The sequence below is a fragment of the Larus michahellis genome, chromosome 7, assembly GCF_964199755.1.
Source record: "Larus michahellis chromosome 7, bLarMic1.1, whole genome shotgun sequence".
Lineage (NCBI taxonomy): Eukaryota > Metazoa > Chordata > Aves > Charadriiformes > Laridae > Larus > Larus michahellis.
This window is the reverse complement of record NC_133902.1, coordinates 44,860,856-44,932,944: the sequence shown is the minus strand read 5'-3', so window position 1 is coordinate 44,932,944 and position 72,089 is coordinate 44,860,856. Positions and strand designations below refer to the sequence as shown.

The following is a 72,089-nucleotide window of genomic DNA, read 5'->3' as shown; positions in this document are numbered from 1 at the left end:
GAACCAAATTAATTAACCAAGTGGAATTAATTAATTCCTTTGATACTACCCAGTTTGAGAACTGAGTGTTTGGGTTTTTTTAAACCTTCAAACTGGCAGCTGGGAAAAATTATTCCTTTTAAACAAATATGCAAATGAAAAAATGTTCATGCTGAAAAGAATATTTTTTTTCTGTCTTGATCTAAGATTATTTAGGCTTCTTCCTCATCTTGTATTTTTTCCTATGATTATCTTTTTCTCTCTCTAGCATTCTAGCTGTCGAGGTAGAATATAACCATTATTTCAGGCCCAAATTAAGCCAAGGTAATAAAATGTTTAGAATAGGACCTAGGTACGGAATTAGTAGCAGACTAAGGAGCCCGTTTCTTCTCCATTAGCATGGGCTGATGTAATATGGGCTCTCACATCACATAGTATTGTTATCATAAAGTGACTATGTAGCCCATTAGACTGGCACGGAATTTTGGTCCTGTTACTTCTTGTCTTGGCTCTGTAACCATGGGAAACAGCACCTTAATACATATTTGTACTTTTGTGATCATTTTTCCACTCAGGCATCTTTTCTTTAGGCCAAGGGCCTAAACCACTATTTTTTTCTCCCAACATTTTATTACAGGTCATGTTTACTAGAGCAATAATCATTCACTCCATCTCCCCTGAACTCTCTTCAGTTGCATCACATATTTTCTCACTTACTTTCTCACTCTGGTGTCTCATATTTTCTGGTTGTATATTATGTCATCCTAGATTTTTCCCAACCATGTCTCCAACATACCAGAATTAGTTCGAATTCTTATCTTCTCCATTGTCTTTGGAAGTCCCTCCCAGGTTACACTGTACAGTTTCAATAAACATGATTTCTATTGCATCAGGCAGGTAATTAATGAAAAAGGTAAAAGACTTGGGCTATAGGCCTGCAGCATTACATGCAAAATATTATTCTGTTTGAAGGTGGAATCACTGAATCACTGCTTTTTCTCTCAGTTGATATCTACTGGATATCAGTTTCATCATATCAGCTTCCCTCTCTTAATTTTCTTTTGCTATCTCACAGAGTCCCTGTGTATCCCTTCCCCACTAGGGCATTTTTTTCACAACTGAGGACAGAACACAGGAACAGGAAAATGCCCTATGAGGTTTGACTCTTCACTGTTCCTCTGTGTCTGCCCACAAGTCAGCTGACCCAATTTGTCCTGCTTCTTCACTTTGCTGCTAGGCTGATACGAAGTGCACAAAACATCACCTCATTTTTCCTGGGGCCTGGGAAAATAGTTCTTCCTATTAAAGAACGTAAATAGCTTCCTAGTATTGTCCCACCAATGATGAACCCAGTCATTTCCTTCTTCCTGGATGTACGAAAAGGGTTTGTCCCGCCATGCCACATTCCCCCTGCCTTGTTACTCACCGATTATGGGGATGTGTTACTTAGGAGGTGGGGGGATTAAACGAAAAATCTAGTCCGATATATTAGTAAAACTGAGCAAAATAGAGAATCAAAGTCTAGACTATTCAAAGACACCTAATCCAGTAAAATCCTTTTTTTTATTTTAATGTGCTAATCACCGTGGGTTTTTTGTGCCTAATATATTTGTGTATATATACTTGTGAATCCTAGCTAACATTTCCAGACCACGTTCAGACCACCTACTGCCCCATCTAATGTAGATTTAGTCTATATTATTATATTTAATGCCAAAAAAGCAATGAGCAGTATAGACACAGATGGTGAGAGTCATGTCACAGATGGTGAGATGCACGTCACCTAACTTGTAAAGTCTTCAGGGTTAGCACCCTTATCTAAAGTAGGTAGTCTAGACTCCCCTTATGGAGAGTGGACAGAAATAGGAACTTCTCAGATGCAATTTGCCACAGCCTAAATTACATGTTTTAAAAAGGATTAGATGAATCATGGCCTGGAAACATCTATTGCTTTCCCTTAGTCATAAAAGGAATCAACATGATCAGTATATCCATAATATTGCACGTATTCAAACTTGGAAGAAAAAGAATCTCAGTGGAAAGCTTGGAGCTGTCATAGCCCAGAAAATCCACAGACAGAAACAAAAGTTGTGTCCAGGTTATTGTCATGTCTTATCCTATTTTTCTTTGCTGACCTAATGGGAATAATGGTGGCCCCTGAAAGTGCTACCATTCCCTGGGACCTGGAGGCTCTGTTAAGTGCTCAGGTCCCTTCCCTTTGTGCTAAATGTCAGGAGAGGGGTGAGACCCAGTTGGATAATGCAACCATTCCAACTTTCAAAACTGGGTCACAGAGGACAAAACATTAATTGTAAGTTCATATGACTAACTTTTCTCTTAAGAAGCAACCTTCTGAGTCGCTAACTTAAGCTGAAGGGATGTGTTACCAGGAAAGTGAAGGCATTTATCAGGCAAGGATCAAGTTACATCACTTGAAAATAACATAATGCATGGTTTTGAAGGCATAATACAGCATCCTTGGAAGTGCGGAGGAGTGGATGTGACACACATGGATTTCAGCAGGATCTTTAATACATCACTATGCATAGGCAGGTGGCAGATGAGATCAGTGAAGGCAGGGGAAAGGACCAGGGTCTTAGTATGCAGAAGTCCAAAGATGTAACATTTAAGCATTGCAAGTACACAGAAGTCCTTGCTGGTAGACACAGCGTGAGGATCTAGGAAAAGCGAGGGGCCTGTCATTATTTATCCATGATTTTCTTAGGCTTGATTCTGAATCAGTACAATTAATGACAGTTCTTTGGAAAAAAAAAAAAAAAGATTTGTTCAGGATGTGCAGGATCAGATGCTCAGTTTGGAGAAGAAAAACCTTAAGTGTACTAGTTGAAATAATTAAAATATCAGATAATTGCAAAGGGTACTCGCTAGCTGGGGAACAACGAACTGAAGAAGAAACAGATTTCCAAGGTTTCGGAAAGCATACGGCAATACATCAGAAGAAAGCAGAGAAACAGGCCCTCAATTAAATAAAAACCCACAGTTTCTTTTAAAGGAACTGGTGAGGCTCTGAACAAGCAATATGATAATTACATCTCACTCAATATTTTTGTGTTACGTGTATACAGAACCATTAACAACAGATGACGTAGAGCAATAACTAACAGACAATGACAGATGAATGGATAGAGGAAGAACAAGCTTGTGGTCTGAAACAGGGAAAATCTCCAAATAGCTCAGGAGAATAAACATGTTGAATTTAGGAAGGAAACTGCTAGGTGATTTCACTACCATTTCAGATACCTGAAGGGAAAGTGCAGCTCTTTAGAGTGACCCAGCTGGTTTGTCTCTGGGAATCCACTTAAATATTGGTCCTTCCTTTCATGGATCATCTCCAAAAAAAGTACAGGAAGCAAAGATCTACTGTTTTTAAAGTTTGTCTACTTCAACAGGAAAAAACAATGAGGTGGTCTCTCATTTCCAAGGACATCCTGAAAGCAGGCAGCAAGCCCTCAGCTCACTTTACCAAATGGATAACACATTAGAGAATCCAGAAGCACAAAAAAAAGCTTCAGCACTCCTTTTGTTTTGCGACGTTTCCTTTGTGTATCTTTCTGACCGGATATTTTACATTGTTCCATACGGACATGACTGATTTGCAGACAACCAGATGAGATACGAGTGGGTGGATTATGTGTCAGCCTTCAGCACTTAGAGGCGTTGAACTGTATGATACATGCTAAGAGATGCTGGCTGCTCTTCTGGCCTCTGAATTATGATACCACAAGAAAGCACAAGTCTCCCAGAACTGGAATTTGGTCCCACTGTAAATGTGATATAATGGACCTACATATGCAGAAAAATGATGAGAAATAGTTAGGTGACCGATGTACATACACAACGTTTTTCTGTGTGCATAAAGAGTGTTATTACATTCACTTCATCTGCATGTTATATCCTAATTGACTATTGTATCAGCAAACCTCACAGATAGGATGACGAATTTTTGTCTTATTTACAGACATAATTTTACCCCCAAACTTTTCAGTGATTTGCAGTCTTGTTATTTATTTCTTTTGACTTCAGATATTTCTGCACAGACAGGAATTACAGGAATTTCTAACTGTTTGATATGGAATCATCAAGACTCAAGAGTTCTAAAAATATGAAAAATATTTATCATAGGAAAAGGAGAAATCAAAGATGTTTCAAAAGGCAAATTATGATTCAAGCTTTTTGCCAAGATACTTTTTATCAGTACGCTGAGATAAGCAATGGCAAAACTATATATGAAAAATTATAACAGGTTTCTCTACCTAAAGGAATATTAAAATACCTGCCCTGACCTCAACAAAGCAACATTTTTCTAGTGAAGGCATCTGCCAGCAGCAGTCTGGAGAAGCAATACCAAGATTCATCATTGATATTGCTGGTTCGGAAGCCTCCTTTCTGTCAAAATGCCCTCAGTGATAGTTCATCTGCATTGGTCTCCATCTTTTTCTTCCTTGTCTCCTAAGGATATATTCCCCTTCTGGTGAAATGCATACGTACAACTCAGACCTTTGAAGCCTAAGGGCAAATCATCACTTGCACTATATTACAAGGAGTTTTCCAAGAGGGTGGCACTTGGTTCCAGAGTCTGCAGCCCCATCCTGGGGCACGTGGCACTACCTTGATACAAGCTCCTTCCAGAAACTTCAGTAGAATTCCACATCATAGAGTTGAAACTGAGTGAATTTAGGAACAGGTGCCCTCAGCTTTGAAAACAGATGCCTCATAAATAGCATCCAGATGTTAGAAAACCCAAGGACTCCTGAGGACTTCACAAAGCATAAAAGGAAGCAACGTTAATACATGGTTTGGAGGAATCTGGTGCCAAAAAAATAGCAGATATTAAAAGCAAACATCAAAAAGAAATAACAGTTGTTTTGAATAGTTGCTACAGTGTTAGGCATTGGGGAGTTGTAAAACTTCCCCAGCCATTCTTGTTGCTTTCGTTTTCCTACATTGTTGCTAATACCCAAGCTACTGTAGTAATTTAATTTTACTGTATTGCACTGCTTTTCCAGCCCTTCTAATGAGATAAACATTTCTGACAACGTTGAAACTTGAGGTGACAACAATTTGCAAGACAGACCAGACACAGAGTATGAACCGCACAAGTTATAAATAAAAAGGAGGAGGGTAAAAAAAATGTATATTTTGCATTCCCTGGAGTCAGACCAGAGAAGAAGTACCCCAGTTCTCACTGCTGAGAGGTATTTGAGATAGTGGGGAGTTGGCTCAGTGCACGACCATCCATAAAGTTCGGCTCCAAGATAAAACTGGCTTTCTGATTACGCTAAACAAGAGGATGGCTCTCTTTGTGGTTCACGTGCTTGAACCGTGCCCAGGAGGATGACCAGCTTGAACCTCAGGAGTGACCTTTTACAGGGGACATAGAAAATGCCTACTTTGTGTGAGGAGGGTGTGCCACGAAAAGCTAGTTTATTTAGCAGCACTACGTCCAGAAGCAATACAGCTGTGGAAGTACAGAGCTTTGCCAAGGCTGCTTTCCTTTCTAGAAGAATTCCACGAAGCATTGGCACACGTACCCTGCTTCCTGACACCCTGAAGGACAGACACACACAGACTGTCTCGTTCAGAGGTAGCTTGGTTTACTTTACTGCACTCTTACTCTGGACAGAATAGTCATTGTCTCTCTTTGCTCCTCCTTTGCCTGTTTCTAAAAGAAAGGAGAATTTCTTTCCCACTCCTTTTTCTGGAGCTCTTCCCCACTTCATCTTTGTTCTGCAGTATTACCTAATTTCCTATTGTTTACTACAATACCACTTAAACTACTATTACTTTTTATCTTTTTACCTTTTACTAAATCATATGATTGCCTCCTACTTCTCACTTTCATGCACCAAACCATCCTTGACCCCTGTGTTTGTCACATGTTTAGTCAGTATAATGTTTTTTGGTAATGCCACATCCTTTTGAGAGCATTTTGGGAAAGCAACAACACGGAGGTTATTTTCGCTATAGAGCACATTTTGTCACACGGGGGAAGAAAAGGTTACATTGCAAGGACAAATGTGTCATGATTTCCAGGGGACACCAATCTGTTTAGAAGCTGTAACTGCAGGTGCGAGAGAGCTCGTGGCATCACGCTAACGTCCACAGCAGGAGAGCAGAGAAAGCCTGTAGTGAATGACTCTGCGGTGAGAAACTTTGATGACTTGGCCTCGTGCTGAGAAAAGTAGTTGTGCGGAAGTCATGGAATAAAGTCGAAAACAATATATCCTCCTACTCGATTGTCCTCTCTGGGCAGTTTTTAGGTATTCTGAACCCTAGGTCAGAATTTCTTTTATTTCCAACTGAGCTCTATTGTTTTACTTCAGCGGAGACTTTGGCCCTCTCTCTTTGCGCAGGGAAGGGTTATATTAAATTTAACACCTAATATCACTTTCAGTTACATAGTGATAAATTTGAAGTTGCTCTACTCTTTTGAGCTCAAAGTACCGAGTGCAAATCCAGTCGGTTTATCCCACTTTTACAGTGAGATAACAGAAAATAAGCTGTCCTTCAGGACATTAAGACCAGAAGCAACATACAGTAAAAGGACTAATCTTGGAAATAAATTATTGGGATTGTACAAATACAAGAAATAAAAATCTCCATAGACAAGGAGAGAAGAGTTAAGACACTCTGCCTGGAACTGCAATCTATTTTCTTCTCCCGGTAGAAGCTGTCCTGGACCTGATATGCCAGCTGCTGTCTCTGATATACGTCTCCTGCCTGTCCATATGCTTCATGTATATGCTTGCATATCACTCTGCACTCAGTCAGCAGCTTTAAAATGTCACACTGATAGCTCGCTTGGTGACACTCCCCACCCTCTGTGCTCATGACTTAATTTCTAGGTCTCCATTCTACTTATAAACACATAAAGGCAGAAACAAGGAGGTGGTTTGCAGTGAATTTCTTGAGCAGCACTACAACAGCAAACGCTGGAGTGAGCTAATACAGATGGTTTCATCAGCCTGTGGCCTGTAGCGTCACAAGAGACATCACGATCATGTTGTTGATTACTCTGCCCTTTACAGGCCATAGGTTTTCATTGGCTGATTCACAGATTAATATCTTCAAGGCCACTCAGGCCACAGAAGTATATTGAACTAATACCTTCTCTTTGACTCATAAATCTCCCGGCAAGGTGTCTGTAAGATTTCAAGAAATAGAAAAATTCGTACTTCTTCTCAGTACTTTGTTCTACATCTTGATTGTGTCTTTTTTTTTTTCTCATTTGCATTGTTACAGAGTAAATGCACAATTGTTAACTCTCATTAAGCTTTGCTTCACTAGATTCAGACCCCTTTTTAGTACCTGATTTTTCCTTCCCACGGAGATACTTGCAAGCAATAGTCATATTACCACTTGATCTTCTTTCTGATAAGTTAAATAGATGTATTTCTGCAGCAGGGCCTTGGCCTTATGTGAATTATAAACCCAATGTACTTAAAGATATCTGTCTTCCATGCTTTCAAAATGAAAAAGAAAAAGCTCCTCCATGATGCTTCTTTTAGTTTTCCAAAATGTTGACAAGACCACAGAAGTTAGCTCAAGCCACCACAGTTCCCAGAAGAGATGAGATCAGCCATTGGTTGTTCATCTCAGACTTTTTTACAAAGATCTGCAGCTGATGAGATTTTTTTTTTTAGAAGTGAAATCACAGATTTAGTTTCAAGCAGTCAAATGACTTTCCAGGAAATTCAGACAGTCTATATAAGGGGGCAAAAGTCCTTGTACAGGCAATGGAGGAAAATTAAATAACACCAAAAGGCATCTTAGCATGCCTAAGAGACGTACTACTCCTCCTCTGTTTCAACAGGTAACCTCCGTTTCTCCATGGGGTGGTCAGACCCTCTCATACTGAACGGGTTACCACACAGACCTGACATCTTAGACATGGCGGGGCACAGGGGAAGTCCAGATGTGAAGCCAAATAAGTCCTGTATAGCAAACATTCTGCATCCACAATGGCAAATGCTCTATTCAAAACAGACGCCTGGTAGTGAAAAAGCAAGGAAGAACCGAAATCATTTAGCGGCCAGAGTGCTTACCCCGATATTGGAGTGCTCCTAGTGGCTTTTCACCCTGGGAGCATGAAATCAGTGCTCTCACTTGTCCACAATGAGCTCTAACCACAGTGCTACGCCATGACCCCAGTGGGAGATAACTATGCGGAGCTCAGAGGTAGAAAAAAGTCAAGGGTTATCAATGTCTATCTGCGGCAAAGACGTCAGGTAAGAGTAAAGTGGACATGCAATGACTTCTCATTGAGCTTGCGTACATTTTACAAGGAGACACTATGTTGGTACAATTTTTAGTCTGTCAGATTTGTCCACATTTTTACTTTCAGAATGTAAATGACATACGATTTTTACCTGGTTTAGGTTAAACTAATGTCACTTCTAAATGGAGAAAAGCTTTTCATATCTCAATATTATAGTGTGTTTCTCTGTCTAGATCTTTGCAGTGCAGGATGCTTTTAAATCTTTTTTTTTTTCTCAGTGACCAAAAAACTCAAAATTTCCAGCTTTTTCTGTCAGTACATTGTAGGTGATCTTCTGTTCCTCTAAGGAATCCAAATAATTTTTCGCTCTCTGCCAGCAAACTGCAATTTTATGATATCAGCTCACTAGCAGAGTATGGAGAATTGCTAGAAATATTCTGTCTGCCTTCTGCTATTAGGATAAACCCATGAATAGAATTACTGAATCTCCCCACATGCCTTCCAAAACTTGAAAGAGACTGACCTTACACTGGTAAAAAGCTGTCTATAAACAGAAATACTGGGGGGGGTTGGTGTGTGTGGAATTAATGTCTAGATATTGCCCATGGCCATTTTATTTGCCATTGAATTCACTAGTAAGTCAACGCTGACTTTAATGGGCAATATAAAAATATTAACTGATATGACAACAACAGTTAACTGGATGCAGCTGTTAACACACTCTGTGTCTGGGCTGGACTAACAGCAGTCTGTTGTGCTGGATCGACAGTGATTTAAGAGAAGTTAGATGGGAAGGTTAACAGGTCAGGGGTAGCAGCAAAAGAAGTATATGGTAACACCAGAGAAAAACAACAATGTTATTTGGTGGAGGTGTTTCTGACTTTTTTTTCAGGTGAATTGAACATTTGAGTACCCAAGGAGGACAAAACATCATCCTAAATAACTACTGTAAACTACAGTGGTTTTATACAATGCCCTTAACAGCATGCTTTAACTTTTGGTCTGCCCCAAATAGGTCAGGCAGTTGGACTAGATGATCATTGTAGGTCCCTTCCAACTGAAATAATCTATTCCATCCTATCCCATCCCATCCCATCCTATCCTATCCTATCCTATCCTATCCTATCCTATCCTATCCTATCCTATCCTATCCTATCCTATCCTATCCTATCCTATCCTATCCTATCCTATCCTATCCATAGATGATATCTAGGTACTCTATTCAGTGAGATCAGACACCAGGAAGACACTACTATTTTTTCATTTTATGTTTTAGCTGAGATACTCTAAGCTAGATCACTTATCCTGGAATTGGTCCAGATCCCCTAGATATCTTTAAGCACTTCTTCCTCTTCTTTATTTCTGCAACTACAAAAATACATAGCAGTATTTGCACAGATATCAAATGTGTGATCTCACAGCCCCACGATTAATTATTTTAGGCTATTGGTACAGCAAAATTCCAATACTTTGAAGGTACTACAGAAAAAAATATTATTTAATGGTAACTATTGAAATTCAGTTTCACAGGGGTTATTCACAGTTCTAAACTTGAAAGAAGATGTTCTTATATCTGATATATAATAAACAAAGGGATAACTTACTAAGTATTTGCAATTACTCTTCTTTAGTAGAAGTTACCTTCTTCATTTGAAAAAGTTCTACTCTTTTATTAGGACTTGTATACCTTCATCTCACTATCAAAAAGCATATCCAAAGTTGTGTTCTAAGTATCTACTAACACAGTACCAACACAATATTGCTGAGTAAATTTCTGAATGCATTAAAGCCAAGAGCAACCATTTTCACTGATGCAAATATTAGCAAGGACTACAATGACGAGAAAACTGTAGATGTTTTCAGAGAAAGGTCAGGATTTGAACTAATGTAAAAAAAATAACCAACAGGAAAAGAAACAAAATAAGTCAAAATTTATTTGGCTGTAATTACTGTACTTTTCATGCAATTAAAGCTTTTATGGCATTATGTATAATATGCAATAACACCACTTTATTTAAATTTATTTAAACTATAAGCAGGACATTTCAGAGGATGTCTGACAATTGGTTTTTGACATTAAAAGAGAAAACAACAGAAGATGATGGCAGATGAAATTTTAAATGATGGCACATTGATACAGAGTGTTAATTAAAACAGTGTTTATTCTTGCTACATGGTTCATATAATCAGTTACACTTACTAAATGAGGATTTGATTGCCCACTATTCCAAAGCATACCAGCACTTTTACATGGTAAAGGCAAGGACTCTGTCCATTTGTATTTGCTAAGTACAAGAGGGATGGCCTCTGTGAGGAGCATGAAATGGTACCGGAATACAAATAGCAAATTTAAATATTCCTAGAAATGCTGCAATATCCTTTATGTCTGGATCTCAGCAAAGAAGGGTGTTGTTTTTTCCCTTAGAGGAGAGACAAAATTATTGGACATGATGTAGTTCATCGCACCTAATTTTAGCTATAGAATGAATCACCTTCTGGAAACCTCTATCTCCTCCTTTGACTCCAGAGGGAATGAAGAAGACTAGAGTAGATTATGTGACTAATATCTCAATCACTGAAGTTACATAAAATGACACTAACCCCTCATCTTTAAAAAGCTTCTTCAATAGACTGCCTCATCGTAGAGTCTGAGCATAATTAGGAAATTTAATTTAGGTGATGTGGTAGAGGAAGTGTCCATATATGAATATTTATAGGAAGCCTTCAGTAATCAGAAAAATCTTTAAGCATGCTTTAAACTTGGAAAGAGACCTAAGGATGTGCTTAAAATTAAGAGCATGCTTTGTGTTTTCTTAAATCAAGGTAGCCATAGGACATTCTTCAGTGCTTTCTTAATACGGGTTTGAGCTCCCAGAGACAAAGCAGCAGTGTAGCGCACAGAATTTCTCCATTTCAATGTTTGAAAAAAATTGACAAGATCCAGTGATCCGAGAGATTTCTGAGCTTATATCTTTCCCAAAACTTCTATCGAAGTTGGGAAATTGATCTAAATCAGTTCTATTCCTGAACTCTCCCTGTCAAATCTAGATCTCCTTTCAGCCTGACTTCACAAGCCAAAATTCATATTAATATACTTGGTAGAGAAAAGATATGTTTAGATTATTCATACATTTTTCCTGTAGTTATGTTTATTGTCCTGACTTACAACTTCACGGGCAGCTCTTTGAATTAATAAGGAAGAAAAGTATTTCTAAATAAAGCATTGCAGATTTCACAGTGAAGTATGTATATATCAGTAGGCATTGCTTTGAGATCACTACAAGAAAGGAGTAATCTCTACATACTCTCTTTCAGCATCTTGCCTTTCCTTGCAGTTTAATGCCTACCACGTCCAACAGGAACACAGGGACCATAAAAAGCAGATCTGCAAAAGCATTGCAGAATCGACAGCTGAAATTTTCAACCACATTCGTCCGTGTCATTTAAATAAGTTTCAGGGAAGTCTGTGACATTGTGTCCAGAGTGAAACATTTGGATTCTGCATTAAAAGAAAACAAAACTCATTGTATAGTTTAGTCAGCAAAAGCATTCATTGTGTGTCCCAGTGCCTGATTAGTTGTGAGTGGGTCTGGTGAGCTGTTGCAGTTGGGCTTGTTGCCATTCCAGCATGTGCAGTTTGAGAGTTTTTAGCTTTGTTTTGGTTTTTGCAGCTGCATATTCTCCTGCTGAACGTCAAAAATCTTGAAGTAGTGCCAATCAGATACAGCTGAATTGCCTTTGCTGCAGTAAAAAAAAATGATCAGCGTGCAATTTATTATTAGAATAGACCATTTTAAATTTTTACTCCCATCACAGCAGACAGCTATATCCATTTTTGTATAAAAACTTACTTCGCACAAATAAAAGGAGTGGCAGATTAGCTGGTTTTAAGACCATATCTTTTTTTAACTGGACTCACCAGGGAGTGGACCTCAAGGATAGCCACATCCAGTGAATTTAGTTGCACTTGGGGAACTCTTTCTCCCCCACTCCCTGTAAAAAGCTTGTAAAACAAATTTATTATCAGTGGCTTAGGAACCTTACTTCAGTGAGATGAATATTTTACTATTTGAGAGAACTACAAACTACCCATTAAGCAGGGGTGGGTGAATTTCCTTTAAAATTAAAAGGAAAAATAAGGCACCCACTTGTGTCTCACTAAAAGACAGCGGGGAATCACATGTCTAATGCTTGGTTTTGGCTTTGAGAGTCCTCCCTGGAGCTCTGGTTTTACAGTCGCTTTCTCATCTGCTTAATTCCTGTGAATAGTCTTTTGAAAGTAACAGGAGGAACAGCAGGATGTCAGTAAATCCAGTCACACGACTACACTGGGGAGACACACGTGTTCCTGTGGCAGGGGTCAAAAAATATCTTGGTTTCCTTAGAGTACACCACCAGTGAGCAGATAAGGAAAAATTATTTCTATTTAGATTTAAGTTTACACCAGGATTTTAACCAGGGCTCTCTGGATCCTACGCCTATTGATTTAGGAATTGTTTAGAATAAGATTTAAAATTAAACAAAACAAAACAAAACAAACAAAAACAAACCACCAACCAAAATAAAACCCCAAAACCCAACACTACCAGCAGAAAAGCATTCATTGCTTTGGGAGCTCCAAAACTTCACCTTTATGGTCCTAAGGGATGCCCTGCAGGCAGGATATGGTAACCACTTGCCACTTTGGGAATGGTCTCCAAGAGCCTAAGGATTTGCAAACACTAGAGCCAAGGATCAGAGGAAAACATACCCTGAATGAGCTTGGGAGGAGCCAGATCTGTGCGAACGGCCTGTAAGCCCTTTCTTCCCACTGCAGTGCTGAGTTATTGGTATGATTCTAATGAATTCCATTAGGACTGCTAACTACATCTTCCAAGTTATTTAATTAATCACTTAACAAAGGAAATAACTTGACTATGTCAATAAACACAAACATCTTTATGATTGCTCAGACAAGTTACAGAATGAAAGAAAAAAACTACGCGAGTTTAAGGTTGTTTCAAAATAAAAACAACTAAAATCACATAACTCATGAGAAAAATGAAGTTCAAACCTCCCTTGGGCTAGGAATTTTGTGGAGCTATTTTTAAAGCAGTGATAGGACCAGTGCTAAGCGACAGGGTCTCAGGGTCATCACACATGTCCTCATGGTGCCCTAGTTTCATTCAGCGTAACTATGCCTTTATCATATGCCAGCTTTGTGCTCAGATAGTGGGTTGAAACACCAAACTGCACTGAAGTATCTCTGATTTTATAATTGATCCAAGGCTATTGAAAGCAGCCTGATAACCAAAGTGAAGACTGTTACAACATCAACATGATGAGGAAGGTATCTAGCACAGTTATTACGAAGTGTGCTTGTAAAGATTACCAGGACAGCATTAATTTGATTGGGTAAGTACCTTTGAGTAAATTTAGCCTTCAATCATGCATACAGACTGCCAGTTGTGGCTTGACCAGAGGTACAGAAGAGAAGGAAGGGCCTTTTGCTCTTGCATTTACAGAAGAAAGTAGTCTTAATCTGATGCCTTTTTCTCCAGAGAACATATACATGCAAGCTAAAAATGAGAGCAAATACCTCAGTGTTATTATATTTCAGGAAATATCATCTGCCAATCTGACTGTGTCTGTCTGGCTCCATGTTGCCGCAACATGGGAAGCAGACTCAGGAATGGATTTAAAGGACACGCACTTATCCAACACCTTTGCTGAACACACCCCAGCTACTGCTTTGGTCAAAGCATTCACACTGTGATTAGAAAGGACTCAACTTTGCATGTATCCCATCCATGCCTGATCCATTCAGACTAGAAAGGGTAGAGAAGAGGCTGAAGCTCTTGCTAAAGTACAAGACAGGTTAGGAGCCAACCTCCCAGAGAGCTCAGGCTGATATAAAGCCATAGTTCTTGTTACACAAGGACAATCCAGGTGATGGACAAGCAACCTTTGAGAGGATTTTGACCTGCCCTCAACTAGCAGTGAAAGCATAATTTAATACTTGGGTAACAAAATGTTCCACAGGCATCTGGACTCTTGACTTTCAATTTTCCAAACACTTTGGAGTTACACAGTGACCTAGAAAAAAAACAAACAATTGAAATTATGCTACAGATAATATGGTTCCAACTATGTAAACTGAAGGTCTAACTACAACAGATCCTCTAGGAGCAATGAGTTCTGGTGTTTAATTCTGTTTTGTATGAGCAAGTCTTCCCTTTTGTTTTAAAGTTCAGCATGATTAACTTTATTTTATTTACCTTTTAGTTCTTTTGTTATGAGAAATCTATGTACCAAAGCCTCCTCTCAGATTTCTTGAACTCAGAAAGAACTGATAGTATGATTCACCCCCTCCACGTCCACCCAGCTTATGTTACCACTGTCCCAAACATGCACTATCAAACAGCATGTCAACATCCTGTTGACTAGTCTAGAGTACAAGCAAATGATGTGCTTTTCAGTAATGTTGAGTATTACATTGGAGAGGAGGCAGGAATCAGTGGCTCTAAGGTATCCTGTCTGACCTTTGGACATGACGACATTATAGATATTCACAGAGAATCTGCAACACTTTGTCCACTGAGTTCTTGATCATTTTCCTTCCATGGTGTCATTAAATGAAATATAATTCATGGAAAGCCAAGCTGTAGAGAAGATGTAGAGTCTTCTTATATTTCCATTTCACAGAGTGATGTCATGTTTTCAGAAGGATTTGCAGTGTAGTGACACTGGAGGTTCCCCTGAGAACACAGATACTTTACAGACGCAATTGGGAAAGATCTTGCCCCAAATAAACTAACAGCCTAAGTAGGGATGCCTTAAACACAAACAGGCACGCTACATCCTTTAACTGCAAATAGTTCTGAGATAAGGCAAAGCAGGGGGTACGCCGTGTTCCAGGGGTAGGAATATATCCCAAAGGTTCAAGTAGAAGTCAGAGGGGTGGTAAAAATAAAGACGTGTGCCTGAGATACAAAGTAGGAAGGAGAGTTGTTCTCTTATCTCCAGAGTAAATCATTCTCTTTTGGCCTTATGTGAAGGTCAAGAACTTGTTCAGTAACAATTACTGTTATGACTGCAGACAGAAGATTCCTGCTCCGTGCCTCAAGGATTCCAGAAGCTAGTTGCACTTACAGTCACTGGCCATATAGGCACCACATAAAACATGGGTTATACTAGCATCATAGTCCATCCTGGGTCTATCCTTTTTGTATGGTCACAAAGGTTTCATTCTTCATTACATGAACCAGACCTGAGTTGGCCCACACAATGGATGGGTAGTCTATGGCCAGTAATCCCCACCTTCTTAGCAGAAAAATAAACGGCAAACAGGTAGGAAACGAGAACTGAAGTCAGGGGGAAACCCTACCGCACCAGGTAACAAATAAGTAGACTATTATTCCTTCCAGAGATAGAGAGGAAAATAATCAGTATTTCACAGGGGGTCCAGAGCCAAATACTTTCCTGAAGCATCTCTCATATGAAGTATCCCTCCTTCAGGATTCAGCCTAGCTTCTGCTGCACGTCTCCTTGGCCTGCAGAAAGTCTTCAAAGTTCGGGATCTATCCCAACCACACATAGCTCAGCAGCCTGGCATGTTTAAGACAGTCTCAAGTGTGTAGCCAGCGGAGGAGAGGAGAAAGCCAACACCATCTCTCACGCCAGCTGGCCAGGTGACCATGGTACACGGCCTGCGGGACACACTGCTGGCACAAGGAAATGTGGCCATCAGTACGGGCATGAGGCCCATCTTGAAATCACAACCAGGTAAGAACCGCTTCAGCCACTGCTACATGCTCTCCTCAAAGGTCCAGGTGGTAGATCCAAACACCTTCTCTGAGGCTGGGAGGCTGCAGAGGGTGGACAACAAAGGCTATTACTGAGACTTTTTCACTCAGCCTCTTTCAATCTTGCCACAGTTTTTACAGGCTGAGATTACAAATTTTGCATTATGTTTTGTCATGAAAATCCAGTGAAGACAGGGATTTCTAGTCTGATGTCCTATTGTTGTCAGGCATAACTTCCTGAAGAGAGACTTTTTGCTTTAGCTTATTATTTATTTATTTTCCTTCAAGTGCAGCCTAAACCCTCCCTTCCTGTTGGGAGCAACAGCTGCAGCACGCGGCATCGGCTTGCCAAGCCTGAAGGACTGTGAAATATCATTTATCTTGGAGCAAGATAGTATCAAAGAGAGCAACCGCGTGGGCCTGACTATGAATCCATTACATAGCTGTGCTTAGGAGGAGTAGGATAAGTTGCAGTATCAGAGGCAAAAGAGGTCCCACTTCTGAGCTAACTCTTTGACCTGAAAGGACTGTCACATCTCAAAGCGCTACTGAGACAAAAAGGGAATTTTGGTTTTCTTTGCTCAGAAAAACACTCTGAGCTTTCAAATGATGGAGATAGATACAGAACTATTCACCAGGGCAGGAAACCGATACTTCTGTAGGTTAATGGGAACATGGTGGCCCCAGAAGATCAAGTAATTGGCTGATGAAAGCCACACAGCTGACACACACGCTTCCCAGCATACCTCCGTTATCCCACAGATCCAGTGGATCCTGTATGAATGCCACAGCCCTTAGATAAAAAATGCCTTCAGCTACCCTGTTATCTTCACTCTTTCGCCTTTTTGGGGGGCTTTTTTGACAGAAGCAACCGCTGTGTTTAAAGTTTAGGGGAGCGTTCAGACAAGCTGGAAATTAACGATTAATCACATATTTTCCCCACCGCCACTCCACTCTTATCTTTTACTCTGGGTTCCTTTGGTGCCTCCCATCCCCCAGGGGCAGTCGGCTGAGGGTTGGGGCAGGCAGAGAGCACTGGGCTGCTCTTTGTTTTGCGACCCAGTCTCAGGCTCCTCCGGAAGCGTGCTGGGCTGCATGGATCTGTCATGCTCGCTTCCCTTTTCAACCTCACGTATTTCCCATTAATGGTGAGTGGGAAAGGTCAGGGAGGGTCTCTTTAACGGCTTGATTGAGGGGAAGCAACAGCCTTGGGAAACGGCCCTCTGATTTCCTGGGAATCCCGGTCTATTCAATAAGCAAATAAAGAAGTCTTAAGAAGAGTGACGATATCCAGGTGTTAAAGGGGACTTTCCCATGTGCGCTTGATTCTGCCGGAATCCTCTTGTGTAAACTTGGGTATAACTCTCTCCGTGATTTTGATGGTAGGAGAGTAGCCTTAATGAGAGCAAAAAAGAGAGATGCAGGAAGCATTGCAGAGATGCAAAGGGGTGAAGCACTGGGAGCTAAGCAGGCTCAGTGTAGGGCAGCCCGCTTGCGTGCGTGTATGCCATTTTGAGTAGTCCGCCACAAAACTCCTGGGAAGGGTCTAGAGCACTAGCACTAACACCATGAAGGCATCAGTATCTTCCGTCCTTCAGTTTAGCTGCAGTGGCTGAGAAATCTTTTCTCAAACAGCAGTTCTGAAATTTCTCAGGGATCAGGATGATGAAAGATTTAAATGTAATAACTTCGCATGACAACAATTCTCGTGCCCCAGGACAGAAAGCCCCAATTTTAGCTGTGCACATTGCGTTTCAAATATAGAAGAAGAAGCAATAGATAACATGACCATCAGTATTTTCATAGAGAAGCTTTCTGGTGTAAATCAATGTTGGGCTATAGAGTTGAAGCCAGTGGAGCAACGTCAGGAGTTTTTGCTATTATTTTTCCTTCTTTGTTTTATGCCTTGCTTTGCTCTGTCCGTCACTAAATGTTCCAGGGCTCTCTACCACAAACACAGAGTGTGGAAAACGCTGACCAAAGTCGTTTACTGTATCTGTGCTCACAAACAAGCTGTTATTTGTTGTTGGCATGTAAATAAGTCACTGTTCTTTCCAACCTGTAACTGTTAAATAAATACTGTGAACCAAGTTCACAGCGTGGATTTCTTGTAGGAGGTCACTGAGATGATTTTACAGAAATATCCTGCGACAGTTTTGCAAAACAGGATGAGTCTGAGCCTGAATTTCATGACTGTTTTTTTCCACTTCCATTCCAATGGTTACTGTGTTTTTGCTGTCACAGGCAGGCGGTTAATTCATCCTGACGCACAGAGACCAGGAAAATGAAAACTTTGTTCACTCTTCTTAGTGTCTAAGACATATGTGTTATAAGTTACTTGTATTTTGGTATGACCTAGACATCCTGGCCCATGTCGACTGCAGACTGACTGTGTATGCACGCTTACAACCACTACATACCGCTGATTGCAATATAGCATGCAGATAGCCAAACAGATAGCTTTAAATGGTAGCAGTATAAACAAGGGAGCTCGTAGCCTCGTCCAGGCTGAAAAACTTGCTGGGGAGTTTGAGTAAATTAACCCATGAAGACCAATAAATATACCCTATTTATAAACAGCACCTGCATGCAGATTAAAATAAAAATACCAAGACTGGGAGGAAGTCAGTTGTATCATCTTGATTCTACAGACGACAGAGGCAGAGATTAAACGCTTTGCCCAAGGTGCCATAAGAAGCCTGTGTCAGAGCCAGGACCGGAGTTACCTGTGCCTCAGCCTGTGCTCCTTCTTCTGAGCACAGCGTAGATTTATGCTACACACTGACGTAACTACTCTGATCCAGTAAATGCCATTCTCAGTTTTCACCCGTTAAAAGGACAGAATCAGTTAGACTGTGAGTGTTAAGGATGCTGCTGGGCAATGAAAATTGAAAGCCCTACTTTCGATCTCACTCACCGATGATAGGCATTTTGGGAAGGGAGTCAGCAGCAAGTGTTGCGCTTAAAAGAAATAATATCAACAGTGGTGGGCAGGGGTTTGGGAAGCAAATCTAAGAGGCGCGTCTAGATTTGGCTAAGAATGAAAAGAGCATTTTCTTTCCACTGGTTGCTGGCTAGTAAAAGCAAAGGGGTGGAATACATCCAACTTGCAAAACTTGCATACAGTTACTGCTATCTGCAAATGGGTGCCCCTCCCCGCTCATGTGAGCTACACAGGCAAAAGAGAATGACACATGTGCTGTTTCCTTTTCCAGTTGTAAAGGGGTCAGGAGCCAGGCAAGGAGAGCCCGAACAAGAGGAGCATTTTCCTGGGCTCTTCCAGCTGTTCTCTTCAATCCCGCCGTCGGTTCTGAGCAGGGAAGAGAGACTGTCAACACAAATAAGGCATTTTTCAAAGGCGTAAATTATGAGTTACCAAAACAATGCAACATCTCAACCACGTGAGTACACTTATCCCCCCCCCCTCTCCTTACAATAAGAGTGGGTTTACCAGTCTGCCGCTTAAGGAAAAGCTTGTGTAATGCATTTCATATGCAGAAAAAAAAGGAAAAAGAATGCCTGAGATTAATCCTGAAGAAAAAAAGTTGTGATGAAACTGTTTTCCTTTTTTATTCTTTGTGTTTGTGTGCGCGCGCGTGTGTGCAGAACTGAAACGGGCTCTGCAAACTCCAGCTCCTGAGCAAAGTTAGTAACGTTTCCGCCTAAACCCTGGCTTAGAAAAGTTTCATTTGAATGTTTTTCCCTCCCCCCACCTTCAGGAATGAAAATATAGAGCATTTCGAAAGCACACTGACGCTTTTCTAAGATATTAATGGTGCTGCCCAACTTGTGTTTAGAGTCTCAAGCTGTGTGTGTGTAATATGAGACGCGAGCCACAAACTGACAGTCTCTATTTAAAGCCACAACGCAGTTCTGCTCCTGGAAATTTAGAAACGGGGGCTTAAGGACAAGCAAATTACTTTCACAGCAAGGGAGGGTACAGGAGGGTAAGTCCTCTGCTGGTGTAACTCTGCATATTTCAGTAAATTTTAAAAGAGAGAATTTGGCCCGAACAGTCAAGCGAGCACTGAGGCTTAGCTGCAGCATGGTAGCGTTCATTTTGGGAGACTATTAAAAAGAAAAGCGGAGGGGAAGGGGGAGAATTCTGATTTGATAAGCTGAGAAAAGTCAATGGGACAACTCTGAGGTTTTGCCACTGCAACAGCAGCTCCGTATCTCTTTTATAGCATTAGTATAATCTTTCCTGTTTTAATTCAACACGGTAGTTTTGTGTTACTTTTAATAAACAGACTGCTGATAGCAGAATTGTTTATCGTACCGTGGTATCAGTAATGAAGGCAGAAAGTACAGACGGCATTGCTGGGAGCTGCCTGCGATTCAGGGTTTGATCCAGAGCTTGCTGTAAGGATATTTGGTCTGTATGGATGTTGACACTGACGATGTTTCCCAAGCTCTGAATGAGGCAGGCTGATCCAGCAGAAAAGGCACAGTAAGCAGCATCTCTGGAATCCTGACCAGCAATTTCTATTTACCCTTTAGCCCTTTCTGGAAGTTCTAACCAACAAAAAGATTAGATGCTAGCTTTACATTATATTTTATTCTATTTTATTCAGCAGTTTAGAATATTATAGCTTGTTTTCTATTGTTTCTATTACAGCTTGTTTTCTATTTTCAATAGGAAATAAACATGCAGGCTAATTCCAGATTCTGAGAGTTTGGGTTTGGAAAAGCTTGATTAAATTACTGCTGTTGGTGCTCTCTAAGCACGTGCAGGACGACGGTAGTGACTCACTGAGGTGCATTTTGCTCATTGTGCAGTATCAACATGGGTCCAGACCCAGTCTTGTATCTTTGATGACAGGCTCGGCCAGGTGACAAGTCCTGGACCAGCTCTACAGTCCTGAATACGTTACAGATCACTTCTCTGACAGACCCACGTTGTCAGGGGACCCCACAGAAAGCCCTAGGGTGGATCTGGATGAGGAGTTAGTGCTCCGTGGGGCCTTTTGTCTGCTCTTAATGAAAAAAGGCTGATGCATCAGGTTCTCTTGTTTTTTCCAAAATCTAGGCAGGAATTCTCAGCTTGAATCATTTTAAGATCATATGATTGCCAGTGAAAATAAATGATTTGCAATCTGGCTAGAAGAAGTGTTCTGACTGAAAAATAGTGACTATCTATTTGCTCTCATAATTTCCCTTACTGATACAGACAGGATGTTCGTGTATTTTTTTTTCAGTCTGTCTCTCTTTGTTGGTTTTTTTGGTTTGTTTTTTTTTAAATTACATGGATCAAATTTACAGATTAAGAACAAAATTAAATTAGAGGGAAGTCTGATAGTACTGTATAGTGCAAGTTCGGTGCATTGTTTTTATAATGGTTGAGGTTTTGGGGGTAGGTCTTGAGGAAAAGGGTCTTATTCCTTAGTAAAATTCCAGCAGTATTTGCAAGAAACAAGATATTGAAAGATCAGTGTATTGACAGGCACTGCACAGCATGGACAGCAGATGTTTGCCAGAGAGGCAGAGTAATTGGGGAAACAAATTTGCTTCATAACCATAGTGAAAGTCTTTGAAATGGGTGTGAAAATGCATAAAGAATCAGCAAAAAGCCCTTTGACTGTGCTGAACATATTAGTTCTTTGCTGAGTACCTGCAGGTGAGACCACAGAGCAGCTGCCTACTGATGTAAACTGAACAGTGTTAGGTTACCTAATTGCTCATGTTCTTTGCTTATCTCCTTGTATTCGCTCATTGCTGATAAGGAATTTTTATTCATTCTATAAATACAGTATGATCCTGGCAATCCAGGTGGGAGCAGACTACTGTGTCAGAGTTAAAATATTCAACTCTGTGAACCCTTCAAGTGCATTCTGCCTCTATGCGGGGATGCCACACCAGCTAACCTTGAGCTCTTCCCATCGCCGTCTTAGATATCCCATCGCTCCGAGTGGTCTCGTACACTCAACAGAGAGGCAAGGGAGCCGATAATTCAGCCTGTTGATGTTAGACAGTGTGTGTACATTTACTCCATCCTTCACTCTTAATGCACATTTGTGTGTGGCTGGAATAAAATGGAATACCTAAGTAAAGAAGTCTGCTACCACAGCCAAAAATGGAGTTGGGCTTCAATAATTTCATTGGCTGGGATACAATACAATATTGTGCTGTGAATATAACACCAGTTTCTTTTTTTTCCATCTTCTTCTTCTGATATTAAAGGGCGTACGCCTGACAGCAGGAATGTAAACTTCCTGAGTTTTAAATGCATCACTTCAAAATTTATTTGCTTCCTCTCACTTCTGCTCAGATGTCCAGGCAGTAGCTGCCTGATTTACTACAAAATCTGAGGAATTCCACAGGTTTGGCAATCTCTTTCAGACTGCAGCTTTTGCCCTCGTCCTTTTAGACTGCAGTGACCCGGTTCCAAGGCAATGGGACAGCTCAAATGAGGTGAAGGACTCACGCAAATAAACGTCACCGGGTCAAAAGTTCAGTCTGAGGAGGCAGTGATCTATGCAAAGCCATCTTTGGGGCTCAAAGGTGTTCATCCCCTTGGAGAAGGTGCTCTGCACCTCACAGGATTTAATCTGTGCTCGACGTGCTGGGAATGTTTTATCTGGGGCCTCTTATACTCGAAATGCCAGCTGTCAGAGGAATCGGTGGTGAAGGAGAGCAGTTTGTGGAGGCTGCTCTTCTTCATCACCTACCAGTAGATAAGGTCTTCCTTCTGGGTGGGTAGGGAAGCAGTGCGGTCTGTGATATGTAGAGGAATTGGCCCAAAAGGAAAGCTGGAGGGAAGATTGGACCTCAGGCCATGTCCCACCTGCAGTGAGAGAGGAGGGTCAGGAATAGCTGACGTGGTATGGTTTCCATCTGCATTGCCAGCTGTAGCTCAGCAGTAGCCCAGGTGCAAGCCCTCCCCTGTCCTGCTCGGCAGGAGCAGACCCCTGGTGCTGCTTCTGTCTGGGGAGCAGGAGGTCTCGGCTCCACCGTGCCCAGCTTCTCCACCTGCCGCAATGACCACTAGGGCTTCTGGCAAAAGAGTCAAGTACGTGTGGGCTGTCCCCTCCAGGGAGGTTGAGAGCTTGGCAAATGTGGCCCCTGATAAAGGCAAAATGATTTATAGCTGTGAATGGCGATAGGACAAGAGGAAATGGTCTCAAGTTGTGCCAGGGGATGGATAGTTTAGACTGGATATTAGGAAAAATTTTTACACTGAAAGGGTTATCAAGCATTGGAACAGGCTGCCCAGGGAAGTGGTTGAATCACCATCCCTGGAGGTATTTAGAAGACAGGTAGACGTAGTGCTTAGAGACATGGTTTAGCGATGGTTTTTGTCAGAGTTGGGTTGATGGTTGGACTAGATGATCTGAAAGGTCCCTTCCAAGCTGGGCGATTCTATTATTCTATGGCAAGTCTGGTTCTGAGAAGAGCCTTGCCCTTATCTTTAACTCACTATGAGATACATTTTGGGGCTGCAAACTGGTCCCTTAAATGTTCCTGGAGCAATACCACTACCTTTCACGCAGGGCCTGTGAAAAGATGCAAATGATTCCCATAGGCTTTTAATCATGTTATCACTGCCTTGGCAATAGATTTGATTTCATTGCCCTTAATCAACAGAAGCGCTTGTCTGTGACAGTAACAAATAAACAAAAATGGAAGCTATTGATTATGAAAATTTTGGTCTTCACTGGTAAACCTGTGAGCATTTATAAGCAAGGAAACCTATAGATTATAGTAATCTCTCATTTTTAGCACAGAAGTCTCAAAACGTGTCCCACAAGCATTTATGTAAATTGAATGCCTCTGCTTGTGTATTCGTTTCCCTCCCACCACTGTGCATACGAATTGGAAAATTCGGCTTTATACCCCAGGGCTCTCCCCGACACCTTCATTGCCTGAGATGTTGATGTGAAAGTCTGCAAACGGCAAGGCTCAGAATGCACCTGAAATTTCAGTAATTAACAGCAGAAATGTTGGCAAACTGCTAAGCTGGAGGGAATGGGGGGGGGGGGATGTCCAAATGGCAGTCTGCTTTCTTAAAATATACGGTTCTCTGCATTTCTGGGCACTGCTTTTCACACACAAAAAAAAAAAAAAAAGGAAAGAAAAAGAAAGCCAATGATTTACACAGTAGATGTTAAAGATTCAGGTTATGGCTGGTTATTTGCTTAAGCCTATTAGTATCACAGAATTGTGCGGTGTCTGCATCTCATTGCTGATACTGCTGCACCTTTCTTTCTAGGCTCTTGTGGAATATGCCCTGTATCCATCACTGTTCAAATGACTGAGTCCAATCAGCAAAGCCTTTTGTAAAACAGGCTTTCGGGACTGCATTCTCTAATGAAAGTCTGTTTGTGTGTCTGCTCTGTGGAGTGCCTGTCTCTATTGTTGGGGAGGGATTAGTATTCCTATAGCATAGGGAAATTCAAGCTGGCAGAGGGATCTGATCGTGCTAGGTGCTGCACAGGCAACCTTTCTTCAAAAGGCTGGGAGACTACGTAGAGAGGACAGATTACAGGTAGGAGAGAAACGACTGCTTTCCAGGAGCACTGCTGGAGAGGCAGCTTTTGGCAATGGGAAAGCATTTATAGCAGCCAGGAGATAGGAATTAGTATTGATTCCAGTAGATCCACTGGAGCAACAGCTCTTTGCTTCCCACTGTCTAATTTTGTAATACACACTTAGGAAAAAACATAGCTCAGAAAACAGTTGCGACTGGCCTAGTTGTTTCCCACAGAAAGATCAGAAAACTTTTAAACACTGTGTTTGACACTAGTAGGATCTTTGTTTACTTTTTTCTTTTTTTACTTCACATCCAACTTGTGATAGGAAATGCATGAAAAATTGGGGGTCACCCAGGTGCTGCAATGACAAGAATAGATGAACACCTTAGCTGGGCAAGTATCCGGCGAGCAGACAGACTGTGTTTTGCTTACTTCTGAAAGACTTAAGTTCCTAAGTCAAATGAATTTGACAGCATTACCCCAGTAATGAGTTGACAAAAAATTTACCAGCTGCTAAGGATTCTGAAAAACTACTTGGTGAATGAAGAAGAGTGGCACTTGGGAGGAATCAGGTTTGGTTTGCCAACCATTTATGAATACGAATGGAGAAAAGACCTGCCTTCCCTGGATAATTTATTTGTAACCCATAACTCAACTGCATCAAGTAACGATACTGCAACGTTGTAACAAGAAGGATGCAGCTCATAATTGGTAGCTGAAACAAGAGCTGTACTCCCTTTCTTCAAGAGTCCGAATGATCTAATTCACACAAGATTCCTATCTCTCCAGTGTTAGCGTGGAAATGAAATGCACTGGCTGTGCTATGCTGCTCCTTTATTGCAGACGTACCTTGCACGTGTAGTTTCACCAATGAGACATCTGGCTAAGTGATTTTCCTCTTAATTAATCTTCTCATCTGCAAAGGAGGCCAGTTTCTCATATCTTCTCTTCTGACATATGTTTCACCACAGGGTTCTTCCTGATGAAGTAGAAAACTTCACTTAAAATCTCAACGGGTTAAACTTGTTCTGCTGCATTGAAGTTTTAAAGTGATTTTTTTTTTTTCCTTCCCTCTCTTTTTCATCTTAGAAAAAAAAAAATAAATTCAGTTATTTCATGAGGGTCTACCTCTTTCTTCTTCAGATAAGGCCTGAAATGGAGTTAAGCTTTTTATCAGTAAGTTGCAGGGGGGCTTTTGAACACACCCTGAGACAGCTCCATGTTATCATGAGTGATAAATGCCTATTTTGCTGGGGACTGCATGTTTAAAATGTCTAGTTTTATGAGACAGTCCACATTACAAAGAGGATGCATGACAAGGTCACAGCAATGCAGAATGGGACATCAAGTCTTTACACGTGTGTAGGTGTTCAGATTTGCAGAGACTATTTGCAAACAGAGACACCTAGATCAATTTGAATTCTTTATATGCGTACATAGATACACAGTATATGCATATATGATATACTGTACATCTATATGCATACATATACACAGACATATATATACGCACACACCACCCTTTTCACTACCTATATGGCTTTTCACTAGTCAGATTTCTGTATATGGAAAGTTAAATTTCCCTGACCACATCTCTGTTCACAGGCCGATACACACAAGCTCACGCTTACCTCTTAATATGACAGACGTCTTCAAAAGTAGCAGGAAAAGGTTACAAGATTTTTGAAGGCTTCACAAAGGACTAAACTCAGTGAGAAGAAATAAAGCGAGAAGAAGGTTTGGCTATATGTAAGGCCTTATGCAAACTATCCATTGCAGATGCCAGATTCAGGGGCCTCCCTGCTGATTGTATATACAGTCAGAGCCTAGCGGCTCACAATGGTGTAGACACTGAATCACCCCATGTTTTGAATCCCTCTTGGAGACTATTACAGGGCCCAGTCCGCCTAAGCAAAGATCCAGAGAAAAGCAATGATCATGACTTCAGAAATGAGGAGGAAGCAGATGTTCCACATGGATCAAGTTATTTAAAGGGGGAGAATCCAGATTAGGACAGGCCAAGTTTGCGCTCTTCTTGATGCGGTGAATGGTGCAAGTTTAAACCTCAAGCAGGCAGGAGATTTGGTCAAGATTGGGTTCCTCTAGTAGCTTGTCTGTGCTGGGACAATTTGGTAGTTGCATCTTCAGGGCAGTTTTCTGGAAAAACTGAACATTTTACCATATTCATGTTGAAATAAAACTTATTCTTTAAAGAGTAACTACCCTCCTTTGGAAACAGAATACTTACTCAGGAATCAACTCATCTTATGTAATTCTGTGTCCACCTCAAACAGTGATGGGAAAATGAATTTATACTGGAATAGCTATCACAGAATTGTTACTCAAGGTTAACTTGATCCTTTTGTGTAGGCAAATTTTGTTTCTCTATGCAGGAAAAATAAGCTTGTTTTCTTTGAAAAGGCATTCTTAGTAAGACAAAAGCAAGATGCTTCTCATCTGCTAACTGTTTATTTCAAAAATTTCAGTCACTTAACAAGGGATGAAAAAGCAGCTCCTGATGACCAACTTTTGCTAAACCAAATAATCCTTAGGTAAAACAAATAGCCCGCAAATCACTTAAACACAGGTGATTAAAGACTCACGTGTATGAATGAGTAGAGAGAAAAAATATTTATAATGGATTGTGAAGAGTTATGTTGTCAACCCTTGGAAGAAAACTTGAGTACATTTTCAAAAGTCTGAAGTATGTTTAAAATGACACTCTTGATTTTTGTATTTTATTTCTGTCTTCTGGAATCTATATGGGTATGTTGTTGAATTCTGTTTTCAAGGTTTTCTTAGCGCATATTAGGGTAAGAAATTTACCAATTTATTATGAAAATTTTGGTATATTTTCAGTAGCATCTGTTGTTTCCTGCGGCTTTAATATCCAGCACTCACAAGCTGTCAGAGGTTGTTCTAACTATTGATGGTTCATACGAAAGTCATGAGCACAGTCTCTGTCCTATCCAATACAGGGAGCAGAAAATTAAATTCTTGATGTACCTGCGATGCAAGGATGCTCTCAGAGAACAGCCAGTCTCTGTCATTACCTCTCTCTCACACCTGACCTCTCTGGTTGTCTAGTTCAGATATCCTCTGCACCTCCTAATCCTTCCTGCCTGTCCCTTTCTCGGCCCATGTGTAAGTGCTCATATCACAACACGGGAGAGACACGCAGGTCCCAGTTGTCAAATGCCATTTCCTCCCTTCTTTCAAGGGCTTTCCACAGCCCTGGCAGTGGGAAGAAAGACAAACGCAGGCAAGGAAGATATTAATCTTCTGTTGTCATCCTCTGGGTTAAGGCCTTGTTTCCTTTAGGAGTCGCCCCCTCTTCCATCTCCCTCCCTCTTCTCTTCTCCATTGGTTTCTCTTTACTTTCTCATCTTCACATCCTGCTATGAAACAACACCTGCCCCCTCCAGATCTTTCCTGTCATCACATAGGAATTTTTAGTACAACCTGGGACACATTTTTTACATCCTGGATCCCACGACTGGGGGAGTTTATTATTGTCTGTCTCCCTTGAATTTCCATAATTATGTCAGTGGACTTTGATTTTTGAGTCTGTTACATGCAAATCCAGTTTTCTTTTCACTGAACTCAGTGGGATATTTTATTATTATAAAAAAGCCTGTACTACCAGTTATTAATGGCAATTAAGCCTTTGGTGGAAACAGGGGGATATACACAGAATTAGGCTGCATCTCTACAGAAAACTCTGCATAAGATGTTGAGCAGAGCAGACCAGGAAACAAAACTGCCGTTGAGAGTCATGCTTCCGTTCCCGCTTCCCCTTTGCTTTGGGAAAAGGGGAAGTCATGGTTTTCTTGCTCGTTTTCAAAACCACTCAGTGTGCTGTGCACACCCAGTCGGTTTTCCTATTGCTCTTCCTATCCCTGCTCCAGTCATGAAAAAGAGTGAATGGCTTCTGCTAACATCAGCATAGCCAAGAAGAATAGTACCAGGTCAGGGAGGAGAAGGGTGCTTTGTAGGTCCTTATTGTGCAGGCTGTGTCCACCTAATGGAAAGTGACCAATTCCTGTTGATTGTACTTTCTCAGCTCCCCCTGAGAGGTGTCCTCCATACCTACAAGCAACAGTTAGTGTCAAGACCCTTGATTATTCTTCAAAAAAAAATGAAAAATCACCTTCTATGTCACCTTTGGTAGAGCTGGATGGATCTGGCCTCTCCAATGCTCCTTGCTCACTTGGCCACCCACCTCACCATATCTCCCCAGTTTATGTGTCCTCCTTCTCAAGTTAACCATCCTATACCCTGACCAAAGAACTCAGCTGTCATTTCTACTTAAATTAGTTAATTTCTCAGCTAATTAGTTAATTAGTTAATTAATCAGCTAATTTCTACTTTAATTAGCTGTACAGGGGACAATTTGAGATTACTTCAAGTCTAAGCCATTACCACAAAGGCTGTGATGCATGGTGACTTTGTGTGGTGAGAGATGAAAAAGATGGTCTTGTACCACCCCAGAAAGAAGCTGGTTTGCTCATAGCCTGGGTTAGCCAAGTCTTTCCTCTGTTTCCAGCTCTCCAATCAATGTCTTTTTCCTACTTATGATTAACAGCAAGCTCTTACCATCTTTCCTCTCGCATCCTTCCTGTTCCTTCTTAACAAAATACAGTCTTCTCTGTTGCATAAACGTATCCTTTTTGTTTTGCTTTGTTTTGTCTGTAAATTCCTCAGGACAGAAGTCATCTCTCCGTCCATCTCCTTTCTAAACAAAAATCACCAAACAATTATTTGCCACTTCAGTGCTCATGATAAGGGTCACTGACCACATCCATCTTCCAAACTTACCTCATCAAGTTGCTCATTCTGGGCAGAGATCTAGGCCTCCTGGAGCATAAAGATAAAATGGAAAAAAAAAAAAAAAAAACAAAACCCAAAAAAACCTTAGGTATTACATCAACTGGAAAAGCATATCAAGTTGGAAGGATTTAGGGTTTTCTCCTTGAAAATATTTTTCCCCTAAATGTATTCATTTGTATTCTCTGAGATAGTCTCTACGCTGTGGAGTTCAAAGCAAACTGGAAATCCAGCAGAGTTTTTAAGTGCTTTAAAGGTAGCGTGTTTCAAAGCCCGAACATTTAAGCACCATGGAGGAAATGAAGTAGCAGGTGGTAATACATGTAAACATGATTGTTCTAATCTTCATACTTTTAAACTTGTCAAAGCCTAGCTCTGTGACATGCTTGACAAAGAGCAAAAATAAGGGATGCTGTGTGCATACACATACACGCAGGACAGCATAAAACCCAAGGACACTGGCCAGCTTTGGATTTTGCCTTTCAGCTCCATTTCAGATCCTGTAAGTCATTTACAGCAATAACGATGTGGATTTACCAGACTTATGTGGTACCTGGCAAATCTGGGCGTGGAGTGAGTGCTTCTTGGGAGATTTGGATACGGAAATGTAGTTCTCTGCTGCACATTTTTTCGCTAAGGTAAAGAATATAAAATGCCATCCATTACAGACTAGTGGCATTTTGTAAATGTCTGCGTATTGTGAATAGAGATAACCGGTCTTTAATGTTCCTCACTTAGCAACCGAAGCATTGTGGAAATATTTTCAGGTGGTTTCAGAGAGTCTAAGCAAGACAAAATTAGACTATTTTTATTACCCCTAAAGGAATGAGAACATAGTAACAAGAGGTGTCCACCAGATCTGCCCCCTTTTCTCCTCCTAACTTTTGGTATGTGTTTTCTGATCAGCTCTAGCTACAACCATACAGCTTCATCACCGGAGCTCCTGGCACATAAACAAATAGTTGTCCATTTCTGTCTCCTTCACATTTCTGCAGAGCTTCTCAGGAAATGCCTTAATCACTGCAAGTTATCATTGCATCGATGAAGTCAGTGGGGTTGAGATACTTGTACCCCAGATTTTGATATTGCTCATATTGATTCCACTGGACGTTGGATCAGAATTTGCTGATTTCAGATCTTCACTTTTTAATATTACTCTGCTTCAAATGCCCTGATTTAGCTCACAGCAGCCTCATGTACTGTCATCACAGATTTTAATGAAGGCAAAGTGATATATCAGGGGTAACTTGAGCTCTAGCAGGAACCACCACCGAAGGCAGGGGCTGGTGGGGAGCAAATAAAGATAAACTGATCCTGTATGCTCCCAAAGAAGGAAACTTCCTCCTGATTCAAGTTCTTGCACATTAAAAAAAGTTGTCTATGGCTCCTGAGCTCATTCTCCCTGTGGATTAATGACCCATAAGGGACTCCTTGTACCAAGGAGGAGTAAATCACCCCTCCCACTTTTGGCAGGCAGGAATGAAACTGGGGAGATAAATGCTTTTGCACTTCTCTGAACTTTGCTGTTGCTCCTCGGTAAAAAGATTTCCCCTTCTGGAATCCATTAAAATCTGCGAATCTCAGACAAAGACTCTTCTTCCTCCTCCCACATTCTGTGTGAGATGCTTAATCTCTGCATCCTGGGGACGTAACCATTTGTGAGCTGGAAACAGAGCACGAGCCCTTCTCCTCTGGCTTACCTCCGCTGATTTCCTTTGCTCACGATGAATGAAACCTTTCATTTCAGCAGCATCTGACTCATGTCAGAAGGTTCATGACTGACCGGAGCAACAATGGGGTGGCAGAGACAGATGAAGCTGTGTAAAAAGCGTCATTGCTAAATAAGTAAGGATCTGCTTTAAACACAAGGGCAGAAAGCAAGAGGCGGTACGACTGCATGATGCTGTTTTTAAGAGAAAATGCAGCCCCTACTCCTCTTCACAAGTTGCGTTTCCTTTAAGGAAAAGGTCATGCCTTCTCTCCCAGACTGCTACAAGCCTTCCCCAGGCAGGAAACATATCCTGTGTCCTGTTTTCTCCAGAGGCCAGTAGCGGAGCAGATGGGAGCATGACTTCCACGTCGTGGCTTCCACTGTGCTGTTTTTAAGTGACCCAAGGACCAAATCGCTGGGTAAATCTCCCTCCCTTTCAAGCATGGTGCAGCCCAGCCCCAGGACCTCACAGAGTCTGGCAGCTGCTGGAGGTGGCCAGAAGGGAAAATACAGGCTGCTCCCTTTGGAGGTGTGGGTGCCTATTTTTGTCAGATATGAAATTGCAGCAGTCGCTGGGGAGGGGGAGGAGCACGTGTCCTGTAATTAAAGATTGCGTCTGTGATTCATTCCAGAAGAGAGGGGTGTATTTTTCTCATTGAAAGAGGAAAATAGGCTTGGAAACTGGAACACCTAGCATGTGGCGTTTTCTACCTAAGTGATTTCCTTCACAGCTCACACCTGGGAAGAGGTTCTCAAACCCAAAGGGGTCAACCCTCCCCGGTTATGCCCTGCTGCCTGCAGCACACAGCAAGGTCCAGGACTTGTGGGTGGCTGAGGGAAGTCTGCCAGGGAGATGCCGATAAATGTGGGTGTGCTGTTTAGCAATCGATTTTGTTTGCTGCTATTTGGCACATTAAGGTAACAGCTTGCTGTCTGTGGGCTTGAGCTTCCATATCCCTAAGAGGATACTTCTCCCCCACGCTGAACATAATCCTGGGTGAGGGGAGATGTAGCAAGAAATGCAAAATCAGTCCCTCGACAGGCGCAAAACCATGGCATGCCAGCTGTGGCTGAGGGCTGTATCGTCTCTCCAGACTCCCAGGGCACACATACCTGTCTTTCCCGTTCCCATCCTTGCTAGGATATTTTCAACCCATTTTCTACCTAATGGGATTTGGTACCAATTTTTCCCATCCTTTGTTTCACTGGCATTGCACAGTGAAGCCCTGTTGTGGCATTTCCAGAGGTGCCTGTATATTTCCCTTGGCCCTCACCAGCTGGCTGTTAGGTTACACCAGTATTAAGAAAAAGAGATTTTTCTTTCCAGGGAGGCTGCCACCTCTTCCCATCTGCTACAGTATCCATGACAAGTGATTGCCAACATAGGTATGATCCTGATAGTGCTGGATGTTCTTGCCTAACCAGGACTTAAATGCTTTTTCATCTCTGCCCATGAAAGTGCTGCAGTGAGCGTGGAGCTGATGGTCCATCTTCCCCGTTAGAGCCAGTAGCAGATGCCTAATGGAGAGTTAAAGCAAAGGGCAACCATCTAGGGATCTGAGGCATGGGAAACTCTTAAGCCAGTCAGTATTTCAGTGTTTAAAGTGTTGCCTTGGAGTATAAAAGCTTTTGCATTTTCCAGAGTTTCTCATATTAAATACTTTAACCTCCTGCTCACATCCAGACTCAGCGCTTGGCAGGACTAAGCCTTACCTCCCCCACTTCCCTCTTCTTGAATGAGCTCTTTTAACTTGTAGTTGAAGGAATTCAAGCTTGGGAACTCAGCCTTACTGAAGGTAGAGCTCACGGCAGGGAGCAAGGCACTCCTCTGCCTTGTTCCCCCAGGTAACCACAGTGTCTCCAGGAGCCACGCAGAAATGCATGTGGCCATGACTTTATCCTTTTGTCCCTTGTAACAGCCAGCTCTGCAGCAGGAGCCGGCCACAGCAACGATAAAGGCTGTTGCCTGAAGCTATCCGTGTAACTCAGCACAGCACGAGGGTGCCTAGCCCCTGCCTGGGAATGCAGGCAGGCTGGGGAAAGTCTCTGCCACTCCTCGTCCCTCCTCATTCAGTGGAGCACCTACGTGTCAGGCAAAAATGTTCAGTGGAAGGCTTTAAGGACGTAAAGCCAGACTGCTGCGTGTGCCCCTTCTTTATGAAGCATGCGCATATCCTAGGGAACACTTGGTGCTGACTGGCTCCTAGAGGGACTCCCAAGAACAAAGCTAGAAAGACAAGCCTTACAGCTTCTGCCTGTGTGTTTAACTCTTGCGGGGGTGGCAGGGGCACAAGGAAAGGCCACCACGTCTCACGGAAGAAGCTTAGTGGATTTAGAAACACAGGCATCCACGTCTTGTGGAAGAAGGAATTCATTCAATTTGACAGACAGGCCCTGTAGAAACGTGGACTGTTTTATCCCCTTCTTTCGGTTTTCTATTCCACCTATGCAGACGGAACCCAAAAAATCAAAAAGGGATGTAGGCTTTACTCCACTCTGACTTGTAACAGATACATACTTGTGTCCAGGCCTTGCCCTGACATGAAGTAAAGCACAGCTCCCTCTGAAATAAACTGCGGCTCACACATATCTCAGGCTGGAACTTGGCTCTTAAACAAAGTTTAATGGGAGTCTGCTCTGGCTGAACTCTACTTATGACTTCATATTTTCCAGGGCTGTGCTAGTGTTATTGGTTTGTTCATTTTTCTTCCCCCCCCCATTCTCTTTATACTAATAGGTGTTTCAGTGGGATAACTTGACCTTATGATACTGTTCCAAAGCAGACTTCTCTGGAGGCGATGGTAAATATTTTGGGTATGTTATGAAAGGGCTTTGAGAAATTTGCAGGCTCTCTCATGACTACTTGAGAAGGCAGATTTTTGCGGCCTGTTAGGCAGCATCAACTGGTGAATTAAAGTGGGAAGTTGGAAAACAGAGAGAATGGACAGAGGCTATATATGATGATCTTGACAATGAATCCTTGGTTCTATCACGTTACTAATATTCATAAAATAAAGTTTTTAAAAGCTTTCACCATTGGCCCAACTGAGCAGTTGGAATGCATGGGAGATTTGCCACCAACTTCAAAGGGAGCAGAAGCAGTTTAACAGAGAGAGCTTTTGCAAATCCCACCTTGTATGCATACCGCTTGCTATTTCACTTCATGTGTTGGAACAGAGCCCTGCTTTGATACAAGCGTAAATGGGACAGCAGTGACTGCTGCTGCTTGACTGCAGAGCGTGATTGCTGCAGATTCAGCTATGGAAGAGCAGCATCCCTCCAGGCAGGGAGGGAGGTACAGAGCAACAGCTTTTTCCTAAGGTCGCTATTTTGACAGCTGAGAGAGGGCCCTTACTTCTTAATGCGTTCCAGTACATTTTTACACAGGGAATACCAAGTCCAGCTTTTTCCATGGTCTTCTAGGGCCACTCTATGTCAAAGGAGTCATTTGGCTGTGAAAATCTGGAGTTTTCTGTTCTGTTCAGACCAATCTAGCAAGGAAATCTCCAGCTTTATCCAGCTATTTTTCTCCTTAAGCTTCTCTTTTGCAGGACCTGTTTTTTCTGAGTGCAGATTTATAATTTATTTTGCCCACCCAAAAGAGCACTCCTGCTTTTTGCCTTCTGTGCCTGCTCCTAGCAAACCCCTCCCTGTTAAGAGATCGACCCACAGTCAGACCACATGGTGACTTGGATCAGTTTGCCAATAAGTAAATACCCCCCACCTCTTGCCTTTTTGTGGGCTGGTTTTCTGCTGGATCTGCTTGAAAGGAAAAGGGTTAGGAACAAGAATGCCCTTTTCTGCTGGAGTGTAGCAGCCAGCTCAAATCACAACAATTCACTTTCAGCTTTCCTGCATGTATATTTCATACATTTGGGAAAGGAGCCGCCCAAAGGCTTTACAGTAAGTCAAAAATACGTTGATCAGAGAAGTGCCATAGCAAGCATTTGTTGCTATTGAAAAGTGCTAGACCATATTTCTTTGCTTAATGACACACATTAATCCTCTATTGAAGTTGCCAGGGCTGTCCAAGCTGAATCTGGCTTTAAAGGTTTAAAATATAGTGCAAAGTATAAAAATGTAGCATTCCAACCAAAAAAGGAGCTGAAAAAATCTCAGTAATGCCCCTTTGTTTTTTCCTGTGCTGTTTAAACCACTAAGGACATGGTCTACAAGCTTTGAAATGGTTGCAAAAAAATGGCATTTTTTAAATTTGTGACCAAAATGTGAATATTATCCAAGTATTCACTGCCACTTCTGTTTTCAGTCCAGTTTCCTAACGAAATGAGTCTTATGTGTTCCTGCTGTCTATCTGTCTGCTTAATCATCTGCTCATCCATCTGTCACTTCCCATCAAGAACTTCTGGATCCACTGGCCAGTTTCAACCAGATTTGAAAGAGAAGCAGAAGCCTCAGAAATGATTGTCATTCTCCAAGTTGTATGAAAGTCAACATTTGTCTACAGAGAGCCATTCAAGTCAGCAGTAACACAAAAAGGGCTCCTTATTCAGAGACTGAACTAAATGGAGTTCTTTTCTAGTTAGGAATGTAATAACATCAAATTTTGGCATGGAAAGATTGCTTGCATAAACATGACTGCAACTTAACAGGCAAAAGCGGTGTAAGACACTATTTAAACACCTATAGGAGAAATCTAGCCCTTCTGACCAGTACATGTTGAAAGCTCTGTGAAAAGGCTCTGACTACCTTATAGAAAGGCTAAGCCCTCAGCACAGGCTTTGGAGAGGGATGGTTAAGCAATGCTAACAGTAATGGTTGGGATTTATCTTCCCTAATTATAGACCCTAGAAAGGTAGGCTTCTAATTGTCTAATAGTCTTCTAGGTTTGCTGCTTGATTGATGGGGAGAGAAATTCCCCCCTATCGCCCAGAACTCATCACACCTCTGTTCGAGTTGAATGGATCTCCTTGCAACAAGGCTTGTCATAATAGAATAGAATAGAATAGAATAGAATAGAATAGAATAGAATAGAATAGAATAGAATAGTTCCAGTTGGAAAGGACCTATCACAATCATCTAGTCCAACTGCCAACTAGCGTCCTCTGCAGCTCCTGTGGAGACAGTTTAGGTCACATGGACTCCTTTCCAGGAGCCAAACGTCTCGCCAGGGTGGTTATTAGCTCTTCACCTCCATGGTACTTACCGTTCTCATTTTATTAGGAGAGAGGAACATTAGTAATGAGTCACTAATGAATCTCACAACAATGTAAGTCTCATGCTGAAAAACATTCAGTATACGGCTTCAGTGAAGACTTTTTCATGCTCAGCTCCGTTAATGCATTCAGTATGCTATTTGTCAAATAATGGCAGGCAACTGTCCAAAAATAATAGACAAGCGAGAGTTTTTCCTTGTTTTTTTATCTTTTTAACAATTATTGCACAATCTGTCTAGAATTGCTCAGATGAATGATAGATGGTAAAGAAGTTTTGCTAAAATTGCTCAACTCAGTTCAGACAGCTTGGGCTGATACGTAAAGGCCTTTTGGATAACAAAATGGGCTTTGTCTTTTTAAATGGAGCAGATATGCAAAAGAAATCTGCATATTCATTGCAGAATCCTTGGGAAATGAGAAATGTTGTTGCCCTGAGCTACTATTTGCCTTGCAAGTTTCTAAGGTGTTTCAGTATGTTTTATTTTCTTTGTTTAATATGCTCAATATTTAAAGCATTTGGAAGATAGTTTCCACTACAGATACCTCCATTAATAATATTAACCTCATCGGTGCTCCAGGAAAGATCTCTGTGTCCCTAAAGAGCATATGCTAAACATCCTGACATTTCCACTTGCAATGCTTAGTAGTCAGTGCCTTAGGCAAGCACCGGTATATGAGCTGGATGGAGCTGAATACAATTCATATCAAATAAGCTAGGGGACGGAGCACAGAGAGCTCCTGTTTCCAAGAATTGTCACCTGTCGAACTGCTTTGCTACAAAATATTGATGGTGGGAATGAGACATAAAGGAAGAGACCTGCCCATGTTGGTAAAATGATTATACTTTTCTAAGGGTAGTAGCTTGGCACTACATTCTTTGAATTGTCGGAATAATATCTTTGTGCATAACTGCAGGCTTTGGCCAGGTTCCAGATGATTTCTAGATGATATCACCTGTAATTTGATCATATCACCTGTAATTTAAGCACAAGGTCAAGGTTTTTCATCTCAAACCAAGGAATAGACATTTATCAGCTTTAATAGAATAATGGCCATGTTTCTCTCCTTACATGGCAGTGTTCATTAAAACAAGTTTTCTGCCAGCAACATTCTTGCTTTTCGATGTATGTCTCTGCCCTCTAAATCCCACCCCAGCATACACTGGCTGCGTCCTGCAGCAGCTCCCCATGGGGAGGAGAAGCACTTGCTGTAGCTCCTCTGAACCTGGATGACTGGAAAGCACGTGGTGACCAAAGAACCAGCTGATGCTAAACAGAACTTAAAGTTGCTGAGTCCTCACCGCCTTTCCTTCACTGCTGGACTACTTTAGTCTTCCTTTTGTCTCCAGCCTAGATTTTTCATGAAAGTTGAGGCAAAGTGCTTATCTTTGCCTGCTCTTCCTTTAAAAACAATCAAGGTTGAATAATGAAAGTCAAAACTTGTGAAGGTTACACGGACAGGCACACAGCAGGAACAGGGAAAATCAGCGCAAAAATGCTGGTGAATTTATTCGATGGAAATATTTCAAATACCAGCAAACAGTTCAGTCTGTCTTAGTCGGGGACTAATTTTAACTGATGTTTGTATTGAATAGTGCCACATCCATAAAAAGGGTATGTTTCAAATGTAAACTAAAACCTAATCTTAAGAAGTTATTAAGGTCATGAAATCAAGCACAGAAATGTTAAGAAACACAGAGATCACCTTATCCTCTGATGACATGGTCAAAATGCCTGAGAGTCAGGACTGAGGCTGGTAGATCTGTTAGGTACAAATTAAAAGCGTGTCTTGGTAAATTATTACAAGCAGATTTGCAGTTAAATTGTCTTACTACATCATATAACCACTTACGCAAGGGATTGCGAAGGAATTCTCATGTCCTCCAAGACCTCTTGGCCTCTGACTTTCCACTGAAACATTCTGGCTCAAATCTTTATACTTATCTTTCTAACATGCAGTGTTTAGGTCAGCGAGGTGTGCTTCTTTCATGCACTGTTTCTCAAGAATTAAGTATCTTTTGCAGGTTGTCGGATGGGCTTTTACTGTATCCATAGTCAGCTCCTTTGATTACCTATGATCATTTGCAGCATTTGCAATGGTTAATCAATTAAGCCAGCGACTCCTTTCCATTCAGCTTTGATATCAGTGAATGAGCAAATGGCTGGTTTGTTCCCATTTTGATTCAGCAAAAATGGCTAGAGCTTGAAATTGTTGACTTTGGAGGACAGGCAGGAATTATTTGACAGATTCAGTGGATATTTAGTATTTCTTTCAAAACCTTCCCAATTAAAAAGTCCTCCAAAAGAGTGCACTATTCTGATGAAGAGGGGGGAGGAGGAGGGACACATGCAGGAAAACTTCCTGGTCATGGACTTACGGATTGATTCATAACCCATTTGTCACCCCTTCTTTAATGAAGCAATAGCAGGTCAATTTATGTTCCCCGGCAAGATGTTGTACATTTGGAGCATGAGCCGACTGTGGTGGTTGTGGAGGAAAAATGTAAATGATGGCCTGGTCACATTAACATATCTCCATGGAAAAGTGAGGAACTTTTGCAGTCATATGACTATAAACAAGGCACAACTTGCAAATTGCCACATGCAGCACGTTTTGAAAAAGGTTAGACCTTCTTCCAGGTCCACACACTTCACACACCCTTTCTACGATAAGAAGGCAGCGTTTCCTCTTCAGACATCAGGCAGCTCCATAGGAGCACAGCAAAACCCGGCCACTGTAAATGAGCAGCAAGACCACCACCGGGTGGACCTTGGCGGCTTCCCACATCCCATCTCTCAAGACAAGATTTCTACAGCACCCTCTTGTAAGCTTCATTGCCCACTTGCTACGGAGCTCCAGTGCTAGTGGAGACAGCTCTTTTCTCTAACTTCTACTCTGCTCTGGGTTTCTTCTACCAACCCTGAAACCTTCTTGTCCTTCATGATGCTATAAGGAGTAGGCAGATCCATCTGAATTTCTCTGTCGGTTTTTTACTGTATGTATACATCAGTGTGAATACATGGGTCACATTAAATATCTGTTACCAGAGGGGACATGGGCCTACCATAAGCTCTCTCTGAAGTGCTGTGCTGCATGGGAGCTTTAAGTTTGCAACTTTTATAGTACTTCTGAGGGGGGATTGCCATTTTAATGCTCTTACAGCATGCACTTTGCTTAATTGCCGTTAGAATCGGTGGCTGGTATCAAGGCAACCTCAGCTAAAGAGCTAAAGTACTTTAATGTATGCCTAGTAAGTGCAAATAAAATTAAAAAAAAAGAGTATGTGATTTGAACTGAACGGGGAGTTTGTTTTTTTTCCAATTCTTTTTGGGGATTAACAGAAAAGTTTTATTTAACTAAAAAATCTGTCTTTTGTTTAGAATATGTATTCCTTTAAAACACAGTTTTCTTCTCTTTTTTTTAAATTTGTTAGGTAAATTTTTTATTTCAAAACACAGAATATGTTCAATTTTAAAAGATGGTTATTATTTTTCACCTAAAATAGCTTCCCAAATTTCATAAACATTTTCTCCTTCTCCCTCTTATCATTAAGGGGTATCATATGATTATTTTTTGACAAGCTGACTTTTAGTGTGCCTGTCTATCTCTGATCTTCCGTAGGACCCAAGTGCAATTCAGCTTCCCAAAAGAAGGAGAAACTGTGTGAGTGAAACTGCTAGGCCCTCAAACATTGGAAAACATATTTTCTTTTATTTACTTTATAACATTCTATAATGGTACAAAAATATTTTGCTGACACTGTATAGCAGAATAAAATGTGACCTGCTAAAATTATGCAACAATCCTAATCTAATTAAACTAATTTGATAATGCCCTTTTATCCTCACTGTATTACAAAGTATGAAAAGTCTTGAACAGACCTTTATTTTAACTGAATGAGACTGGATTTTGTCTTCTCAGAATTAATGACAAAGTACTTGCTAGCGAGGGTAGCAAGAGAATTGGGCCCGGTGCATTTTAATTTTGTAGATATTTTTAATCTGCATGATTTACCTTACATTTGGAGCACAGTCCGTTTACTTACCCAAAAGATCATGTGGTTGTTGTACGACACCATTATTGTCCTTATAATAATTTAGTATATAAATGGAAGCCAAATTATTCTGTCTCTTGTCCAGACTGACAGATGAGAAACTGTTCCTTAATTTTGAAAGAACAGCCTTGATGTGTTTCATTATCTAATGGGAGATGGTGATGGCTTTTTCAGCAGGATGTGTCAAAATGATGGGTTCACACTGATGACCCTTTGGGATAAGAGATGCCAGCTCTGGCAGGGCACTACACACTTACTGGCAAATATTAAAATAGGTGATGATTGTTTTTTTTTTTAATCCAGAAAGGCCTCAGTGCGATGCATCTGATACCGTAACACAGGCCAGAGAGCAGCTTGAGCAATTAACATATTTTTAACATGAAGTTTTCGGAAGTCGGTTCAACTCATTTTTACACACGCAGCTGCAGTGAACCAGTTCTAACTATAGCTTGTAAATTAAATCGGTATGCTAAGGTTAATAGATTAGTGATTTTCTCATGAATGCAATGTGTTGGCAAGGCACAAACATAAACCAAAGGGCAAGGAGGACATACCACAGTTGCATAAACAATGGAGATGTTAAGACTTCATTAGTTCTTCCATACTAAATGTATGGTAAGAAAAGTCTTGCATCGGTGATGACAACAGGGGCACGTTAAGACCTGCTTTTACAGCCAAGAGGAGTGATGACTGCAGAAGAGCATGCAAAGAACAAAAAAAGCTCCTGGAAAAGGAATAGTTACAATAAATAAATTTTATATATATAATACTAAAAAAATTTAAAACTGCAAAAATTATAGCAAAGGACTTTAACAATTGCAAAAGCTTCCTGGTGTACTTTGTAGATTTCTCAATACTTTCAGAAGTTTATAATGTTTTACCGAACCAAATCAAATACCTTACTGTTGTCTTCAGTGGAAGCAGTTAGGTCAGTGATGACTGTTTTTGAAACCCCACTTAAATTCATTAGATAAAAAGGCAATCTTCCCTTAAAATTACAACTTTTTTTTTTTTAAATAAGGCAAAATCAGTATGGTATTTTGTGTTAGGTCAATTGATAAAACGAAAAAACAGACACTATTACAATAGACAGTATTACGGAGTAAATTGTGTTTTGTTAGTCTCCCGTTATACTTAAAGGTCTTTTTCAAATATATGAATGTATGAAAGAACAGTAAATACAGAAGCAAAATCCTTCTCTGCATTACATTTATATCTGTCGTGAATCATGAGCTGGATGTTACTCAGTTTGAACATCTCCCGTGTTTACTGGAAGTGCACAGATAGATAGTACTACTATTTAAGACAAAACCATTAAACGTTTAATAGTTGAATTCTAATTCAGCCTACAGACTGCAACAGCATGATCAATATTTGGGGTGGTCCTTCAAAGGACGTCCATGGCTATACCTCCATTTCCTCACCTGGAAAATCCCCGCTAGAGCGGTGTTTTTGATAAGGTGGTTAGGTGAGCTGATTAAAGGTGAAATCTTACAATGCGTTTCCTAGTCTGCACACCTAGGAAACCCTAAGAAGGAATTGACTGCCCTAAGGAGCTCAGCTCATCATTCACAGGGATTGAATGAATTTCAAGTACTTCTTATGCAATGAACAGGCACATCAAGAGACATGCCCAAGAAAGCACTTAGAGACCTACTTGAGTGTAATTTAGCAGCCAAGGCTTCGTCTGAGATTGTAACCACAAGCAGGCAGCATTGGAGCATCATGATAAGGGGTGGCTTAGGTTGCTAAGAATTGAAAACACAAGCTTGTGGGTAGGAAAATCCGGAAAGGCAGGAGCAGGAGCAGTGCTGCCTGACTGGTGTTGAGTGGGTTTGAAAACTGTGTTGTAAAAGCTGCTTATCACACACAGTTATCTGCATAGTCACTCAACTTGACTCACTGACTCCAAAACAGCAGTATCACCCACAGCTGCAAGGAAATCGTGAAAACGAGCCGTAATCTCAGGGCTTTCTTTCTATATTCAGCACTACTTAGCAGTAAGCACTTGTCCAGCTTTAGCCTGGAGCTTTATCTTAGGAAATGAGAGAGACACTGAGGAGTCTGGGGTAAGGTCTACGTTATCCCATCAAACTGCCCTTGTGGGTTACACAGCAGAGATTTGGTAGGTGGCAGCAGTAGATTAGCTCTATCCTGTAGGATGATTCCCGTGCATTCATTTCAATGTGCCAAATGGGGATCCCTTTGCAGATACAGTTTTCCTTTCATGTCTTTTCCGCAGGTAAATCCATAACAAAAGAACATGTAGGTATTTATATTGCTATCTACAGTGCTGACTGCAAAAGCACTAAGGGTGCAAGTACTGGATTTTTTTTTTCTGGAAACACCTTTAGCAGGCAAAAATGATACCTGAAAAATTAGGAAGCTTGAATCTCTCTGCAAGTTTATCCCATGCATCACTGACACGAGCCGCAGAAGCGCATTAAGGTATTGTTTTCTACAAGTACCACGATCTAAAATCTGTGCTTTCTATGCTGGATAGGAGAAAATATTTTGGGAACAAATATGCTCCTTCCCATTATTGTGTAAATTGAATAGCTTGTCAGTTTGGATGTCTTAAGATGGTTACATTTCTAAAGTAGATCATTGATAAATCTTCCATCTTTATCAGAATTCTCATAATACTTTGTGTTTTCCTTAAAGACCTGTTTCCTGGTGGCACAAAATCATGCCAAAACCTCAGTTTTCATCTACAAAGCACATTTGGTCTTTGGTGTTGTAAAGAAGGGCTGGAAAGTAAGACTTGAGTGAAGCTCAGGTATGAAAGCAAGGACAAATAAAAGAAGCTTTAAATTATTTTAAAGCCAGTGTTGTAATTTTTGAGCAGGAAGTGAGTTATAGCTTTTAGTGGCTCAGATTTGTAATTTAAAGAAGCCATTTCAACTGCCAGAAGTGCATAGCAAAACAAAGAGAGTGCTGAACCTCAAACAAACATTTTCGTGCTGGACCTGCCTCCTTCAAACAAGTGCTCCTCAGCCAAAATGGAATGGGATCAGTCTAAACTAGAAAAAAACACTATCAAAATTAATAAAAGTCAAGTTTTATTGGAAAATCACACCTGGGTGAGATGGTTTAACAGATTTACCAACAAATTTAGCAGGAAATCTCACCCCTGGCTACGTTAACATAGAAGCTAGTTGTACTGGCTGTGCACCTTTGAAGCGCTTGCAGTATTTCCGTCACAAATATTCGTAGGACTTTCAGAGGCTGCTGCCCTCTCAGCATGATTTGATTGATGAGAATGAGACAGGTAGCAATTGTTGTTCTATTGCAAAATTTCTTATCAGTAAGTTTATGGGGAGAACGGGAATTTGATGAATTTCAGGTCATGGCACAAAGGCATTTCTTTCCCTTCATTCTGGCTTTTAGAAAGATACTTTTCAACAACAGGCAATTTGATTTGTATGTTCTGTTCGTGATTTAGCCAACTCATTCTGATGGCCAGAGATTTTATGAAAAACAAGTTTTCCCACAATCTTTTGATTTCTGCATGTCATGGTAACCAATGGCACTAAATAACAACACTGTCTAAACACTTTCGGGACCAGATTGTAGCTCTGGACAAGGGCCAGTGTAACAGTAAGAGGAAGTTTTGCAAGGACAATTTAGCAGCAGATAACACAAAAGATGTCCTTGAAACAAAGGAAAATAAACAAAACAGGTGCAACAGCAGTTACTGAAACACAGACCTCTGAGTGCTCTGCGTGCGAAGAAGAGCGGAGTAAAGAAGGTACAATAAGGCCAAAGCCTACAGCCGTTGCTCAGCTGAAAATTCCTCCAGTATGTCGGATATTTTTTCTACCTCAGAAAGGAAGATTCAGTCCTACAGTACTGCAGTGTATTTCTCACATAGACTGAGATGAAGTTCAAGAGAAAATGCTGAGGTTCCTGCCCAAGCGTGAATTCCCATCTGGATGTTGTCCCATGTGGCTGTTGTCTCACCCCTGCTCTGGGAAGACGGCTTCATTTCATGAGCACATGCCTCACATTCGCCTCAGTCAAATTTTGTGAAGGGTGATACTGCTTGATTCTTGAATGACACTGATACCGTCCTCCCTGCCTAGCAATGTTCTGATATCGCCATGAATCACATAGCTATTTTTGGACAAAATGAAATTTCAGGGGCTCTGAGACAGGCACTGAGGGTCCCTCTCTCCCCTCACACAGAATCACTCAGAATGGTAGGGGTTGGAAGGGACCTCTGGAGATCATCTAGTCCAACCCCCCTGCCAGGTCAGGGTCACCTAGAGCAGGTTGTACAGGAACGCGTCCAGGTGCAGGGTTTTGAATGTCTCCAGAGATGGAGACTCCACCACCTCTCTGGGCAGCCTGTTCCAGTGCTCTGCCACCCTCAGGGTAAAGAAGTTCCTCCTCATGTTTAGGTAGAACTTCCTATGCTCAAATTTGTGTCCGTTACCTCTTGTCCACTGAAAAGAGCCTGGCCCCATCCTCCTGACACCCGCCCTTTAAGTATTTATAAGCATTGATAAGACTCCCCCTCAGTCGTTTTTTTTCCAGACTGAAAAGGCCCAAATCCCTCAGCCTTTCAGAATCACAGAGAATGGTAGGGGTTGGAAGTGACCCCCTCCATTGTCCTTGCTCTAAAAATGATCTGGGGAGCAGACCCTGGAAACTTCTGGCCATTGGCGGTAGCTGCAGTGTCCTGGCGCTCCAGATGGTGCAGCAAAAGGCCAGATGGGAGGACAGGACACACTTTTTGTAGTAAAAAGTCGACACACAAAGGAGAAGTCAGACTCTTGTGCTTGCAGTAAAATGGGAACCGTGGTGAGTGAAGCCACATCACGGTGTTAGCAGGTTGCTGAATGGCAGGGCAACATCAGCTTCACAGATCAATGCCAACTAGATGGTAACTCCAGATGAGTCCAGCATTCTTCTGAAAGCTTAGAAAGTACAGTATGAAAATGAAAACTTTTCTGCAAAGTGATGATACTGTAATCCATTATCAGAAAGCACTTTGGTGGCAAGTGCTAGAGATAAGGCACCTGCTTGTTATCTGAATCTGAGAGGCACCTGGGAACAACAGGAAAGAAGCAGAGCTTCTTCGCATACCTTTTTATAATTAAAGGGATAATGATTTGATCTGGAATTAATGTTTGGAAGCAAGCTGTGTGGCTAGGGAAGCGCTTTAGAATTCACACCTTCAAGTATTTGATTGCTGTAGAGGAGCCTGCTTTTTTGGCATGCAGCATATAGTTGGTGTATAAAGAAATACAGAACAGTTTGACCTTGAAGCAATTAATCTCTTCTGAGGCACATGGGTTTTGAATGGACATAGACATAATTAGAGTTTTTTAAATTACACAAGGCGTGCTCAATCTTTCCATCAGCGTGTAGCTGGTAGAAAATGTGTGAAGGATCTCTGGGCAAGAGAAGAGGACTCCTACTTTCCCGAAAAAGCATCTCCCGTGTCTGGGAAGAGAAGGATCTTTTAAATCTCAGCTCTCCTCTGTTTATTACAATTTGATATAAGAGACTGGACATGACTAAGGAGAAAGCTGCTGACAGGGTCTTATCCTTCCATCATCTATCACAGATTTAGCAAAAGGAAGAGCCACATATCAGCCGTACTGCCACTGTTGAATTTATAGAAGGATTTGGAATTACTATTTTTGCCTTTTCCAGAGAACTTTTCTATCCACTCTATTTACCAAAGGGAAATAAAAAAAGACCTCACATAAAGATATTTGCCTTATTTGGAAACCAATATCATTTAGAATTGTATAAATAGTACAATAGTAAACAAAGAAAGGAGTGTCCCGTCGTAAACCTAGCCTGGAAAAACTTCAGGAGTTCATCACCTTCTCAGATATCCACATAATTCAGGACTAAGTGGGCTGATACCAATGACATGAAATAAGGAGCAGAAAACAAGGTAAAAATTGTACCCTGATCAACTACAGAGAAGCTAGTGAAGAAATGCTTGTCTATACGAATTTACTTTCATTTAAGGTTTATATCAGATAAGGAGAGAAAAACCCTTACTGGTTTTCAGGACTTTTTTTTCCTCTCCCCTTTAAAACACTTTGGCTATTCATTAGTTGGTTTAGATATTTTTAGTAAGTGCTATAATTAAGATCGAAATGTAATTCAAATTCTAACTGCTATTTCAGCAGCTTACAAGTTTTCAGTCCTATTTCTTTCTTCTTAAAAGGACATGGTCAGGTACTTCTCTTTTGCATTTAAATTGCAAAGTTATCTTTTTTAATAAATTATAATCCAGTAAAGAACATAATTTGATTTATCAGCACCTAATTCAGGCTTACTCTAAGTGACAACTGTGTTTTGTACCACACACATAACAAGCTTGCCTTGATTCCAAATGCAGGTTTAAAAGAAAACAAATGCTGAGATTAAAAACAGGATATTGCAGAAAAATAAATACTAATTGAAATCAATAGAGCCAGATTAATTTGCATCAAATCAAGATCCAGACCATACTCTGAAGAGCCATAAATGGGAAAATGAATAGGCACCAACATTTTTTCACCAAAACTGGCTTTCTGAGAGTAATCACAGTACCAGAACGCTCTTAATTTAATCATTCACTGGAGGATGTCACAGGTAAGTGCTCGTAATAAACAGTAGGTGTTTCCCTGAGGGCCATGATAGTTTGCATAATGTGCTAGCTATTTATTTTCCAGTGTTATGGTGACAGAAAACCGCTACAGTACAGCTAATTCTAATGAGATGTTTCATAAATGTCTTTTGCTAACCAGAGATCTTGTTTAAGTTCTGAGTTTCAGAGGTTAAAATAATACCACACCACCAGTACAGTCACTGCTGTTACATATGATCCAATTCCTTTTTCTTTAATTAACTTTCGTATGTTCCAATCTATTTATAGATGGAGACATTGAGAGCCCCACAGCTGGAGCAGATGTGGCTGTTATTGGAGGTAAGCAGAAGACCATATTAAGTAGCTCCGTTAGAATTAAAATAGCGAGCTGGTTGATGTCTTGCATTTTGCAAAACCCTTACTTTGCTGACAAGACAACAGGAGCGGTACAATTAGAGTTAATTACACCAGTGGGAAACCTGCTCCCAGAGGGGCTATTGGCAAGATAACGAGATGAGATAATGAGTATAAGCCATATAGTGAGCAGTACCGCCCCCCCCCATTCATTTCCTCATTTTTAGACAAAATACCTAAGAGTCCAGCAGCAAAGTCAACCTCTGATTCTTCATTATTCACTGGGCCAAGGTTGTCATTTAATATAAAACTCGTGTAGCATCATGCTAGCTCATACCAGCTCACGCTTTATTTTTATAGAATATACCACGGTGCATTTCCTCGTGTTCCATTAAAGCTTCCTCATGCATTTAAACTAAATACAGTTGTCAGAATAAATGAGCAAAGCTATGTTCACGGAGAGAACCTGCCTTCTTATTTTTATTGTGTTTGTTCATTTCCATGCTAACACACTAATTTCAGTCATTCACAAGGGGGTATACCAATCATTAGTGCAAATTGGTGAGGTTCTGCTATATTTCCCTCAGGTCCCATCTCCTGTAACTTTAATTTCAGCTTTCTATGAACAAGTAGCAGGTAAATTGATTTGTACTTAGTCCCTTAGGCTTATTAATATTGTGCTACATCCAACGCCTATTAAAGCCTCTTGTGTCAAGGGATATACCAGTGAGGTCCTAAAAATTGATGAAGCCCCCACTGCAACTATGATATTATTGTAAACCTAAGGTTCTTTGTATAAGCAATTTCGTTTCTGCTAGCAATAACTTCACTTTCCAGAACCAGGCACCATAAAATCTGTGAGATAACATAGCAGGCGTATTTTTTAAGACAGAGTTATCATTTTTATTTACCCTGCTAATGTTCTGTCTATTCCCCTGTTTTCATACCAATAGGGTATCCCCACTCAGTTTCCTGATGCTGATAAATCTAAAGCTTTGGAGATACCCGCTCCTGCCACAGATCTTGAACACAGGGGACAGAAGAGAGATATAAGAGATACCCCTCATTGTCTCTGCAGAATATCCGGGGGGTGATTCATCTGACCAAATGTAGGAATTCAGTTCTAGAAGAGGAATCACACGCATGCACACACACACACACTGTCTACTGACGGCAGAGGAATCATAGAATCATGAATACCAGGTTGGAAGGGGACTCAAGGATCATCTGGCCCAACCTTTCTTGGCAAAAGCACAGTCTAGACAAGATGGCCCAGCACCCTCTCCAGCTGAATCTTAGAAGTGTCTGATGTTGGGGAAAACCCAGTGGGGGTAACGCAGGTGAAGCCTCCTGAACTATAGATGCCTACAGTGAGTCAAATCAATTCCTACTTAGTGCATTCTCGCAGCAGCTTCACACTCCACATATGGAATTTTCCTAGGAATGTCCTGTTCTGGTGCTTTTTATTGGTTGCTTCTTTAATGTTTGGTATACTCCTGGAGTCATGTGAATATAGAATCAGCTCAGTATCATGTACTTGTACAGAATCACAGCTAAAGAGTTTATAAGCACATGCTAGTTGTATCCCAAAAAAGTGTTTAAAAAAAAAAAATCGCACCGATTGAATAAACTTCACAATATTTCATTTTTTTTCAGGATTCTTAAGTGAACAATTCCATCTGGAGGGAAGGGGATACAGCTTGTAGTTTTTTAAGAATGGACTTCTCAGGGATTCCTCTTTTATGGAATTCTACCTTTCAAGGTAGAAAAAGATAAAAAGGAAGGGGCTCTGGGAAGCCAGGAAGCACAATGTTCTCTGCACAACCACCCCCGAAACTTGGATTTACTTTCCTTCACTAGGAATGCTTCCATTCACCATTTAGTCCTATGCATATTTGGGTTACCTACAGAAATTTTTGTCCAGTCAACAAAATGCTAGTAATTAGCCGTAGTCCAGGAGACAGGAAGGACCTGCCCAGAATCCCTTCCTCCTCCCAGGAGTCACTTCCACATTCATTACAACCAGACTTTCTTAATTAGAACACAGCATGAAATGGCAGCTTGCAAATACAGAACAGTACTGCGGTTGCATTGATCCTGCTATTTGTTGAATGTGTCCTAAGAAATACTCAGTCCCCTGAACTCCTGAAATACTCCTGAGTACGCTCACAGAGGCAGGGTCGGGTTGCCTCCAAACTCCCCTGGGTATGTGTTACCAGAAGGATGAAAGAAACCTCTTGGTTTTCCTTTATGTTCTCTTATTTCTTCTCATTTTGTAATGAACTTTTAGCTCCAATGAGTTCAACCAAATGAAGCCATCGATTTGAAAGAAAGCTAGTGAGACTTTGACCTGCATTCCTGCGGTATCTATACCCCATCTTTTTTTTTTTTTTTTTTTTTTTTGCAGTGTCAGACTCTGTTCTGATTTTGACCACTGCAACATGCGAACATCTTATGATATGTGGACTTCTTCCTATCAAGTAATTCAAATTGTGATGTCTGGCTGTGAGATGCTGCTCGCATTTTGTTACTGACAATACATTTGGCTGGTCTCTTTCCTCTAGGTGTGATTGCTGCAGTGGTATTTGTCCTCATTTGCCTGCTGGTGGTGATGGTCCGATACATGTACAGGCATAAGGGCACCTACCACACCAACGAGGCAAAAGGAACTGAGTTTGCCGAAAGTGCAGACGCCGCTTTGAAAAATGACCCTGCTCTCCAGGAAGCAGTGGATGAGAGCAAAAAGGAATATTTCATCTGAGAGGCAACGATTTCCATGGAGACTTCCCCAAGGGAATCAGTCAGAAAAGCTACATCAACAGAAGTGCTAAGAGATGGATAATATGAGGATACGGGCAAGCATCCTAATTGAAAAGTATTTCTTTACTTTTGCTGTCACTGGGTTGTTTCTTTTCCTCTACTGGTGAAGAACTAAATGGCAGATGCTTGCCTGTCGATTTTATTAGCAACACAGCTGGTCACAGTTGAAATCAATATCAGATAAGACGAAACAAAATCTCAGTATGAGTGACACACCAAAACCAGATAAAGATAGCAAATGTCAAGCCTTGACATTTGGTGAAAATAGCAGCTGCCAATGGAAAGCATCCTCTTAGAGTTAATGATGCATCCTATGCTGATATGATACAGAATTACCTGAAATTTAATTTCAAATTGTCACAGAAAAAACATTAAACTAGCTAAAGCTGATGTAGCTGTAACAAAAAAAGGCTTTGTAGCCCAGATATCTACCCCTTCCCCTTAAATGTGCTATTTTATTGGCACAGGGGAGTTTGCTTTGTTTGTTTGGGGATTTAGACTGGGATTTTTTTTTAATTTTTTGCATTTTATATATATATATAAAAGTCAAAGACACTTCAAAGAAATAAAACTGTTGCAAAACATGGAAGATGTAGGAACGAAGGATTTATTTCTAACTTGCTCTGCACGGCAGCTTGAGAACTGCAAATTGTTGGAATTTACAGTGTAGTATATAATAGTCAGTAGACTTACAAATATGATTCCAATTAGCTGGTAGGTTCCCTGCATGCATGCATAAATAGATATATATTAAAAGGTAAAGCATCTTGGTTTAAACAGGCCTTTTTAAACAATGGAGCTCAGCTAGATTTTTTTTCAAGTAGGATATTTTTGCCTGAGTATTTATTTATTTATTTTGCATTGGAAAATTCTCTTGAACGCCCGCCAGCAGGATTTTGGATTTTTTCAGGGAGAGGAAATCAGTTCAGGTGCAGATACTGATAAATGCATATTACAAATGCAACCGTAAGACTGCCGCTACGAAGAAGCTTGCTCATCTGCATCCCACTGGCTTTCATTGATGTCACCTTCTGTATGGCCTCTGTGTAGCATTTGCATTGTGCTAGGTAAGAGAATTACACCAACCATCAATGCTTCATTATAAATAAATAAATAGATTAGTCATGGTGGGTCACATGAAAAGATCTTATTCCTCGCCTAAGAATCGACGGTGATGAGTTTCTTTACCCCAGTAAGTTGGCTTCCTAATTGAAACCCACAATTAGCTCCGGAAATAGGATAATTGTTCTCTGCACCTGCTCATCCCCAGCTGCGATGGTGCCCTGGACTACTGAAAATAGAGGGGGAGAAATACACGATAACAAATAAGACACTGATGAGCTCTGCTCAACTCCCTATGTTTTTCCTGTGGTTTTGATCTATATATGTGTATACATACATATTAAGTCATCTACAACTGTGCTTTCAAGGCATTGCTGCTGGTCACTTGTGCTTGCTTTTTGGCACCAAAGCTTGGAAAGCTCCTGGACTCCGGTATTCATTATCAACATTGGCCTAAAGTGCAGTAAGAGAAGACAGATCTGAAAAAGAAAAGACTCTGAGGACCCAAGTGTAGAAATGGGATATTTTGTCTTTTCAATCACAATCTCAGTCTTCTTTCAGTATCTGAAGGAGATGGACTCTGAATTGTTCTTAAAATCCCAATAGCTTTGATTTAGAATCCTCAGTCCCTGCCTGTTTGCATTTTAACCAAAGAATATCAAAATCACACCAAATTTACTAAATGCTTAAGATATTTTTTGTAACATACCATTGCACAACAACATTGTATTCTTTTGCTATTGCAGTATAAAATGCACAAACCCCAGCACTAGCAGAGCTCAAGTGTTTTGATACTATACACCTCACTGTTTCCTTCTAAGATACCTTACTATTTTAATCTTTTTACTACTTTTGAAAAAGGAAACTGGTTTTATTCTTCTAGGACAAGTATTGGAAAAATTCACTAATCTTAGCTGTAGGACTGTTTGTAAAACTGAAGACCCCTGACCCTCTGGTTCAATAAAAACGTAAATATTTTGTCTGAGGAGAGGGTAAATGGGGTGACTTGAGCTCTGCTGCATCTCCCACACAAAGCGTGTGAACACAAAAAAACTTTCCTCGAGTGCTAGCAGGACCTTTAGAGGACGACCCGCCTTTTGTCCCCCTTCATATACTCAGAACCATGTAATGCAAGTTTGGCTGTTAAAGAAAATTGGCTTCAGAGGAAGGTGTGAGGGACACGGGGAATAAATTCCTGCCTCCCTCCCCAGTCATGAAATTCTGGTTTTTGCAACTTGAGCCTGCTGATTACAATTAGACAACTGTCTCATACCTGATACACAAGAGAATCTGAATTAGTATCATTAGTATCTCTTTTGGGGTGTGTGTGAGTCTTTTAAGTATGAGGTGGACTGAGACAGACTAACTGTCCACATTGGAACTACAGAGGCCAGATTCAGATCTTCTGGTGGTACAACATGAGTTCGATGGAGCTCAGCCAATTCTTACCAGTTCAGTCAACACCAGACTTCGCGTCATTGCTTCCCCTAACTCTGAACTTCATGCAACTACTGGTCTTTGACTATATTCCTTCTTAATAGCTTAATTAAATCTCTTTATCCCATTTTCCTTATTCATCTAGGCTGACAAATGGTCCAAGCGTACAGCAACAGCTTCCCTATTGGTAATGAGCCACTTTGAATATTTGCAGAGCAGTGACTCTGGCAAGAGCTATGGTTTCAGTTAGTTTATTTTTTTACAGTGTCCTTTTGGGTTCCAGGGCTTTGTGTATTTAGAAATGACTCAAGCACGCTGAACAGAGAGGAGAGATGGTTTGTGGAGAGTTTCTGTTTATTTGGTTTTTTCAGGACAAATTTTGCTTTGTAGTGAAGAAAGCTCATGACATATGATGACTGGCAGACTCTAATGGCCTGATCCTGCTATTTTTCACTTACACAATAACTCTACTGTCTTGAGTCATTCAATTTAGTTGCAAAAAGAGTGCATTACAAACTTCCTATAACTTTTAGGCCTAATTAGCAAAACATCCTTCTGCAAGCAACATGCTGTGCTAAAGCAAACAATATGCACGATGCCGAGATGTCTTGGTTGACAGCCATAGCTTTTCATCACCAATGATGAAATTATTTTTACAACTTGCTTCCTGAATAGAGAATTAAGGAAACAGTTTATTTCCACCCCCCCCCCCCCCCCATATTTTTATCCCAGGTCCCTCCACTACTGTGACCTGTTGTTCTGCAGCTCTGTGGTGCCACATCTCCCCAGCTGTGACTGCCATTCTCGTCTGCAGTCCCCCAGGCTCCCAGCTGGATCCCCACTGCCCTATGGCAAAGGACTGGCTATTTATTTATGCACTTATTCATTTATTTCTATCAGCGAAGATACTCTCTGCCAGCCAAGGACCAATTTTCACAAAGGTTTTAGCTTTGGACTTCCAGTCCTGCATCAAATTTGATCAAACCTGACCAAGCTGACCTGAGACTGATTCACAGAGTGATCACATATGTCACGTTTTCACAGAAAAGTCTAAAAGTAGTAGTGCAAGCTCTCTAGTTAGTTAAATTTATTGCTATAAATCTCTACTGCTCACTAAACAAGGGAGCAGAATGACTATCCCTCAAGCAACTCAGTTTTGTCTTGATACCTTAAAGCCCTGTGAAAGCTTGTTGAATCCCACTTTGCACAGAAAGCCACTGGCCCATGCTTAGAAGCATAAGTCACTTTCAATGATGTACAGGAAAGCTGTACCTTAAAATGACCGATATTTTCTGGAGTTGGAAGAGAGACGATAAGTATGATCTTGTAGGAACACAAGACGTTTTTTTAAGGATATATGGAAATGACAAGAGTTAAACATAATATTTCTGATTACATTGATGAGCTTTAAGAGTGGGTCCATGGAGCTTTCAGATTCTCTCCCTGAAAAAAAATAATATCATTTTTGCAAAAGGAAATGAATCTCCCTTTAAACCATCTCTTCTTGTCAGGCTTTGAAAACAGGCTTTGCAGATTCAATATTCTACCATTCTGCCTTAACATCTGGAATGCAGTTTCTTCTAATTTTTGGAGGATACCTGTATAGTCCTCCCCTGCACAAAAATGTCGGCTTGCCAGGGTCAGCCCCTGTAGCAGCATTACAGCTCAGCAGAGTAATTCTGCCCAAAAGCAGTCAGTCCCAAATGCGTATCTGGCTACCTATTACTGGACCTGGTAGACCTTTTTTTCTGGGGCTTGGCCTCTATCATTCCAGGTTTTCCTGAGGTACAATGGGATTAATGCAGTCCCAAGGAGTATTTAATCAGCCACTAGTCCAGATAACTACTTTTCCTTTTTTTTCTGTTTAGAACAACTGGACCAAATAACTTTGGGGGACTATTAAAAATAGTACCGTAGGATCCCTTAGAACATCGATTTTTCTCTTAAGCAAAATCTAGGGATCATTGGGGGAACACCAGGACAACAAAAAAAATATAAATCCCTTTCAGCAAGGAATGCAGACAAGGTGCTGAAACGTTTACACCTGCGGAACAAGTAGGATAGCACCACTAGTACAGCCTGCGAGGATTCCTCACAGAGTACAGGAAACCCTGAGTCAAAATGTAAATCAGTAAAAAGATACAGAGGGGGAGAAGGTAATTAGATGCCAATAGAGATGGAGAGCAGTTTTTCATCAAACAGAATAGATATTGCTGTTTGAAGAAATCAAAGTGTATTTGCTGAAGGTAACTGCTGACAACAAATTTCTTTGAATTACATGAGGTGTTTGAATTCCTTGCATGTGCCAGTCCAATCAAAAAATGCTGGTAAATACATATCAAAAGAGTACTCACGTTAAATATATTAAGGGCTGTTTATTGCATTTTCTAAAATCTCTCAGTTCTTCACATAAGAAAGCTCTGTGTGTTTAGAAAATGCAGGAGCTTCACAGCAGCAGTTCGTATAAGACAGAAAACTAAAGAAGAAGCAGTGAACACACATCGGATGTCTGGAAATTCAGGTAGTTAGTAAAGGAAGCTAACGATATAAAAGATAAACATACATGGTGAGTAAAAATTCCAACCATATTACAAAGAAATGAAATGTTTGTAGCAGTAGAGGTCCTTCTCTAGTTCAAGATGGTAATATTATCAGTGACTAGAAATAAGGAATCCTTACTCTACATTACTGTTGCCTTTATGGTTGGGATAAAATCCCACTGAATTCAGTGGGACAAGACTTTCACTGACAATATTTATCCTTCCTGCAAAAAAATTGTATTCCCACCCATGTCAGAAAGAAACACACTCAATTAAAGTAGAAGCCTTTGTAAGTGCTGATCTTTCAGCATAACCTTTTGCCTTCACACCGTTTTTCTGTTGTTTCAAACTGTATATATGATGGAAAGTATCTGATACATTGTATTGAAGTCTATTTTAATTGCAGCATTGCTATGACAAGAATAGAGAATACAGAGCATTCAAAGCTTACTGCCGATTGTATGTTAAAGCTGACTATAATGTTTGTATTTACCAAAGCTATTAATGCACTGCTGGTGTAAATCTACTATATTTTGAACTGGGGCGGGGGGGGAATCAAAACAACAAACAACTAAAATATGACAAAACAAATAACTTTATAATTAAAGTTGTAATTTTCAGCATTTAAAAGACTGATCTCATTTTTGTTCTCCTTTAAAATACCATGAACTTTTAGAATTGCCAATTATGATGTTTTCCTAAGAATGTTGATCAAAAAGAAATAGTAAGCTAGAATTTTTTTTTAGTAGAACATGAAACTCTAAAAGATATACTGCTGGTGTTTGCATTAAAAAAGCAAGAGAAGCTTTTGATAGATCTAAGGAGGAGTCAAACTTCAAATAAGAAATCAAACAATAATTCTTTCTGAAGGAACATTACCCTGTGGATGCCAGTGTGGACCCGTACACTGGTTTATTATCTAAGGCACGCTATTCTTAAAAATTCTAGGCAGGCTTATAAACATCTAGTGGGTATTTACTGAGGGATGGCCTGCCTTCCACCCAACTGCTACCAAATGTCTTCTTTTTTCTTCTCGCTTTGCATACAATTTCTCTTTTATCTTAATATGTTCCTAGTTAAGGAATATTCAGAGGCTATGCCTGGTATAACATGTATTGTAATCTTGCCACTGCCACCCCTTTTTCAAACATCATTGCTGTAAGTGGGAAAAAAAAACACCAAACAAAACAAAACCAAACCAAAAAACCGTAGGTCTTTAAGTGATATGTTATTGGGTAAAAATGATGCCTCAAAATGGTGAAAACCTGGAGGGTACCAGGGGGACAGTAGATTATCTCAGTTTTAATGTCCCTAAGTGGAGAAGTTGTGGTAAGAACAGCTCTTCCAATGGGCCATTCATGTGCCATAGGACTGTTTGGAGGCCAGCAATAGCCAAATGGTTCATTAGCAATGTTCTTGCTGGGATGACAAGCAGAGACGTGAGACTGCTGAAGGCTACGCACTGTATCCTCCATTATTGGCCAGCACGTTATGGAAATTTGACCATCTGACAATGGGATTCAGTGTTATTGGAGGTGCTTCAGCAGCTCAAATATGTGATGGCTTTTGCTGTTACCAGTGGCACTGCATGAAAAGTTGGGACCAAATTCATCTTTTATGGATGACCAGTAGTTGGCAAGCTTATAGCAGAAACAAAGATCTGAGTAAAGCAAAAAAAATACCAAATAAAGGGAAGTACATGAAAATAAGAGTTTTCAGAAGTATGTGCCATCACATAGAAACATCTTACACATACATGTGATTTGCTTCACACTTCTATCATTGATGCTGAACCTAAAGCCTCAGTACAGGATATTTTGACTACGCTGAGAAACAAAAGCATCCAGACCTTCCAGTAATGAACCTGCTTCCCAGCAAAGATTTTAATTAACATTTCTATTTCGGCTTAAAAAAAAAGAAATGTGTAAGACTTACACCTTTTGCAGCCAGTCTTGCTAGGGCTACACGTAGAGAGCTTTCCTCATTTCTGATGTTTGGTTAATGACCAGGAAGACCTGAGTGGTCACTCAGTTTCCAGTATCTTGGAAAGAAAGTATTTAATCTCCCTGAGGGATTGCTAGCAGATTCACTTGAAAGCCCTTCTCATACGCTGATAAAATGCAACTCAACACCACGTTCTTGGTTACTGGGAACAATCATCCTTATTCATTCTAACACCTAATGGAGTGATCAATAGTATTTTAATAAAGCCCGCTGTAAGTCATATTTAACTCAAATAAGATTTTATATTGTATTTCGATTAAATTACACTTTCTGCCATTCTTTACTGTCAATTTCTGCTTGCCTCTCCATTCATAAATTTTTGTTTCACAAATGCATGTGTGACCCTCAGGGCTCTCCATAGCTTTTCTAATATTCCTGCAATGTTATGCATAAATACAGCCTTGTGCTCAGAAATCCGACTGCAGAACTGAAATATCTCCATTCCCTTCTGTTCAGCAGCAGCACAACTTACCTACCAGAACAGAAGTTGAAAAATCAGAGACATTATTACATCTCTCAGTTTTCTGGTAAAGGGATAAAGACCATCGTTCCATGAAGGGAGCTCTGGACTCTCTCAGCCTTTCTTCTTGCATGACATGAGTGATGCTTCTGACACCGGGACGTAAGAAAGCAGAATGAAAAATGAAAGGCACAGTGCAGAATCAGGAACAAGCTTATTCCTCTGAACAGCAATGTGCTGAACACTTGCCAGTAGTTGAGCCACAGGAATTAGTCATAGAAACTTGTGCCCAGCCCCCAAAGAATTATTTTTTTAGTCTTTGCATTCAATACCTCTCTCCCCTTCTTCCCCCCAAAGAAACATCTGGCATCTGTGTTTAAGTTTAACCAGATCTCTTATCTCTGCAGCTTCACTGACTGCAATGAAAAATGAATTACAGGCCCAAGGAGAAGAGCAAATAGTTCAGGATCAGATTACTTTAAACCTTATCTGACCTACCAAGTCAGCTTACTCGCTGTTCCACTTGGAGGTATAAGTTACCTAGACCTTGAAAGCCTGTCCCAATTTTTTCATTTTGCAGCAGCCCTCCAGTCCAGATTTTGTTCTCTCCTGCTGTAGCACAGGAAGTTTCATATTAGGTTCTGGCTGACCTTTTCATAGACCCAGTCTTCAGGGTAGGGAGAGGATTGTCGTCGGTTCGGTTGCGGGTGGCGGGAGCAGGGCGGGGGGAGATAGAAAAAAACTTACAACTTGACAAAACAGTTTTGTCAACCCCCATTCGGTAAGGCATTTCAGTAAGGAAGGTAATGCAGCCTCCCTACCCAAAGCAGGGGGACATCAGAAGTTTAAAAGAAAACGTTACCAGAATATTGTTCTGACATGGACCAAACAACGCCTTTTCTATAAACCAATTACTTGGCCAAAGTTGAATTGTTATTGAAAAAAATTCACCTCAGCTCCTCATAATTGTCTCCTCTCTGCAATAAAGAATAAATAATCAGTCTGAGAAAAAAGCATTTTTAATCAAACAGATGAACAAGAGGTCATTATTCACCAAAACGATTTATTTTCCAGAAGTTCTGTGCTGTATAGTAAAATTTGTTAACATTGCACAAAAGCAAAGTAATATTTTTCTTTCATCTTCCCTCTGCAGTAACATTCATGGAATGTGTTTGTGTCATTTTATCTAATAATAATTTTTCTTGTGCAGTGTCTTCCCAGGTCTTGCCCTCTCTCTATGTATGTATTGGGTTGAGGTGGAGCTGGGAAAATATATATAATCATTCATTGCCTAGCTTTGAGTCCAGGCAGGAGTTCACACCTTCCAAGGGCTCTGATTTGTTTTATTGGTATTATTATGGAAAATTAAACCCCTGAGAAAATGCTATACAGTTTCTTAAAATTGTGTATTTAACATGTATCTCTGTAGTCACTATCCAGACTAACTGCAAGAACATATCCTTGAATTTTATTTGGTAACAATCTTCCAACATTTTCCAACATTATCTTCCCCACCTTGTTGTTGTGAGTCCAAGTTTAAGACTGTATTTCTTCAGTCTTAACTCTCAGCCTTAATATTCCTTAAACTCTCAGCCAATATTCTTCCAGAAAGCCTGGGAAAAATACAGTGTCACCTACCAGTGCAAGGCTGCATAAGGATGCAGTTGGGTCACGGTACATTCTGTTGATAGTAGTCAGTTTGTGGGATGTTCATTTCATTTTAGTTGGCATCGTCAAAGCTGACTTTGGCTTTCGTAAATAAAGTCGGTTCTGAAGAAAACCAGAAAGCCCTTTGGATTCTGCAAGTAAAGCGTAAATCTCCCGTATCTCAGGTAAAGCTCAATGATTCCTAACAATAACAAGTTTGGTGCTCTGTTGTCTTCCACAAAGGTGAAGACTTCTTCTGCAGTATGTATGCTGGTACCTTAAAAGCCATTGGTCATAAAAAGAACTGAAACCATGACCGTTACAGCTAAAAGTAGAAGCTTCTTCAGATCTTGGTAAGCAACTCAAAGCTTCCAGGTGAGACTGATGCCTCTCTCACATCCTTAGTTTTTCAGTAACACTTAATACACAAGAGGTGTATTGGTATAAGCATGCAGTGGGATAGCTTATAAAAAATACAAATGACTTGCTACAGGTCTCTGTCACGATCATCATGATACATACTCAACGAGTATCCCTTTTCAGTAAAACACAAATTTTAGTTCTCTCTCCCCAACAACTTATTGCCATGACTATTTTGTCCCACTGCAGCTAGAAAATAATTTTTAGGAGGCTCCCTTCAGCTGTACAATATCTCATAGGCCATATAGGGGCACAACAAGCCTTCTATGAGTTAAGGAGCAGAAAAACGACTTCCCCAAAAGAGCAGTTATGTTTGCCCATTACATTTTATTTCCTTAGCAAAGCCCATCAGAATAAAAATGATGCATTTCCTGAGAATTATAAAGAAAGGAATGAGTATTTTAAATATCCATTTGCAGCAAATTAACGATGATATAGTTAAGTGTTGTCTTATTTTTCTAGCTCTTTCTGGAGTAACAAGGAGACAGCACTACTATTAAAAGTATTTCCCATACGAAAAATCCACTATTAGTTAAAAGCAGGTGACATGCATTGTCAGTACTGCAGAGCTCAAGAGATAAGGCCCCTTGCCAAGGTGAACAACTCTCTAAAGGTATCATCTGGTAAACACTTGGGTCCATAAGATCAACTGACTTTCAAGCACATTGGGATTGTTGTGATTTCCCATGTCCTTCCAGTTAAGGACACTGGAATGGAGGAAGTCTGTAAAGAAATCTTTTGACAACAAAGTAATCTGCTCGGTATGGGGTGAGCAGTGGACATTGTCTACCGGTTTTTCTCCAAGGCTTTCCATACAGTTCCCCACAGCCTCCTCCTAGAGAAACTGATGCGTTATGATCTAGACAAGTGCTCTGTGCGGCGGGTGGGGAACTGGCTGACAGGTTGCACCCAGAGGGTGATGGTAAATAGTGCTTTTTCAAACTGGCAACGTCTCTCAGGTCTGCATGCAGCCTCAATAACCTCCACATCAACGTCTGCCGCCAGCTTGTGGGGGGCCATCAGCTATCGCCTCTGATTGAACCAGCGAAAAACGGACTTTGCAATAACTTTAACAACGGCTGAAAGAGGCTACAGATGTTGGGCAGAGTCCATAACTCGCAGCAGCAGCTGGAGCAGATGTTGAAAAACCAGAGCAACCCGTGAGTTCAAAATTCTGTGTTGAGGGGTGAACACACAAACACATGGAACGTGAAAGGCAGATGCACTCTACCATGTTACCTTGGGAACTGTGGAAAGTGAACTTATATTGCCTAACACCTGCACTTTGTAAATACAGCTATATACTTGTGATTCAAGAGCAGCCTGGCCACAAAGACAGGCTGAATTAACCCAGCACCTATCTGCGGTTGTTCAGACTCAGTTACAACATAGTCTGAGAGAAATCTCTTCTGACAGCTGGCTCAGATAGGAGTAGGAATTGATGGTAGTCACTCACTAGGAAGATCAAGCCGTGGATCTCACAAATATTTTATCGCCATATAGCACAGAAAGCCTCGTCTTGAAATTCTCTGCACCTGCAGGCTGATAGGCAAAGATCTCCTTGTGAAAGGCTGTTTTCATGTTGTTTGGATCCAGGGCTTCAGCTCAGCCCACAGGCAGCTGGTATAAATTAGCAGATCCCCTGGCTTCAGTGTAGCTACTTTGACTTAAAAAAAATGTAAGCAATATAAATTGGTCAGGGATCTGATACATGAACATGTTGAAAATTGAGATCTGGATGAAGGATAGTTATAAAAAGGCTTCAATCCAAGACTTAAGACTGAGTATATTTTTTTGTGAGGTTTCCAACAGCAATTCATGTTGCAATAGGTAAATTGGAGAATTAAAATTACCTCAAACACAGCAAACAAACAGCATCTTTGAAAGCAGAGGGATCTGATCCTTTCTAAATTATATTGGCAGAGTCTTAATTTTGCAGAACTGATGGCTTTTGTTTTATCTCCTCAGCACAGTTAATCTGACAATGTGCTACTGTAATTATAAGCCAAGGCAAACTTGCATACACTCCCGGGAGAGTATTTTTTTAACAGAAAAAAGAAGAAATACGCTATTGTGCATTAATGACTACATTAAACAAATTTCTCAGGATTTTAGGAGGGGGACTGAAATGATGGGCAAGAATTATCTTCTTCAAACATCTGGGAGTGGAGCACAGCTGTCTCTCTATTGGAGCCTGGCACTCAGCGTGCTATGAGACATACTTGAGTACATAAGAGAGGCTCTTATGAAGCTGAATCATTTGGGCAATTAACACTCAAAGCAATTTTCACACAAGCCCTTGATATATGAAATTTGAGTTTTCCATAAGTGACAGGCAGGCTTCTGTACGCAGACAGCTCCAGCCTTGCTGTAGCACTTCAAGGTTTATGAAGGGGAAAATGCTTTCGAAGATGGAAGGTGCTTTAAACAAGTTTTTCTGCTCATTTGAAAAGGAAGACTTACTGACAGTTTTACTATTATGGGCCTGTCCAAAGTTAGTTACCTCACAGGAATATTCAGATCAAGGGGAAAAGTTTGAAAGCTCTACATCACAAGCATATAATGTCTTAGAGGACTAAAGAAATAACCTTTAATTTATTTTCACCTCTTGCACAAGACCTTGCACTGGGTGTGAGCTGTGGAGTCTCTCTTAAGAAGGCACACAGTTTTGCTCACATTTTCTGTGGACGGCAAGAGTTTAAGGTAATGACAAGAAATTAAAACAGACAAGAATAAAAGTATGAATTTCAGGAGTGTAATTACTTTGGATCAAAATTCATGGAAACTAATTGATTTTTTTTAAAAAAATACATATTAGAAAGCCAGCAAAATTTAAATTGCCTATTAATGTCAAAAGGAGACATACAGTATAGTTCACTGACTCAGAATTCCCAGAGATCTGGGAATTGGCTGGTGGATCTACAACGCTTAGAATGGGTAATCCTATTCATATGGCAGCCAGAAATTATTGCAGGCAGGTAAGGAGGGTAAAATTTGGAGTTAGTCACAGACAAGAAGATTAGGAACAGAAAATAGAATTTGTTCTACCATCATCCATAACCCAAACACTTTGCAAAGTAAAGGCATCGCCCTTAAAGCATAAAATAAGAGGAAGAACAACTTTCTTCTCCCACCCCCTCAATCTGTGAACTGTGAGTGAAGGTTCAATGTTAGTTAATTTCATTTATTTTTTGATATTTTGGTTATTTTTCCTCTATTTTTAATTAAGTGCAGGACTGAGTAAAATAGAAAACGGAAAAATGCTCAAAATTTTGCAAGTCCTTTGGTTCTGCAGGGAAGTGACTTCAGATACTCTTTGAAAAGGAATATTGTGATTTAGTGACAGTACAAGGAACGTTATTTAGAAGGCAAAGTTACCTAGCGTATACGCTGCCCACCACACTGCTCTTATATTATCAGCTGGTTGTGATAGAGCTCCTCAATTTCCACAGAGATAACTGAGAACAGAATCCGCCTGAAGATCCCTGGTTTGATTAGTGTTTTTAAGTCAGAGTTGAACCCTATCTTCAGAAGCAGCCTTCCTGTCAGTAACTGCTTCATCATAAGAAATAGAGATACACAGTTGGATCCTTTAGACCTAACAGAAAATTGAAGAGATGCCTTCGAGAGGCAGACCTATGCCATCGAGGTATCTCCGAAAGCCTATATTTACTGCCCAGTGAGGTCAATAGCAAAGACTTTATTTATGCATTGCTACTAAGACTGACAATAGCACTTTACCATTAAGTGCCTCAAATTCATTTCAGCCTAAACCCATATTCTTCCAAAGCTATTTTAGGCTTCAATGACCAGAAGCTTTTTATGAATGACTTGGAACTCCCAGCATACCTTGATTCTTGATACTGACTCAATCTCTGCACACCTGGATGTCATTCCCAAAAATACTGCTATTACCCAAAAATCATGAATCCTACCAGTCACCTAGGGTTTGCAATCTAACACAGCAACTAGATGTAGTTAACTTTCCATGCCGGCTTCCACTAAGAAGCTAATCCTCTCCTATTTAGTAAATAGCCACTGCTGGGGAGAAGGTTTTATAAGGAAGTTTTTCAGTCAGTCGTTTGATCTGACTAGAGGGGTGTAAAATAGAGTGTATTCCGTTTGAGTTTCAGAATACATTTGTAGCCAAAGATGAAGTATGGAGAAAAGTTTGAAGGAGGAAAAACTGCAGCATGAAAATGCAGTGATGTTTAGTGTAGGGCACCTAAAAATAGCTCGTCTTGCAGAACGGGATACTCTGAATTAGAAGAGCAGGTCCATATTTCTGTATAATTCTATATGGCTATTCTACACATCTGCTGGAAAAGCAGGATACTTAAAGGGGGTGCAATTTCTTCCACCCTCCTCCTCTCTCCCTGCACACTTCAGCAGGTGTGGTGTGGGCTTCTCTCAGATCTCAGCATTGCACAATGCCCATTGAGGCGCGAGCTACACCCAGCACAGCTCGCACGCTCTGGTCTGTTGTGGGGACAAGTACACTGCTGGGCAGCACCTCTCTACCCTGCTCTCCCGTTGCCACCCTGCTAGCAACCTCTTGACTGCATCTAGCCCTTATTTGCCACTAGAGCAGCTGCTTCCCACCAGTGAATACTAAGTCTGGTTCCCTGAAAAGCCTGCCTTTCAGCTTATTTTGTCTCGATTCAGGGCAACAAATCTCTCCTCACCTTCCTCTTACTGATAACCCAGTAAACTGCAGAAGCAGTTAGAGGCTGACTCGACATCACAGGGAATGGGTGTAGCTCTGTAAGAAGGTAAGCAAAACATAAAAGAGCTTTCCTGGGTCAGGAAAAAAGTATCTCATCTCCAATTCTTTACCAATTGCAGATACATAAGGGAAGAATACACGAACAAAGGCAGCTTATGGTGCAATTTCTCTAGAATGTACTCCAAACATCAGAGAAAGGTCGTTGTGTTCTCAGACTGTAAGGATTTTTCTTCCATTAACTTTGGGATTATAGGGTAATGTTTTAAACTCACATAATTGTTGTGTTTCAGACATGCTGAAGCAAGAAGCTACGAAGCCTAGCAGCATATTTAATAAAGCAGTACTTCCGCTGCTTTGTTCTGAACCTGTCCCTGATGGTTTCTCAGCAAAGCCCTGATAGTCTTTACATCAGAACAGATGACCAACAGTTATTTCCAGTTATTTCCTCAGTGATCCTCATGCCACTTGGAAGCCCTGTTCACCTTCTCAATGGCTACTTAAGACAGCTACAGTAATAGGACCTGTCCTGTATGAGGGAAACTACAGCAGCACTTTCAAATAATGTAAGAGTAAATTACCTAGAAAGGTGTTCTTCTTATTGTTGTCAACTTCTGTTAAATGACTCTTTTAAAACTTGACACCCGTTCTCTGCATAATACAGTCAGCAAGACACTGCCTTTGTGGCAGCAGCTTTATTCAAGAAGATAACACTGCAATCCATGGCTTCTATGCAACAGACAGCATTTTAATCTTCATGTTATTATATACCACTAGAGGGTTTTCACGACTGTCTTCCTGTGCACCCCTGATATTAAAAAAATAGATGTTTGTCTTCCACTTTGTGAAAGTCGTTCTCTTCCCCAGAAAATGAACTATAGTGTCAGAACTCATTGGACTGAACTAGGATAATATGCAAGGCAAAGTCTTGATGGATACCTAACAGACCTAAGCCCAAAGTTTGTCTTATCTTGGATGGACTTGCTTATGGCATCCAGATAAATTGGTGGCAGGAATCTCTGCTAACACAAAGCAGCTGCAGACTGCATACAGGATAAATTCTGGTCGTGGAAGTGGCATATTTCACACTAGCAGACAGCACGGGAACATTACCAAAATGTTTCACCTACACGTCGCTCCCCAGGTTCTTTTCACAATCATAATGCTATTCTTTACCAAGGTTAAACAGGACTTCCCTTGTCTTTTAGTGCAACGTGAAACAGCTCTGCATTAGAACCAGGGAATTATGAGCCTGAGTTTTGCCTTTCCTAATCCACTTTCCTATGGGGTATCCCGTAGGTGAGCTGGAGGTAAATACAGAATTGCCCCTCATCACAGAGGGTGACGTGATGAACAAAGGTCAACAAGGGCAGTTACAGATTTTGCTTTGAAAGTCCATCCAAACAAAGTGCATTTTAGCTAAGTGAAATGCAATATTGCTGTTCTAGAGATAAGAAGTGAGGAACCGAACCCTAGTAACCAATGAGTCATACTTATAGTTCCTAACAAAGAAACAACTCAACATACTTCACAAGGGTGATATAATGGGTGAACAAACTCCTTCCTTAGATCCACCAGCAGGCAAGCCCTGCAATGATTTGAGTTCCCCATCTGGCACTGCTCACCTGATGCTGGCACATTTCCTGCGTACTGGAATGGCACGTCCAGTTCTGGTGTTGACATTTTAAAGAGGATGTTGAAAAACTACAGGGTGTGCAGGGAGGAGACACAAACATAGCTCAAGGGATGAAGAAAAATATTTACGGGGAACAAATTTGATCTTATCTCAAAGAAGACTTGAGACGGCCATGATTAGTGCATTAGTAACCTTTCCGGGGAGAAAATAGCATATAAAAAACGGTCTTTTAATCTTGCAGAGAAAGGCATAACAGACAATTTATGGAAATTGAAATTGAGCAAATTCATATTAAACATTTTTAATGAGTGTGATTAACCATTGAAATACACTGAATCAGAGCATAACAGGTTCTTGTTCTCTGCGGCTGTGGCTGTGCTAATAACTTAAAAGAAGCCAACGCTCTCATCAGAAAAGCTAGAATCTTTCTACCTAGATATGAACTAAAGGCATCACACTCACACTTCTACGGCTTCAGGTCAAGACTGGCTGTGTTTTCTGAAGTAGTATGTAAGCCGAAACACAACGCAAGCTATTGGACTCCATCCAGGTGTAACAGTGTCAGACTGATTGGCCAAGCACTTGGACTTTTTCATCCAAGGGTCATGTTTTAGTTAGCAGATCTACAAATCTACACAACCTTACTCATTCGCAAAATGTCTTGAATATCCATACTTGCCCAAAGCAAGCTTGCTTGCAAAAATCATTTACCTGCATAGAGGGCAAGTACTGCAAGACGTAATAAAACCAGCATTACAACTGTGCCTCACGCATGAACGAAGCCAGTAGATATTGCCTCCTGGAAATAACAGTGCAGGAGGCCTATCAGTTGCTCAGGTACTGTTTAACCTGCGGGCATTGTTGTTTGTGTTGCTTAACACAAAAATGTGTTACAGCGTTATCGCTCACTCCAGCAGATATAGCACTGCTAATTATCCCGTCATGTAGTCACTTTGCAGTGATATAAATAGCCCAGTTAGTGTCATTTTACGTTATCCAGCAGAGAACTTCCAAAGCCTGGGTAGGGCATAGAAGTTGCTTAAAAAGAAAAGCAGGTCACTTTAAAGACGGATGCTGTAATTTCTCCCCACATGCTTCAGATGCTGCTGTTTGCTTGAATCAAGTCAGTAGAGAAGGAAAATGGGAATGACAAACAGGGTGATGAAAGAGATGAATTAGTAAATAGACCTATTGCTGAGAATTCACCAAAAGCAGAGATGTAGAGGCAGATATGAATAATATTTGCCTCTCCTAGAGGAGAGATATGAATAATATTGTCTCTCCTAGATCCTGTACTTCACAGTTCCCCCCTCCAAATTGGTTTCATAACTTGCATCCCTTTTTCCTCCCTCCACAGGGTCATGTTTCCTTGTTACCAACAGAATGCCTTCTTCTAGAGCCTTGCCTTAAGGACCTCCCATACTTACCCTTGAGGTCCATCCCACAGCCAAGAAATTCTGCTGTATCCGAGCTGGACTGCTTACTCAAGTAGGAGGTTCAATGCAATGGCAGACTATATATGGGAGATAATGCCTGATGAATGGGACTCCTAAATTTCAAGCTGAGATTTCCAGTCCATAAATAGATAAAATCAGGAGGGAATTGTGAAACACGGTCTGTTTTGGACCATTTGTGCACACGCATATGTCTGGAACAGCTAGGAATTCTGGAAAAATGTCCCACATCCTGAAATTCTGCCTAAAGAAGATTTCCAGGCAGTAAATATACCTAAGTGGGAAAAAATGTTCAAAGGAGTATTGTTATTATTCTAAGCATCTGTAAGAAAAGATTAGAAAAACTGGGAATTGCAGACCTAACTGTTGGAGAGGGAATTGACAGAGAAGGTTATTAAAACCAAGCTGAGCAAAGGAAAATTTAGGCAGTCTTAATGAAAATTTGCTGACAGTGAGATATTGTGCTAAGTAGTAGAATCGCTAAAAGGAGGCAGTACGGGCCTCATGTCACAGCTGAAGAATGAAGAGAATAATCCCGGTTAGATATTTGGAAAAGAAGGTGACACAGGGGTCTGAAATTTGTTTCATCTTTTTCCAAGTTCTGTAACCGTTGCTGGCACTGTAGTCCTTTCATCTGCAGTACATCTTGCTTGTGCTGTCTCTCTGATATGCAAGCAAGATCCATTTACTAGGAACCACACAGGTTTTTATCATAGCCAGCCTGGCTCCAGGAACAGCATTTGGCTTCCCTGTGGCTGAAGACTGGAAGTTCTTCCAGTGGCAGGTTGCCATACTTTAGCATATTTAGCACAGGTTACCAAACCAAGGTCTATGATCTTCCAAGGATACTTCACTGTGAAAGACTGGCTTGTTCTGATTGTTTTCAGGTGGGTAATTTTGCTTTAAGACATCTAATGAATAAATATTTTCCCAGTGTTTCTTTTCCAGGTGAGTAGCCATATAGGTTGCCACAGGGGCAGTAGTTGATTGACAGCAGGAGAGAAGATAGTCCATCTCAGAGTGCATCAAAGGGTGGTTCCTCTTCCTCAGGATGTGGGACACACTCTGGAAATCTGAGACCTTCTGCCAAACTGCAACCACGGCAAAGGAATTAGACAGAATGTAATATGGGGGTCTTGGCAAGGAGGTGGGGAGTCACTAATTAAGTGAATTAAGGGGAACCTCTCCAAATTTCCTCATGGAAACTACAGCACCTCCATGGAAGTACGTCCTTCCCTCCAGATTGTGTTTATTCACATAGCAGGTCATCTAAAAACTGTACAGCCAGAAGAATGTGGTCTGGGACACTAAGGAAGTGAATCTTTGCAAGCAGAGGGCTGTGCAGCCTCCGTGGAGAGAGGAATAAAATTTCTACAGCGTCGGACATGAAGTACTTCCCCAAATTTGCACTGAACTCACAGACATTTCATGTCATAAATTCTTTAAGGTGAGGAAGTGATTTGCAAGCTCCAAACAACCTTAGGATATTATTTTCTGAGCAAACACCTCTAAAATGAATGTTGTAAATCTCATCTGCTCCTTGAGATGACACTCAGCCACCTGCATGTCTCAAGGTAGAGACAAAGTTTTAAAAAACTTGCATAGAGTTGTCCAGGGAATTTGTCATGCGCATCTCAGGCTCTATTTGCTATGCAAATTGGATAGCAGCATGCCCAAAATAACTTACATGTCTGCCTGCTTATTTGCAAATCGAACGGTGTAAGTTAAGAGGCAGCAAAAGACTGGGTCCCTACAGCAAAGTACATAGATTTACAATTTATAAATCAGCAAGACCTCTCTATTGCTGCCTCATAACTCAGTTACGCACTGAAGTTACCTCCCATCTTGCATACCTCTAGCAAATTTGGTTGTCTTCTGCCAGTCTTTATAACAGCACCATTTGTAACTATGCCACCCCTCTGTGGGCCAGCTCCAGAAGGCAACAGAAAACCTCTCATTAGTTTCAGCAGCCTTCGGAGTAGGCAGGAAATAAATAGGCATATTGCATGTGTTGTTCTTTAGAGGCTTTTCTTCACACCAAGTTACAAATGTGAAGAATTCAGGAGTGGTTTGATGGAAATGAAGGTGTCCTGCAAAGTCTAGAGAGCTGGAGCGTAAGCCCAGGAACTCTGGGCACAGAACATAACATGTTCTGTGCAGTTTTACTGACATTTCAACATTTTTCCAAAGATTAATTCACAGCACTTCTCAGAGGACTCGGCATAAGTAGTTGCGACAGACCAGAGAGGATAACCCTTTTATGCACATTACCTCCACTCTTGCATCTCACCTCTAGCAACACTGCTGTGATGCTCATCTCCTTAAGCTTTTTGGCATTTTAAAGATAGCTGGAAATTCTATTAACCAAACGTTTTTCCCTTTCAAAACAAATGCTGCTTTCTTTGGAAACAAAACTTTCAGCAGGAATGAGTCCATCTAGATGAATCTCCTATACGAAAAGCATTGAATCTCCTATATGAAAAGCATTTTCAGTTCAAAAAAAAAAGTTGAAATGATCTATTTTGATGTGCCTGACAAAAAGTTATATTTTCCATTCCATCAAAGTTCTATTTGCAGATTATTTTTTAGTAAAATAAATAAAACTGAGCTCACTACTAATGCTTTCAAATGATCACAGTGACTTTTTTTCTCACACCGATTCATTACCTTCATTGTTTCTATTAATACATTTCCAGATTTTGCGCCTCTCACCTGATTTGTGCACTGAAAATATGACAAGGTTATCTCTTCTTCCCCACCTCCTGCCCAGCTTCCTGGGGTTCGGAGAACTGGGTTTTCACCCTTTGTGTTAGCAGCTCATCACTGACACCTTCTGTTATTTCACTTGCGTCCATGCAGGCTACTGCATTTTTAACTGCTTTAGCTAAGAAGCTTTCTTATACATCCTAGATCAATGATGCTTAGAAGAATTTTGCAATCTATCCCTGCCCTTTTCTTGACTGAAATGCTCACTGCAGCACTGGTAACTCTGTTCTAAATATCCACCATGCCTTGGACACAAAGACCTCCAAGAATTTTGCAACCCTAAATTTAGTGTTCGCTAGCCTGTAAGCCCAGCCCGATGGGCAGTAGACGTCAAAAGCTCAGGCACATTTTCTTTGCAAGGTAACACCACAGTATAGATAAGTGAAGAAGAAGGGATTTCTTCTGTAGCTTCTGTGTAGCTGTGCAGGGGCTTCTGTTCAGTGTGAATGCAAACAGAAGGACACGGACTCTGGGGTGATTTTTGCAGCCAGTCTCCCCACCCAGCGTAAATAAGTTTTGTACTTATTGGACCAAGAATATTGGACTCAGAGTGTAAATGACTGAAGGGTGATAGGAAAAGCATAGGCCACGTATAGCAACATAATCAGATTTTAGACTTGCTGGCCTCAGGGATGGCTGCATTTGAAGCCATACATAATTGCAAGAGAATTAAATACAATTTTCTGATACCTGGTCATAAAGTTTGGTTGAGGACAGGAGCATTGCTTCCATTTATTATGCATAAAGCACTTACGATCATGGGATGCTTGGTAAAATACACATGAACTGCTCTGCAGTAGGCACCTACAAACAGCTGAATTTTGGGAAGGACCAGGAGGTCCTACCTCTCTCCCTGAAAAATCTTATTCCTTCTTTTCGATAGGATTTGGAATGAAAAATAAAGGGAGTGAGCTTTCAGCCGCCCTCAGCCTAAATCAACATCTTTCCTATTGCTGCTGGGAGCTCATGTTGTGACAGGTCATTGCAAGATCCGTAAACGCAAAGATGAAAGCAATTGAACCTCTTGAGGGGAAGGCAGAGAGGATAAAGCTGGAGGTAGCAGCAGGATGCCACAGGGTGGGAGGGGAAATCTGGAAAGAAACCTTGAGATTTGCTCTTCCCTGCCTGGCAGGGCTTGAGCTGTTCTTTCCTCCCCTAAGAAGGCTTGCTGGTTCTGTAATGGGGTTGTTAGGGTTTGAAGGCTAATTATCCTTCCCAGAAAAAGAGACAAAAACAGAGATGCTGAGAGAGGGTGAAGTTCTAACAAAGTGAAACCTAGCAGAGACATATGACAGGGCCTTTCCCCATCCTGTCCAAAACCACATATCTAAAGAGACCCTCCTATTCTGTCAGAGAAGAGAGATGCTGCTATCCTATCTTACCCTAGCCTATCATGTGAATTACTATTTCTTAACTCTTGGTGTTCTCTAAGTAAGTAGCTTCCTAAGCTGTTTGTAGGTGGGCCCAGGATGAGCATGCACTGAGCTGGTCATCGCCTTATGGCTTTCAGACTTTTAGCTTCAGTAAAAGTCAAAGAGTGCAGGCTTAGAAAAGGGGAGAGTAATTTTGATTCTTTCATGTGGGATGACTCATTCAGGGAAAGCATTCAATTAAAAAATCTTTCAGAAGTAAAATAATGGTTTCACTTAAATATAAAATTGACTTTTTAACTTAAACAAAACTAAATATCCCAAATGCCAACGTTGTCCTTTTCCTTAGAAAATGGTTTCCAGAAAAAATTGTGGTACTTGTGGAGTATGACAGTTCTTCTGTGTCGTGCTCCATCTTCTCATCTAGTGCAGGGTGTCATAGCTTGATTTCATCTCCAACACTGCAGTACTGTAGTACCCCATGTCACCCCTATGATATACATCTCTGCAGGCACAGGAATTTTGCAGGATACTTTTAGCCTTCATCATTTTCTCTGCG

At 40.8% G+C, this 72,089-nt stretch overlaps 1 protein-coding gene across 1 annotated transcript; it reads left to right on the top strand.

The window, feature by feature from the left end:
• The first annotated feature begins 19,175 nt into the window (after window positions 1-19,175).
• Window positions 19,176-52,119, top strand: GYPC (glycophorin C (Gerbich blood group)). Its single transcript, XM_074595239.1, has 3 exons — window positions 19,176-19,403; window positions 47,126-47,176; window positions 49,756-52,119. The coding sequence occupies exons 1-3, from the start codon at window positions 19,370-19,372 to the stop codon at window positions 49,950-49,952; spliced, it is 282 nt and encodes a 93-aa protein (XP_074451340.1). The 5' UTR covers window positions 19,176-19,369; the 3' UTR covers window positions 49,953-52,119.
• The last annotated feature ends 19,970 nt before the right edge of the window (window positions 52,120-72,089 follow it).

Coding starts and splice junctions, on each gene's coding strand:
- GYPC (XM_074595239.1), top strand. CDS start 19,370: ATGAGTTACCAAAACAATGCAACATCTCAACCAC. Junction 19,404..47,125: donor CAATGCAACATCTCAACCAC/GTGAGTACACTT, acceptor ATCTATTTATAG/ATGGAGACATTGAGAGCCCC. Junction 47,177..49,755: donor AGATGTGGCTGTTATTGGAG/GTAAGCAGAAGA, acceptor TCTTTCCTCTAG/GTGTGATTGCTGCAGTGGTA.